The 69,165-nt window shown below is 52.9% G+C and overlaps 2 protein-coding genes across 2 annotated transcripts; both read left to right on the forward strand.

The window, feature by feature from the left end:
- The first annotated feature begins 24,119 nt into the window (after positions 1-24,119).
- On the forward strand, positions 24,120-40,672 carry JDP2 (Jun dimerization protein 2). The gene is made up of 4 exons (XM_088529364.1): positions 24,120-24,198; positions 35,233-35,456; positions 39,327-39,431; positions 40,307-40,672. Exons 2-4 carry the CDS (start codon positions 35,256-35,258, stop codon positions 40,490-40,492), a joined length of 492 nt encoding a protein of 163 aa, XP_088385490.1. The 5' UTR covers positions 24,120-24,198; positions 35,233-35,255; the 3' UTR covers positions 40,493-40,672.
- A 16,122-nt stretch (positions 40,673-56,794) lies between these two features.
- Positions 56,795-61,748, forward strand: BATF (basic leucine zipper ATF-like transcription factor). Its single transcript, XM_010226738.2, has 3 exons — positions 56,795-56,880; positions 58,510-58,614; positions 61,435-61,748. The coding sequence occupies exons 1-3, from the start codon at positions 56,815-56,817 to the stop codon at positions 61,642-61,644; spliced, it is 381 nt and encodes a 126-aa protein (XP_010225040.2). The 5' UTR covers positions 56,795-56,814; the 3' UTR covers positions 61,645-61,748.
- Positions 61,749-69,165: the final 7,417 nt, after the last annotated feature.

Consider the following 69,165-nt stretch of genomic DNA (forward strand, 5'->3'; position numbering starts at 1 on the left):
TTTTACCCTTCGTTGGGGTTCAGAAAGGATTCTGAGCCCTTTTCAATGCTCTAGTTGTTTTTGTTTGCTTGTTTGGTTTTGTTAGCTCATGTAAATAACTGATGCTGTATGTGCAGGCTAAGGACAGTTTTAGAAGGGGGATATCTATCCTGTACTGTGCTGGTGCTTAACATTTTAATAAAATACCCATCAGAGACGGAAAAGGAAGCCTTGCAATACCTTTGCTGCATCCCTCCTGCTTTCTCTATTCTTCTGGCTCCTCCCAGTGGTCTTTCCTGTCCCTGCCAGCTAAGACTTGCAGTCCTGTTTAGAGGGACCGTTGGCAAGACTGGGACATTCACATCCAACCCAGCATTCAGTGTGGGGACTTCTTAACCTGGGCTGCTCCAGGTCTATGAGAGAAGCTCTAATGGGCACTGATAGGATGATTTGTAGGATTTGGACTTAATAGGAAAGCTACTGTTTAAAAAAAAAAAAAAAAGACTTTGAGGCTTTCTCTGTGGTTCTGTTCTGGAGGAGCTGCTTGCAGATGAAAGTGGTGGTTCAGATACTGAAGAAGAGGTCAGAATCTGGCCCATAAAAGGTACGTATATATTTTTTTGCCTGGCATTGAAACAGCCATGCCAGGTAATTCCACATTTATGAGAAGATACAGAGATTCCTCTTGTCTCATTATATTTTTGATCCTACTGCTTTGAGGACATGTTTGAGGATGCAGGTTGCAGGCAATGACTAATGAAATGTCTCAGACCTCATTCCATGATGAGGCAGCCACCAGTGTGGAAAATGCTGCTCCTCTTCTGGGGGAATTTTGTTTCTTGCTGTCTGCTAGAGGGAACCCACTTTCTTGTTCTTCTTTTAGCTATCAGTGGAAGGGGAAGATTTGGGGAGTTTCAGATATAGGCACGAGAGCTGGGGTGAAATGTGTGGAGGAAGCTGGGAGAAGAGAAACTGGTAGAGGGTAATTGTGGGAGGGCAGGGGAGATGTGAGGCAGTTTTGTGGGAAAGAAGCTGACTTGGTGTGGGTCCAGGGAGTAGCAGGTGGCTGAGAACATTATTTTTCTGTAGACTTACTGGGGTTCAACCCGATTCAGTTGAGCACTTTGAGAACTGGTGGAGAAAAGTGGTGGCGAAGTGGGCCAGCACTGTGGTCACAGCTCTGCTCGGGGCTGTCCCAGAAACGCGATGTCCCTGGCGGGACGTAAGCCCATGGGACGTGTCAGAGGGCCGAGCACCCTGTCCTGCCAGTGGCGGTGGCCACAGTGAAGTGGGGAGCACACAGGGTGATCCGAGCTGCTGCAGCCTGCGCCCTGCTGCTGCGCCTCAAGCTCACCACAAAGTCAGCCGTTAGTGTCGCTGTCAGGAGGATTACCATGTGCAGAGGAGCTTCTCCAGTGCACAAGTGATTTGCTTGTGCAGGCTTTCCCCATGCTTTGGTGTTTGAGAGTGTCCCTTAAGGAATCAGAGTGGATCATTAGCAGCCAGCACCGCTGGGACCCTGAGCACATCCATTAGCTTGAACTGGAACCAAGGGTAGGAACAGCGCTGTTGTGTCCTGGCGCCTGGTGCTCTTCCAAGCATCAAGTACACCATTAGCCTTTGGGAAATAAAATATTAAAAATAATTTTGGAAAACATCAGAGTTCATTCCTTCTGGGAAAGAGCTTCCCTGCTTACATGGTTTCAGCTAAACATGGAGTTGTACTTTTTTTTGGAAGGAAACATGGTCAGGTCAGCTTTGTCCCCTGCCAGAGTAGGCTTTTATTTAATATGGAACTTACTTTGATCATTTGATGATTAAAAATAAAAATAAGTGAAGACTTTACTCCAAAAAAACAAATGCACCTTTGCTTGCCATGCTTACAAGCTTGGCATTGCAGCCATGAAATCCTGCAAAGGAGATGGACTTAAAACTACAGATAAATGTGAAACTAATTAGCTTGCCGTCATTGTCCGAGCTCAATGAAGTGCCAAAAAAAAGTAAACAGTCACAGTGAAAGGCAGCATGGATCTAAACAAATTCTTTCAGCTTTAGTAATCTCTAGTGCTTCCTTAGTAAAAGAGGGGTTGGAGACTTTTTTGTTGTTCTGAAGCTGGGATTGTGCTCCGATACTGGCACCGCAGGGACCTGCTTTCCTAAGCATTATTTTGCCATAGAGCCTGTGCTACAATCTCTTTCTCATTGTTGCATCAAATTGTGCAGGCGATTGTGGTAGCTGCATGTGATAAGTGGGCATGCAGCTGCACGCATAGTTTTTCCTCTTGCTTTGGACTCCTGCCTTTAAGAGATCAGGCCATGAATGATGACAGTCTTTGGATTTGCTTTGCAGCAAGCATGATCCCTGAGAGTGCCGCCTTTTCCAAAAGCAGTTAGTCAATGGATTTGTCTTTAGATGAAGAATTTCCTATGCTCTGCCCTGCATGGAGCGTGTCAGCTGCGGGGAGGATTGTGGCTGCAGTTGCGTATGCTGTGAAATTCCCAAGATTCCCATCACCACCCTCATTTAAACATCCCCCGGCCCTGCTATAAACAAGGGAGAGACGCTCACCCTGCACCCTGGCTGAGAGCCGAGGATCCTGGCCGCGCTGGCTGCAGACAGACAGCGCAGAAAATAGTGTCAGGCTGTGAATCATCTTGGTGGGACCGGCAGCCACCACCAACAAAATCGGGCAGAGCTGGGGGCGCGTTGCTTAACAAGCAGTGTGTTTCTCAGCAGGGCTCTGGTGGGCCCGTGAGGCAGAAGGGCACGCAGCACTGCTGGCAAGCAGCTGCCTTCGCCTGCGCGCTCGGAGGTGCCTCCTCGCCTGTCCCCTTGCAGCAAGGCAGGGCTGTGCGTGTAGGGGATGGGCCTCTTGCTGCTGGCTGGTTTTCTAAGGTGGCAAAGCCTACAGAGCTGGGTTATTTACTGTGCGGCCCTTCTAGTGACTTTTGAACCGTTTCATTCAAATTTGAAAGAGGAGTAGAAATTTCCAAGATGGTTACATTCCTGCAGGTTTGTGATGTGCAGCAGGTGGATAGAGAAGCAGGCCCAGCTTGACACCTTGTCCCAGGAGAGACATGGGGAGTCCAGCGGGTACAGGCCCTGTGTGGCTGCTGCCAGCTACCTACCCCGGCACAGGCTGCATCCGAAGCAGCCACAGCAAGTGGTGCCTCTTGCCTGGTAGAAAATGCATAAAGACTATGGGAAGAGCTGTGAAGGGGAAGTCAGGACAAGGGCAGTGTGTGAGAGTATGGCTCACCAGTTGTGTTTTGCTTTTCTGTTCCTATCTCTGCTACGTTGTGCCTTTTAATTCTGAGGAAAAAAAGAATCTGTGCTTACGAGCTGCGGTGTAGATAAAACCCTGTAGCTTAACAAGTTGAGTGTGAGACTCAGGTGGCTGGTGGTGTCCTAAGTTCTGCTGTTACCAGCGGAAAGAGGCTTGAAAACTCTGTCTCCATCATGGTGGGCTTTGCAGGGGTTGGCTACAGCCCAGCAGCTCCTCAGGGGGTGCGTTGTGCCCCGAAGCTCTGCACCCCCTGCCCGCTGGCCCCGTGGGGCTGTGCGTGCGCCTGCTCCAAGCCGAGCCACTCAGCAGAAAGCGGCGTGGGCCTCGCTCTGCTGGCGGGGCAGCGTGAGCAGTGGATTCAGCCTTCCTAGGCCCATGTGCTGGGGAATGTGTGGGAGTAGTTTGGCCATGGCAGGTCCAGGGGACTGTTCAGGTAGAGGCCTGTGGACCTGAGCGCTGCCACGGGGCTGCTTTTGCCAGCTCCAGTTCTCCCTGGGGAACAAAACGAGCAGGAGGGATGTGCAGGGGCTGTGCCACTGAGGACTAGTAGTTCTTGGCAGGTTATTCCCTGATAGATTTTTTTTTTTCTGAGGGTTTTGGCCCATGCAGAAAGTTTGTGGGACCACAGCCTTAGATTTTGAGGTGCAATCTCACACTCAAGCAGGAACTGAAACTTTTTTGCATTATGGTGCATTTTTAGCACCTAACTCTGGAAGGGCTGCAGCTTTGTTCTTGAAGGCCATCGCCTGCTATGGAACGGTGCCAGGGCACCCTCAGGACTAGCTGCATGCCCTAGTAATCCTCTTCTATCTGTGCCACTCTGCAGTGCTTCCCTTTGCAGGGTTGTCTGCTTGCTCTAAGTCACCTGGAGCAGCTTTCCTGTGCTCCGAGTCAGCGCGCACGGTCCTTTGGAGACTCCAGGGTGCAGCCCGCTTCCTCTGGTCACCGTGCCCCCATGCTGCTGCGAGGTTACAAGGAAAACGGGAGCTCCCCTGCCCCTGGGAGGCAAATGCAGCCTCCCATAGCGTGGAGCTGCTCAGAGCTCGGGAAGGCGTGCTTCCTGGACGTGTGCCAGCACCAAGGAACGGCGGCAGGCTTGCAGAAATGCCACAGGCAAAACGAGAGCGCGGGTAATTCACAGACTCCCAGGGCTTGACAGGCAGTCATCCAGCCTCACTTCTTGTATAAGACTGGCTCCTCGTTTCATGTACCCTGTCCCACACCCAATAATCTGTGCTTGCCAGCACAGAGACTGGAATTAACCAGTCTCAGGGCAGAATCGAATGGAGATAGGGAATCTGCTGCTTCCCCTGCCTGATCAGCCACGCTCTCCAGAGCAGTGTTTTATTTCTAATCTGAAACTACCTGGCTGCAGCATCTGGCTGCCATTCCCATTCTCCCTTTCGCTAGGAGATTAAAGACTTCCCAATTGTCCCGTGTTAACTCCAAAGGACTACAGAGGGGTAAAAGCATTTTTATTCAGGAGGCTAAACAGATGGAGCTCGCTATGGGACAAATACTGCAACTCTCAGCCACTGGAGTCTCTTTTCCCCATCTTTCCCCAGCGGTCAACATCCCTTTCTAAAGCAGGAAAATTGTGTTTTTACCAGTACTTTCATTGGTGCTGTATACTGGTGTCATGTAACTTCCATATCCTTACCTACCATGTCCTTCTCTGGGTGCCATCCGTAAGGACCAAGGCTGTTTTTTATCCATGCTCCTAAGGGGAAGTACTTGGAGCCGTTCCGTGTAGTGCAGAGAAGGGACAAAAATAATCTGTGACAGAAAATCTTTTCTGTGTTGTCACTGGTTTAAAAGGCCCAAAGGAATGAATCGCTGCGGGGAAATAGGGTCTTTGGCCTACACAGAGTGGGGAGAGAGAAATGAAAGTGCCCTCCAAGGGAAGAAGGAAAGGAGAGGCAAGTCCTTGCAATATCCCTGTCAATCCCAAGTAAAACTCTCAGGAGAGAGTGGGGAAACAACGGCTGCAGGAAGCTGCCGGTGCAGCGGCAGGGCCTTGGGAGCAGATCCCTGCCTGGCTGAAAGCTGCCAGCTCTGGACCTTTGTGGTTAGTTGGCTTTGGTGAAACCCGCAACCACTGGCATGTGCTTTGTCTTTCTCATCGTGGGCTGCTTGCTGACAGGCTGAGTGGTGACACAGAGGCAGTATCCTAGCAGGAATGTAGCTGAGCCATTGGATCAAACGCTGGACTTGTGCCAAACCAGTCCCATTTTGGAGCAACTCAACTATCTGGTGGGCTGGAAAAAAACTTCTGGGGAGCCTTGACCAAGGTTGCTAGAGAGCAAAGTAGCAGAGAGTTTCCATCCAAGAAGCATCCAGGCAACATCCCCTCACAGCAAACAGAGGAAGCGGTACCGTCCTGTGGCGCGGGGCAGCGGGTGAGGCTGTGGGGAGCAGGCTGGGTGCCTGGCGGGGTTGTGGAGCCCCACACCAGGCCTGTGCAGGGAGGAGAGCTGCCGGCCTGCCACGAGAGCCGGCCGGGGCTCCCTGTGCCATGGGCACTGGCCGTCTGCCTCTCCAGGGACTCCTCGCGCCTTCCGGGACACGACTGCAGGTCGGGAAGCAGGTCCCAGCTTCGGCATTATTAGAAGCAAATCTGGCATCTGGGCTGGCCGGCTGAAGAGCCCAGGCATTTGGCTGTTTATTTTTCTTCTGCCTTTGGCGCTTTTGCTCTCTCCAGAAGAAGGCCTTAGTGCGTTGCTAGCACACCGCCCAGCGCTACATGAAACTCCCACTATTTTGAGGAAGCCAGCTCAGGCTCTTTTAAAGTAATTGCTGTTTCTTTGTGATTCTTGGACAAATTAAAACTAAATCCCTTGCTGCCGCATTGTTTTTGTCTGTTGCATGGGTAGGCAAATCTGTGGTCGCAAATCTCCAGCATATCAAAATAGCCCGGTTCTGCTCTCACTTGGCCTAACGTTCCCGAGTAATTTCATTAATGTCAGTGGAGACGTTTCCTCTTCGCACTGGCACAGAGCTAGTTTGGATGGGTGCCCCCGCTGTGCACAGAGGAGCTGCAGCTCTCCCCTGCTGCAGCTAGCAAGCTCTGTGTGGTGGAGAGGAACTTGCTGGAACGTAGGACGTGAGCACGAAGCTGCTGGGGACTAGTGAGAGCAGCTGTCCTTTCTCAAGCTTGTGAGCAGCTTTCCCAAGAGCAGGTTTGCGCTGGCAGCTGGTCATTTCCCCAGCACTTGCTCTATGGCATCAAGGAAAGAGACCTTTGCATTGACCATGGCCTATTTGGAGAAGTTCTTGAGAGGAACTCAGTTCCCTCCTCCTTCTCCCCCATTCTAAATCTGTCCTTTGTCATCTTGGAGTCTGGCATGTTGAGCCACTCACTTTCTTGGCCTAAAGGACAGTGGGGCTCAGAGCATTAGATTTGTTGGAGCAGCGAGGGTCTATTTTTAGCTGAGCTGTGTTTGAGGGCAGTGCAGTAAGTGCAGGTAGTGTGTCCAGGGATGAGGTCAGGGGGTTCGTGGCTGCTGCGATGCTGAGCAGAGCTCTGGTGAGCCCGGCAGCGGGAGGTTCGCGGGTCCCCCCGGGGGTGCTGCAGGGAGGGGGCTGCAGTGGGTGTAGCTGGTGATATGCTCAGGCAGCCAAAACCTGGTGTTGTAATGTCTGGGACGGTCGGAGTTTGGAAAAGGCCCCGATGATATCACCCTGCAGAACTGTTAACGGCAGAACGCAGAAAAGGAAACGTTCACAAGTCCTTTCCAGATCCTGTAAAGGAGAGAAGTTAATGCTCTGTCTTCCCATTGCCACCACTCTGCTTGAAAATGGCTTCCACTCAAAGCCAGGCTTCAAAAGAGGATTTTTTCCCCTCGCTTTTCTTCTCCTTTCTGCTGCCATCTTTCCAGCACAAGCAGTAAAGTGAGAGCAGAAAGCGCGCAAGAGCAGTGGCTCTTCTGCACTGGCTTCCTGCAGGGTCTCTGAACTCTGCAAACCGTCCTGCAGTTCTGCTTAATCCGCTTCCAGAAGAGATAAACAAGCAATGGTGCTTTTAGTGCTGGCACAGAGCATCTGCAAAGGGATTAAGGTCCGCACGAGCTCTCCCATGCTTTTCCTCATTTTTGGCTGCTCACTCTCAGCAGCTCTCTGCACGCCCCTGCTGCCCTGTATCACCACTATGTCCTGCCTGAGCCCTTTGCAAGTGCTGCACCGAAGGTGTCCTTGTCTGCAAGACCTTCTACAGCACAGCACAGCCCCTCTGCTCAAAAAAAGCCTCTTTCCTCTGAAGGTGGGAAGTGACTGGTGGGGGCAGATACTGCTTAGTTACTCCCAACTCTGTGCTTCTGACATGGTCTGCCCGCTGTCACAGGCACATGGGTGAGTGCGGGGTGGGGGAAGGAGAGGCCCGGAGCTGCAGCCCGCTCATGTGAGTGAAGTGAGCAATAGCCTGTGCTGCACGAGGAGTGTGAGGAATGAGGTCACCCAGTGACTGCTTGAACTGGGCAATTATCTGTGTGATTTTTCTCAAACCGAAATGTGGAGAACATGTGTGTGAAATATTTTCCCCCAGAGCTTCGTGCAGCAAGACCTGCAGATTGACAGGGCTGGCACGTGAAAGCAGAGCCTGTTAAGCTCTCCCTAACAGGGAGAGCCTTCTCCTGTAGCTGGTTATTCACTGCCAATTCAGGGAGTCCTGCTTTTCCCCTTCCCTGGCACTCAGGAGCACATGCTGGACTTCTCCAGCTGCCCATGGTGGATAATCTCAGTGTGGAGCTCCCATTCTTGTGCTTGCAGAAGAGCCAACTTGCCAGGCAATTTGGGGAAGGGGCAGGTAGATAACGCTTCTCATGTCCTGGATTCACCTCTTTCAGCTTGGACACTCGTTTGCAGACTCTATCTGAAAGAACGAGGGACAAAAGGACTGCAAAGATGTGGTTACACTTGTGAGCACCACCTTGGTAGCGAGCATGGCACTACCCTTAGGAAAACCAAAAGATGAGGAGATGCAATTGATTTTCCAGTATCTTTCACTGCTTTCTGGAGTAGATCCCAGAGGGCAGGGGTGGGGAGCAAGTTAGGCACGGGCTTTGCTTTGCATTATGGCTTCAAGGAAGGACCTTGTGATCTTCCTCTGAGAGGGAAAGAATCTTTCTCCAGGAAGTTCACTGAATGTCGTAATCTGAATTGGGGGTAGTGGGAGTAGTTGGGAAACTAGGAAGATACATTGAACATAGTGCTGACCAGGTTAGCCAAACGATGACTAAGGTGGGGAAGGGATTATTGTCTCCAAACATCTGCGAGACTATGGGGATTACTTTAACAAAGGAGAAAAATCAGACTGAGATCAGAAAGTACTTCCTAGAAGTGGACCGTGCCTCCCTGAGGAGGGGGTGGGAGTCCTGTGTCTGGCAAGATGGAAACAGCAGCAATAGCAAGTCTCATTACTTGCCATATAATGATAACAAATAATGTAAAATAAGGCTTGGTAAAACACTAGAATTCTCCAGTAACAACCAAATGCGTAAGGTGGCAGGAGGACCAGGGTGGGACTTGGTGGCTCTCTGAAGCTGACAGGGAGAACCTATGAGTCCTGGTGGCTTCCATGAGCTGTGGCACAGATTTAGGCTGTGTTTCACTAATGCTTTGAAAAAGAGCTAATTTTACTGTTGGGGCCTTTCTCTGAGTGTTTCCACTTGGAGGAGGAGGAGTGTGGTACAGCAGGGACGAGTTTGTACTTTATTTGCTGCCTGTAGCACAGCTTTATTTTACTTCCTTGTTGGAAGATGCTCCTCTCCACTTTCTTCTGGTGATAGGTGATGGGCGTATGCATGTGTTGGTAAAAGAGGGTGTTTGGAGTGGAAGGATGTCTGAGGAAGTGCAGAAAGGCAAGTGTGTGTGTGTGTGTGTGTGTGCACGCTGTGATCCCAGCCAAGGGCTGGGGCAGAGACCTAAATGGGGAGTCAGATCCTGGAGCAGCTCCTCTGGGATATGGCCAAGACCTTTGATGTCGTGCCTGAAGGGAGACCAGGGTTGTAGGTGAGAGGAGCAGTTGGATCTATGGGCCCAGATGAGACCATAGACCTGGCTTAGCTTCAGCCAGGAGGACAACAGGGCTGAGCCTGAGGGTTAGTCTGCAGGTAGTTTCTCAGAATGACACTAGGAGCGATCTGTTAACACCAGTGAGAAAGAAGGGGTCAAGGGGAGGGCATTTTAGTGCTTTTGGTTGTTAGCTTGCTGAGTGGTGAGTCCCTGATTAATTCAGTAACACTGGAGCAAGGTGGCAGCATTCTTTCGTCTTTGCAAACCTGAAGCCTCGATCATCTTTAACATGGGCTGTAGTAGCTCTGGAGAGTTAAAATGTGAAAGGGGAACACTATTGCCTTGTGCCCTTACCCATCTGGTCTGGTGATTATTATCTTCTAAATGATAGTCATAAGATAAGAAGGAAAATATGACTGAGAGGGTGCTGGGAGAACTGAGCCAGTCTTGTACATCACCTGCCCAAGCAGTGGCAGAGGAAATGCATGAGTCAGGGCCTGGGAGCAAAGCACGGGCAGAGCATGAGGGCAGCTGGATGCCAACCACAGGACTCGGTCTCTACCTCCCCTGCACGCTCTGGGAGGACTGAAGAGTTTCCAGGCCAGCCTTACAGGTCACGAAAGTGCCAGGCCAAGGGGCAGTTATCTCATAACTGAGAGACAGACAAGTACGAGGAAGAAAGACAAGAAAAGGGGCTGGTGGTTGCAGTCACTTTTTATCCTGGAGTAGGTTAGTGGGAGTACAGCCACACAGGAGTCATCTCACAGGCTTCAAGGAATGAAGCACAAGATACTAGAAGAAACAGGCATTTTCAACATAGTAGCAAGACCGTCACCCATAGTTATCCCAAAAGAGGCTGCATTAACTCAGAGACACTTTTGCTTTCTCCCAGTCCTCCATCCACATTCAGCAGCTGAACCCCAGCCTGCTGCTGCCCCGCACTTGTTAAATTCCCATGCAGCGCCTGCATGGAGGCAACAACTCCTCCTCTTCCTCATGCTGTGAACCATTCATCTTCATGTGTCCCTGGGACGGAGAGGACAGAAGCAGGACCAGGGGCAGCTCTCCATTGGAAGGACGCCCGCAGCTCACCCAGAGGCAGCTCAAGGTGTGGAAAGGGGCCGTGTACCCCGGTGCCGAGAAGAGTGGCCCGAGTGGGGACAGAGCCAGCCTGCAGGGCAGTGTACCGTGCAAAACCGAGCCAGCTTCCTTCCCAGTGGTCACATGTGGGTGAAGGGGGCTCCATCAGCAGCGTGTGTTCACATGCAGTCAAAAAGGTAACTTGAAGTCCACTAGCAATGTCACCTGTCACTTGTTTGTGCTTCTAGATGTCCTCGCTGAGAGGTGACCAGCTGCCACATCACCACCAGGCCCTGGGTGCTGCAGTGCACCTAGCTTTAGTCGCAGGGGTACCTGAACTAAACATGTAGCCCTTAGCCCTAGACGGATCTGTACCGAATATCTCTCACTTGTAGGTGCTGAACTTGTGTGATGCTGCTCAAGAAATCTTCCTGGGAAGAGAGACAGCTGATGCTGCCAGAGGAAAAGGAACTACCCCACAGGTCCTGACCGTTCCCTCCTGCAGTGCCAAGCAGCCTGGAAAAACAGGCTGGGAAACTGAGAGCCCGCTTCTTTCCCAGTGTTGGGGAACTCTGCGGGACTCTGACAGGGCAAGTGGTGGGTCCAAGCTCATCCCATGGTGCTCCTCAGCTCCACGCCTAGAGCGAGACCGCTCCTCGTTTTGAGTCTTGTACTGAAGGGTGAACGTAGAGTCCCATGAGACTAATGGCGGCCGTGCGGATTCCCCCCGTCTCTCCACAAAGCCGACCTGCCCCCAGAGCCGTGGAGGGCAGGAGCAGTTAACGCTGCAGCTGGGGAGACATGTGCGCGCTGGCGAGGATAGGTTCTTTCCGCACAGGCTGCTGTTTGTGCATGACCTAATCTGGGTTCGTTGATTCCTTGCGCTGTGAGTCACGGCGTGCACGGTCTCCTGGTCGCTGCGTTGGGCCACAGTACTTCACGGTCGGCTTTTGCTCTTCCCGGAAGGAAAAGGTCCATTTGACTTTGTGCTGTGCGGTGTTTGGTGCTTTCCCGTTGACGTGTAGTAAGATCACCATCGCTGTGAGCTGCCTTGATGGGGAATTGACGTGGTGAGACCTTCTCAGCAGCAAGTAACATTGCGTGGCCAGGACTCACGCTGGTCCAGAGCGATGCCTGTGTGAACAGTTTCCCCAGAAGAGCCATCTGCAGCAATCCAGGCTTTGGAGAGATGCAGCAGCTAGTGTGGGGCAGCCTAAAAAAAAAAAAATAAAGTATAAAAATAAAGTGGTGGAAGGTGGTCAACTGTGGCAAGGCGAGAGCTGCCTTCCTCATCGGCCTGCCCAGCACGCATGGAAAAGCTGGTGCCACCAGCAAGCCTGGCCCCTCCATGCGGGGCTGTCCCCCTGCCTGCAGCTCGTGCGGCCGCCGAGCAGATTCCCAAGCTGCGAGCGCTGGGCCCCGGGTACCAGATTAGCTCTTTCTATTTCCTTTCATTTAGCAGAATCCTGCAGAGCTGGGCAGCTGCCAGTCAGTCCGTCAAGACGCAAACTATTTTGGGAATTTTTATGATGGAACAATATTTTTTCGGTAAACAAACGGAAAGCTGTTAAACAGGGACCTTCACCTCGCAGCTCCCGGTTCAGCTCCCTCACTGCTGCGATACCACAGTGACTGCACTGTCCGCTCTGCACAGCTCCCTTCATGGCTCCGGCAGGGGCAAAACAAATAGCAGCTTTTTCCCCTTTTCATGAACTCCTCAACAAAAAAAAAAAAAAAAAAAAAAAAACAAAAAAGAGAGAGAGAGAAGAAAAAGAGCCATTTTGGTTTAAGCTGCGGGAGCATTTTCTTGGTGGAGTTAACCCCTCGTGCACCTGAGGGTGTGCTGTGCGTTGGCTCATTAGTGGTGCTGTGTGCCGCGTTACCCAAGCGTGCAGCGTTTAGCCACATCCCGGGCTGCATTTCCTCAGGGCTGCCAGAACCAAATCCAGCGTGGCAGCGACACAGGGCTGACTGTGCACAAAAGGAAGACTTCCCTTTTTGAAGCGTCTGTTAATAGGAAGTCCCAATGGAGTCAGAGGGTGCGTGGATGAAGATGTTGTTTGCTCAGAAGAATGAAGCAGGGAAAGGAAATACAGAAATCTTTAAGGCACTAAAATGGAGGTACCACATTTCTCAGGGAAAGAACCCATAAGGGGCCCATTATTCCGTCTTGCTGACATGGACTAAAATTGGTTTCATAATTCTTCATGTATCTTTGGCAGTGGAGAATCTGTTCTCACGTGGGGTTTATCTGCCCCAGACTTTGGGGGAATTGGTTGATGCCAATCAACTGGAATGAGCCGGGACGTTTGTACGCGCTAGTCCATTCCACACACGTTTTGTCCACGTCACAAAGACTTGTGGTTTTCCTCAGTTCCTGGAATGTCCAGTCCAGCTTGTACAACAGTGTTGGCTCACACAGGCCCTACTGGCAGCCCGTTAACTCCGCAGCAGGCAGATCCCTAAGTGTCTCCGGGGATGGTACTCGGCTTTCCTCCTCTGCCCCTTGCTCCACTGTCAAACCACCAGGGAGTCGTGGTGGGACCTGCTGGAAACTCAGAGTGGGACCTTTTGCTTGACCCATCCCGATTCTGCCTTGAGATATCTCTTGTAATTCATTAACTGTTCTCATTCTGTGACTCTGCTACTAATGACTTTTTCAGAGAAGCCTTCAGTAAAGTTGCCAGCGAGCAGTTGCACCTTCTCCCTGGCCAGCTGCCTTCCCTTCTCTGTGGGCAGTAGCAAGCCCTGCACTTTTCTCTCTCATCCTCTGGTTTCTCCTGTTTGCTTTTGCAGCCTCCATGCGTCAGCACTGGAGCCTTTGCCCCTTACCCTGCTCTGTCTCGCTCTGACTCTTCCTGGCATTTCTCCCATGCCCGTTCGTGTGTGTGAACCTCTTCTCACTTGCAGGTCCTTAAAACCCTCCTAGGGCAGCTTCCTTACCCTGTTGTCGCTTCTCTTCCTGCCCTTTGCCCAAAATGGCTCTCCTTGGCTCTGTGTTGAGTGTGCTGCTCTTGGCTGTATAGGAGTGGAACTCATCTGGTCCCACCAGGCGACCCAGGAGTGCTCTGGAGACACAGGGCGAAGATCTCGGGCACCGCGGCAGGGCTGCGGTATGGGACGCACACCGATCCTCGAGCTCCCTAGCATTTAAGGCTGCCCCACTTTGCAGATGGATGTACAGACACCAATGTGCTTAAGTACTTTGGATTCCAAGTCTGCACTTTAAACAGACACATAAGCTGTCAAAATCCCTGTGGCTCCTATTTCCTGTGATTACAGCTTCTGCTGTCTGTTACTGGAGTCTCGCTCCTATTTCCTCTTCCTGCTTTGGCTTCTCTCTCTTTGCCCACTAACTTCCCTTCTCTTCTTCACACCTTTCATCTCAGGCCCGGGACGTTCAGCATGCCTATCTCTCTGCTCCATCTGGCTCTCCAAGAACGAGACCGTACTCTATCCCTGATAAACAACCCAGCCACCCTCCTCCTTATCTCGTTCTCTTGAGCTGGTCTTGCTCTTCTGTGAAGCCTTATCTCGCCAGCGTTCAGTGACTTAGCCCAATCAGTGTTTCTTATGCCTGTCACTCCCAGTCCTCCTGCTCAGACTCATTTCATCCCCAAAGAAGGCTTCACTTTCTGCTGCAGTTTTATTCCTCAAGGTTTTTAGCCCCTGTATCTTCCCAGTCCCTCTGCACTCCGCCCTCTCTGCCAGCCAGGGGCCACACTCCAGGAGGTCACTCTGGAAAGGGAGAGACAGGGAAGTGCAGGACAGTCCTAGAGCAAATTGTGTCAGTATAATGTGTTCCTCTCATACCTCAGACGGGTATCTCATACCTGTCTGGTCTTAGCCAGTAGTTTTCCAGCTCTTTCTTCTTAATGTCAGGCCCTTAAACCCAGCCTTACGATTCTCCACTTGGATTTGAGCACTCATCACATGCAGGCATAGTAGAGTACAGTTTCTTGCCCCAGCTCCTCCTCTGCTGCAATTTAGTCACAACTGCTTTCTTACAACTCTAGAGACTGGGCACTGGAAAGGCTCTGCAGCCAGCGCCAGGAATGATTCCACCCTGTCAGGCCCAGGCACTGGGGTGACGGAGCAGTCCTCGGAGCAGGACCAGGAGCATGGGCAGTCCCTGGGCATGGAGCTTGGAGCTAACGCCTGGGGCTCTCACTCATAGCCTTGGTGCTCAGGGCAGGTTTCAGGCTGCTCTCTGCCTGCTGCTCATTTTCCTTTCGAAAGCATCAGTCAGGACATCTAGCCCGTCTGAGAGACTGCTACCCCCAGGGAAGAGCTGATGGCTCCAGGCCTGGTCAGTGCTGACAGCTGCTACGGATGCCCAAGGTAAATGACAAAGCTTAAGGCGGGGATGCGCTCAAGACCATGGCCTGGTGGCCTCAGTAGGAACATGGGGAGGCCACCAGAGAAAGACTTGCCCTCCTCACATGCCCCTGCTGTCTGTAGCTGACAGAGTCATGAGTGAGCTGCTTGTTGCTAATGGGTAGGGCTGAGGGAAAGCAGTGTGGCTTTTCTGTGGCTAGGGCAGCTCTCCCGGACCATAACACTTGCCTGGAAAGAAGCTGAAGGTGCATCAGGAGTAGAAGGGCCTTTTTACAAGCTTCCCTAACCACAAGGTGGTTGTGGCTCTTCCTTCAGAGAGGTTATAGATAAATACACCTACACGGTTAGAGAGGTTATAGATAAATACACCTACATGGTTAGAAAGCAGCTTGGTCTCCATGGCTGTGACAGTACCTGGGCGGCTTTTGGACCGTTTTGGTCAGGGTCCTTTCAGAAGGATGCTCCTGTACATGAGAGGAGCAGAGAAAGGATCTCTAACAGCGACACTGGCAAAGCCCATGTCCTTTCCAGGAGCTTGGGGTCCTGCACTGTCTATGCTCTGCCTGCCTGTGCATCTCCCAAGGACGTTCTTTCTCTCAGCTTCCAACCTGCAGGCATCTCCTGGTCCTCTGTTGTTTATGATACTGCAATTTGTTGCCTTGGAAATAAGTGCTGTTTTATCCCAAACAGAGCCTACAGTTTCACAGCATGATCAAGCACGAGGAGCAGATGGTTTCTCCCATCTCTTCTGTTGTATTTCCCATTATCCTTGTCTGCAGTTGGATGACAGGAATCTATGATTCAGTACAAATATCTGTGGCCCGGCTGTAGCTAACCATGTCGGCTGGGAAGCCATGTTTCTACTGGGATACGACACGCCTCTGGGTCCAGCATCAGTATTTTGGCTTCTTGTAAGCAGAACTTGACCAAAAACCTAAAATAAACTATTTTCTTGCTGTCTTGAGTGGTGCCCATGAGCGGGTGGCAAGAGGAAGGTGTAATACCTGCAGTTGCTGTTTTGCAGGACTCTGCAGGTCTCTTCAAAGGCTTCCTGCACTCTGCAAGCTCATTTTACTGCTTTATGTGTTGACCTTTGGACAGCGCGTCCGTGCCCGCTGGGCAGCTGCTGCCTGGCCTGTCGCGCAGCTCCACGGACGGACGCGCTGCCGCGGTTCGGCGCCAGCTCTGCTAGGTAGGACCCGGGGAGCTGGGTGGAAGCCACGTCATTGTGCAAGTGTCCTTTCCTGGAAACAGTTTATAGGAGAACTCTTGATAGGGGAGCACGGTGGGGTCATGGGTTCTAGTAAGCAAATGGGTGCCAGAGAGATGTGGGCTCCACAGGGCTTTGGGGCTCAGGGGATCTGAAATGCCCAGGGGAATCAGCTGTTCCAGGCCTGAGATTAATTGCTCTGCGAATGGTTCTGTTTTCATTCTTCAGCTTTATTCTGTGTGATTCAATCTGATTTGTTTGAATTCTGTTCTGAGGCTTATGTTCTACCCAGCACTTTGCTGCCTGGATGATGTCTTTCATTGCCAGAGCAAATGGAAATGAGTAAATTTAGTCTGGAAATTAACAAGATGTTTCTTCCTTTCAGAGCAGTGAGATCCTTGAACAACCTTCTAGTGGGAACGGTGACAGCAAAGCCAAATTGCTTTCAAGATAGAGCAATTGCTTTCAAGACAGGTCAGTTTGTGAAGGGGATTATATAAGTGATGCTGTTAGAGCCTGTAGCTGGATTCAGTGATCCAGCATGCCTTCCAGTCCTACCTTTCCAGGAGCTGGCAATCCACGTTTAAAACTAGTTTGAAGATGGGAAAATTGTCCTCAAGGTTCGAATGTTCTGAATTAAAAATGGGAAACAGATGAGAGACTATGGAGAACTTTATTTCTTGGTAATCCATTCCTAGAAGCAGGCAGACTGCAAAGCCAGGGCTGCTGGTAGGTGAGCAAGGAGGTTGGTTAGTGAAAGGAGCAGAATTCCTGTAGTTTGGGCTAGAGATGTGGCATGGGGGCCTGGAGAAGGGGGTACTAATTAGCAGCAAGGAAGGAGGTGCAGATGCAGGACAGGAGTAGGAGGGGAGGGGAGGCACAGGCCCATGAGATACAGATGGCAGGAGGAGAAAGGAGCAGGGCTGCCATTCCTGCGCGTGCCTTATCTGGCTCTTTTGCTTATCGCTGAATTACTTACTGTGAAAAGGATCATCTGACTAAGGCTGCTTGTGCTGCTGCACCACTAATCTGTGGCTTTCCATTAACAGGCAGGTGCTTGTACCCGAGGGACCACCGTGCCGAGTGCCAGGGATTCCTGGCACCGGGTGCTAGGGAGTTAAGCAGCCGGGCTGCAGTGTGCAAACAAACAGCGAGACCTGTGCTAACAGCACTGCTTTGTGTCGGTGGGAAGTACAGGCTCCAACTTCTTCCGACTTCTCACCTGTCCAGACTGGTACAGAGAGAAAAAGCCTCTTGGAGTTGAAAAAAAAAAAAATCACAACCCACACCTATTTACAGTGGATTCCCCCGGGCCCTCCTGTGGGGTATTAACCCTTCAGTCCCAGGCCTAGAATTTCCGGTGAGCTTTCTTGGGTACAAATGCTCCTCCTTTTCAGCATGAAGGCTTCCCCCGGCCATCGCTGCGGAGCTCAGCTCTCTCCCTCTGTTGCAGAGATTTCCTCTGTTTGGTGTCCAGGGCATTGGCCCCTCTTTTCCCTAGAGCAGCTCAGGGTTTTTTTCTCCTTGCCATCTGTACAGATATGTCTGTCCCTTGCATAGCTGGGGCTCTTGAGCGGCAGCTGGGCTTCCTGACACTGCTCCTTTCCTGTGAAAGCAGAACTTTCTCTGCTGTGTTTGCGTTAGACCTGTGATCGTGTGTCTGTTTGTCTGAGACCCCACGAGGTTTCCCTGAGATACCAGCTTATCCCCCCCTCCTTGAAGTATCCTTGCTCTCTTCAGGCTTTTTTCCTGCTCTCACTGTTTGCTTTCTCTCTTTTCCCTGGTTTCTGAGTTTTCTCGGAAGGAATCCCGCGCTCTGGCCTCTTTGGGCTGGAGTGTTGTGTTGTTGTTTTTCCTTTCGTCGCTATGGGCAGGGATTTCAAATACTGAGCCAAGGAGAGGGAGGGAAAGAGGGAGGCAGTGAAACAAGGAGCGAGTGCAAGGGGAGGGACAAAGAAAGTCAGGAAAGTGAGAAAGCAAAGTGTGCAGGAGAGTGCGGTGAGGAAGTTGCGGTGAAGGAATGAAATGGAGAAAGAGCATAGAGGACGCTGGGGAAATAAGGCGTTTTGGGTAAATATTAAGGAGACATTTTTCATCAATTGTTTTACTGATAACACTATTGCAGTAGGCAGCAATATGCAGAGGAAGACAAGGACCTCCCCTGCATCTGCCTAAGACATGAGGCATGAAAGGTTATTCAAGGCAAAGATACATCCTTCAGAAATGAAGCCCCAATGCTAGAGCAGCCACTAGGAGCCCAGGGTGCAGCAGGGAAAATGTAAAGGGGAATTTGGTGGGTAAGGAGAAAATGTGCAGCACGCAGACCAAGAAAAAGTAACAGGATCTTCTCTAAGACTGTTGAGAGTAGGAAGCCTGGGAGGATTTTCCGTGGATAGGAAAGAAGGCAGAGTGGCTGAGGAAGGTTAGGGCACTGCAGAGAAGGAAAGATAAACTCCTTAATAGTACAGTTCAGTTTCAGATGAAGATGATGCACCCTCAGGCAGTGAGAAATCATGAAATGTTGGTATTTTAGAAAACAACAGGCCCCAGGACTGGGCACTAGGACATCAGGAGCAGAGTAAATGACAGAAACCAGGAGCTGTGCATAGAAATAGGGGAGGACGCAGAGAGCAAAATGTGGGCCAGGGAATTGCAGGCACAGGTCTTATCTGAACACAGCTAAATCCCTGGAATGGTCATTAAGAATCTGCAGGTCCCCTCTGCAGGGATAAATCTGCAGCTCACTTTCCTTTGCAAAGGAAAATCCAGCTTCTCCAATCTGCTGGAAGTTACGGAGTGTATCGCTGTTGTAGGAAATGCAGCACAATGTGGATTTTCACCAAGATGTGAGCAGTGTCTTTCAAAGGGATTTCTCCATGAGGCCATGAAAGCCCCGAGCAGTTCGTGTCTGGGGGCTGCAGAGGTGGTTGTGTATGAGGATGGAAGCTAATGCAGAGTATTGCAATGCCACTTGCGCATCTGGGATACATCCTCACTAGCGTTGCCTGTTTGCACCTCATCACCCTTGCTGGAAAAGATGCAGGAGATACAAGCAGTTAAGAAGGCTACTAAGACGATGAAAACACTTCCATAGGAACAAAGATTGCAAGGAATGCACCATTTCTGTTCACAGGGAAGATAAATGAGAAAGGGATATGAATTAGATAGAACCACTACTTTATTTTTTAGGAAAGATTCTATTCTTCAAAGTCTAAACCAGTGCCTAACTGACAGTGATAAGAAGGAAATTCCTCTCTAGAGAGATTATTCCATAACTGTTCTACCAAAAGATTATGTCACCTAAGGATCTTGTTCTGTCAGAGACAAACTCTTGGGTAGCTTTTGTCAGCTCCACAACTTTAACACTCCTGTTTTTATAAATCCACGACCTGGGGATCAGTCAGCCCATAGTCCAGTGTCTATTAAGGTGCTGTCAGCCCAACTACTGGAAGTATTATTTTAAATAAAATCAGACTAGAAATTAGGTAGCAAGTGATAAGGGAAGAGCTAATTCAGAACTAAATGGTGGCTAGTAGGGCTGATGCGGCATGTAACCAAAGTGGCCAAAGTCACTTCCTGACTCTGATCAACACCAGCCTCCCCTTAGGCTGAGGCTGGCTTTCCTGCTGTGTCCTGTAGATACTGTACCTGGCTTGTGCAGTTCAGCTGGATTTCCTGGTCCTAGGTTGCATGCTTCCAAGGAAGGTTCTCAATACTGACTATCAGGTTTGCAGATGCTGCTAATCGTGAAGGCAAAGCAAAGAGTCAGGAACAAGGGAACCACATTCGTGAGGATTTGGGTGTTTTAGGTGGACATGTGATAAGTGGAAAGCGCTGCATAGCACAGAATATATTAGATGATTAGTGGGAGTGAGGAGCCAGTCTGAGGAATCTGACAGAGGCGCAGCAGAGCCCGCTGAGCCTCAGTGGGTGGGAGGGAAACTATTAACCCCATCAGCCCTGCAGGGAGAGGCAATAAGAAAGGGAATCCACGTGGACGAGGTGAGTGCGGGTTTGTGTCTGCCCAGGCATGGCCTGTGGGCATTTTATTGCACTAGTCAGCCCTAAAGAGGTTACAGAAAGAAGATGACACTGGACTGGCTAACATCCCGCTTAGACCTAGGATAATAGTTAATACAATGCATTGAAACTGCGCTTAGCGATGCCATGATGAGATTAGGTCTGGGTCTTGGTTTTCTTGGCCAAGAATGCCCCAGTGCTGTTACTGCTCACTGCTCCCCATTGCTGGTAGCCTCAGGAGAGCGTGGAGTGCTAGCAGAGGGCTCTCCTTGCTGAGCTTAGAGGACGGGACGCATTAAATGCCAGGGACCATCAGGAGCCTTGTGGGCGCTCTGGCTCTTGCCGCTGTGCAGTGGCTGGAACTGGGCTGGTAACTGTGATGTCGAGAGACTCAGCAGAACTGCCTAGCCCTGGCTTTCGTCACTGCCCGCTGTGAGAGCGCCTGGGCCTGCCCCAGGAAGCGGCCAGTCCCAGTGGGAGTCAGTCGCCGAAGGTGGAAAACGGTCAAGGAGAGAGGGCGGGAGGACGGGCGCTGCTGCAGGACAGACGTGGTGTCCTGGCCTCGGCCTGCGCACGGCGGAGCTGCCTCGTGGGCGGCAGAGACGTGCACTGGTAGCTGGCTGCTGGATGCAGGGCAAGAAGCGAAGTCCTTCCACCAAGCACGGGGACAGCTCCGTGGGATGGAGTTCCTGTTTCAGGGCAGCTCCGTCTTTCTCTAGAATTCACTCCGTTCGTGATAAGTTTTTGCCCCTTGTGTTATGGGGTTGTGTTTTCACACTCCCAAGCCTTCACCTTCTCTGTGCTTTATTTTGAGGAACAATACGCAAATCGTTCGTTTTGTTTGAGAAGAGAACCATCTCGCAGACAGTGGGGTCATTGGCAGATTTTGATATTTTGCAGAGGGAGACCTTTGCTTTTTTCCTAGCCTCTCCTGTCGCCGTTGCAGATGCCACCATTCCCCCTCGGTTAATTTGTCCTTGTCAGCACATGTTTCCACAGCAGTGGCAAGACTGGCCAGCCCTGGTAGGGCCAGCTATGTTTCAGCTCTGAATCCTTTCGTGAGCGCTGTGTTGCTGGTGACTTTCCTGTCCACTTTTACCCACTCAAGCCACAAACGCTTAAATGGATCCCTACGCCTTTTCTAGCCCGAATGAAACTGTATCTGCAAAGTAAACACATTTTGTGTTTACATGAGGCAAAACCCATCTTGGGAAAAGAACAGTTCAGGCCCAGGCAACTGCAAGAACTAGGAAAATTCCCCTGTGAGAAGAGAGTTCCCGATTCAAGAAAGAATGATGCAAGTTTGTCCCTTTAAACACATGCGTAAGCACTGGCGTGCAGTAGGATGCTTCGCTGCAGCCAGCTCTGAAATAGTTAAATTAAACAGTTGGGACTAGGATTATCATCATAATGGTGCCTCGGCTGCCCCCAGGCCTGTGGAGGGAAGGCCCCTTCCCTGCCTTCCCTCGGCCCAGGCGGGTAGGTGGCAGTGAAATCAGCACAGAGCAAAGGCTGCGCCCAGCGGGATCCGCAGCGCTGGTGGGGTAAGGAAAGCCTGGCTCTGCCTTCTCCAGCCCGGCTCTGCCTTCCCGCCCTCCTGCATCCCTGGCCTCCGGCGCGGGAGGAGCAGCTCTGAGAAAGTGGCAGGAACGGCTCTGCTCTAGCCAGCATTAGTTGCTCCGGGGCAAGGAGCTCCGCGCGATGCCTGTGCAGAGCCAGGGCTGGTCCCTGGGGCTGCTGTGAGCAGGGCCCGCTCATCCCCTGCAAGGCTGGGTGAGGGATGAGGGCCCAGATGAAGAGCTTGGTATCTGGGGCTGTGGTTATGGAGGCTGCAATGGGGCATCCTGGCACTGCCCCTTAGAACAAGAGGGGACATGAGAGAGGGAAGCACTGGAAAGGGCTGGAGGAAGGAGAGGGAAGCACTGCCTGCCTTCTAGCCCTCCTCAAGGACCCACTCTTCCCCCTTCTCCAGGCAGGCAAGGGAAGGAACAGTGTGCGGGACACGGCTCAGCCAGGCCACCTGCCTCCTCTCCCCTCCACATGTTTCCCTCTCCCTTCCCTGTGGATGCGGTAGCTGCCGTGCGCTGCCCCGAGGGCAATTTGCGCGTAGATCACTTGGGAGTGATAGTTTGTCAACCACAGCGGGATCCCTCCAGCTCAAGGCACTAAGAAAGTCTGCCCTATCTGATGTAGGAATGTGAAGAATGGATATGGGAAAAATGTATCTCAACTTGTCCTTTTTCTTTCCCGCGGGAGAAAGTGGCAAGATTAATGAAATGTTGGGGTTCTGTGCGAATGTATATACATGAAGTATAGAGGTGTATAGAAGTGTCCTGGCTCCCAGAAAACAAGGTGAAAGATTAACAGCATGAGGAGAGTGTGAATGAAGGGCAGAGCCTGTTTGCTACATGTCTCTGTACATGTAGCAAAGGGACAGCTTGAGGCACAGCATCTCCTATACTGAACATTCGGCTTCTGGTTCCCTGCTCCTGCTGAGTCCAAGCTCCCCTATTTAGTTATCTTTTTTTCTCTGGGATACAGATGAAGAGGATAGGGCTGGAAATGCTGGCAATGGGAAACTTATCAGGGATGAATCGCTAGTGGTGAAAAGAAATGGAATTTGTGAATGATGAAGAGAAGCAGTGATAAGGTATGAGAAGGGAAACAGAGTGGGATGGATGGAGTCTGTCCCTGTTTACTGATGCAGACAGGAGGGATAGGGCCAAGGGGTGGCAATAGTGTTACATGGCCCCGCTGGTCTGTAATGGTCCTCCCATGGGGACCACGGGCATGCGGGAGGTCTCAGAAGAATCTTCTGGTTGTTGCATCCCTGCTGTAGTTCATCCTGTTTGGGAGGTAGGTCTCTTTCCCTATTTAATTTGTGCATAGGCTCAGGTGGAACAAGTTGGGCAGTGCAGCTCAGTGGGTGACTTCACCAATGGCTGTGGTGCTTTTTGTTTTTTTGCGGAGTTCCAAAGAAACGAAGCATGGCGGGATGAGATGGCGGGAGCCGCTTCAGGAGCGCCAGCCGCGGAGCACCAGTGTGCGCAGCAGGGCTGGGATAGCCCTGTGGCTGCGCAAGGCTTTGCCTCCCCGAAGAGTTTGGTAGCTGCAGGTGGGAGGAGGCCAGTGTCAGAGAGAGAGGAAGCGCACGGCTCCAATCCATGGAAATCAGTTATCAGGAAGGCCTTATCCCCTATCTCTTCCCTCGTCTCCATCTGGCATCTGAAAGCTAGAGCATGGGACAGTGTAAGCGTGCCTGCGCCTCCAGCAAGAGCTAAGATGGGATGTCCCAGGGATGATAAGGAGAGAAGAGCAAAGAGCTGGACAGGGAGAGCCTTGAACCACTCTGGTTCCCTCTGGCTCCTCTGCAGCCCAGCTGAAGGGCTGTCAGAGCTGAGGCTATCAGCCCTGGGTTTGGGGGTTTGTGTGTGCGTGTGTTGGAAGTGCGAGGAGATACAGGGGGAACGGGTAAGCGAGCACAGGGGACGGGCAGGTGTGGGGCCTGAGGAGGTCCTTGCCCCTGCTGGTGCCCCTGCATCTGTCTGTCAGGGTACAGGTGATGGGAGCAGGGGGCTGGCAGTGGGGTGTCCAGGTGGTGGCTCCGGGGGGTGCTGAGGGGTGGAGCGCAGGGGTGCAGGGGTGTGCGGTGCCGTGGTGGGGTGGTTCAGGGGTGCCTGTGTAGCGGTGTGTGGGGTGCTGGGTGCCAGGTGAGGCGGTGTGGAGATGCGGGGATGGCAGGCGTGGGAGTGTGGGGGCACCAGGGCAGGGTGCAGGGCATGAGGACAAGGAGGTGATGCCAGGCTGCGGGCTGGGGTGATGCCGGGCTGCGGGCTGGGGCCGTGCCGGGCTGCGGGCTGGGGCGGCGCGGGGGGCGGGTGCCGGTGCGGCCGGTGCCCCCCCGCGCGGCCCGGCCCGGCTCGGCTCGGCTCGGCGCGGCGCTCCCCGCCCCGCGGCCCCGCTCGCGCTGCCGCCCGCCCTCCCTGACGTGTGGCGCTGGCAAGCCCCGCCGGTTCCGCATTCCCGACCCCTCCCCGCAGCGCAGGGGCCGCTATATAAGCGGGGCTGATGCAACCCACCCCGCCGCCCGCCACAGCCCGCGGGAGGCGCGCACCGGCCGCGGCGGCAGCAGCGAGGGGCCGAGGCGGCCCGGCGCGGCGCGGGGCTCGGCGCAGCGCCGCGGAGGCGGCAGGCGGCGGCGGGGCCGAGCCGGAGGCTGCAGCCCGCGCCCGGCCGGGCCCCGCGGGCGCCGCGGCTGCCCCGTCCCCGTGCACGGTGGGTGCGGGCGCGGCGGCGGGAGCGGCGGGCGGGCCGGGGCCGGGGCCGGGGCCGTGCCGGGGAGCGGCGCTCGGCGCTGCCGCGGGCGGGGGGCCCGCTGCGGTGCCCGGGGCGCCCGCGCCGCTTCCAGCCCGCGCTGCGCTGCCAAGGCGAGGGGCCCCGGGGACCCCGCGCTGCCCGTGCCAGGAGCGCTGCGGCAGCCGGGCGCCACCGCACGCGCTGCTCCCGCGCGCCCCGCGCTAGGAGGCACTTTCCTCTTTCCGTGGCGGGGAAATAGGCTTGCGAGCAACCCGGGGGGAAAGGGAGAAATACCGGGGGAGAGCGAGAGCAGGAGTCACATTATGTTTCCATTTCCCTTTAATGAAGGCCCTGTGGAGGTGTATTTGAAAACACAGGCTCCCCTATGCCTTCAAGGAGGGTGAGAACACTGCGCTGGCGGCTTCCAGGGCCATATGCAGCGTATGGTGGCCAATGAAACGGGGCCTGGCTCGTTCTGTTGCTTGTCTTGGCAGCCGGCTTCATGGCTTGTATTACCAGCCCTGGAACACAACCGCTGCCAAACTGTGTGTGTGCGCGTGTGTGTGTGTTTGGACTCCAAGAGCTCAGCAGAAACAAATGCTTCAGCAGCTCAGAGCAGGAATTTTTAGCTAGTTTCTTGAAGCTTGCATGAAAATCTCTATCTGGAGGCTGTTGCTAGCGCCCGCACCGGTTATCTGCTAGTTAGTGCTTCCATGGGAATGTTTGGGAATACTAGTTGTTGGACTTCAGGTTCTTAGTCTGAATCCTATTTTTTTTCTTGCCTTTTTTTTTTTTTCCCAGCCCATCTGGGGTATGAGTGGGTGGGTGCTGGAGCTGTCGTCCAAGTTATCCCTGTGTCAAGCAGTGATTGGCTGTCCCAGGTTTTCGTGGTTCTCTAGGATTTAACAAGACTTGCAGAGAGCTGAAGTGCAGGTTGCTGCTTATGTCCCCTCCCTGGAACACCTAGGGATGCTTCTGCCTCCTCTTTGCAGTTCAAGGCAAAGGTCCCTGTGCTGTAGCTCTTGCTAAGAGAGTGTAGATGCACCTCACATCTTCTGTCTCTTCTCCTACCCTTTCCACTAAACAGTATCCAACTAGATTGTTTTGGAGCAGATAGTGCTGAGCACCTACTGAGTGATCTCTGTCCCTGTGCTGAATTTCCCTCGCCAACTGTGTTGCCTGGGCCAGGCTCCTGGCAGCACTCAGTGCACCAAGTGTGAAGCTGTGCAGACTCTTTCACCGCAGTAAGTGGTGTCCTGTGGATCTGCTGGTCCCAGCCCAAGAAAAGGACAGAGAGAGCCACAGTGTGTGACGCTGCCTCTGTGCCAGCCTGCACGTGTCCCCCAGGGCCCATGCAGCAAGGCAGAGGGGGACAGCAAATGTGACCCTGTCTCGCTCTGCCTGCAGGGGTGGCCCCCTTGCCTGGAGCATCCAGAGTATCGATCCAAGTGTGATGGCGTATTTAACATTCAGCCAGGAAGCTGAAGATGCAGGGGTGTTTGTAGTACCCCGCTATGCTGAGACTAGCTAGAGGTGATCCTAGTGTGGGTTAGAGGCCTCTGTGGATGTCCCTGGAGTTCAGGGGATAATTCTGAGGCGTTTGCAGGGGACATTCCTGCCTTGGTGCCTCTGCTTGGCCCCAGTGGTTAGTGAGCTCTGCCCAGCAGGAGGGCTGTCCTCTCGAAGAAGATTCCAGCCCTGACCACAGTGTGGCCATGAAGGGTCCCAGTAGGCTTGGCAAAGTCAGATGTTAACGTTGGTGTTTGAGCTGCAGCTGAACTCAGGCTGTTTCTGCCTTAGCAGGGAGTGTTTACCTAGCTGCTCCAGGCTGCTGCGTGGTGCAGGATTAGTGAGTGTCTGCCACATTATACTCCATAAGCGACTGATTAATTCTAGTCTGTGGCAAATGCTGTGAGGACCTCGGGGTGCCCGGTGCTGTACAAAACCTGCTGCTCCAGGCTGCTTACAGGTCAAGCACTGCATTGCAGTGGTGGGGGTAGTGTAATGCTGAGCTATAGCTTATTGCTAATCTGAGGGTGAGGGGTAAAATCTGGGGGAAAAGAAGCATCCGAGCTGACTGGTTTAGTAACAGCAAAGAAGGGTTTGCTTCTAGAAGCTCAAAAGTTGAGCACACGTGTGAAGGTAGCGATGAAGTTAGGAGGTCTGAGGTGGGTGGGAAGGAGAGAAATGAAGCCACAGATTTGCAGGGCTGGGAACGGTGGCTCACCTGGGTGAGGGGTGCCTGGTGATACCTGCGCAATAGGTGTCCCTGTGAGTGTGTGTCTGGAGGGCGTCCCTGCAGCCCCAGCAGAGGCTGCGTGTGGCACTCTGCCTGCTTGAAGGACGGGGGGTCACTGGAAGGTTCAGCGTGGTGGACCTGGGTGTCTGGCCAAGAGTAATGGGAATAATAAACTCAGGCAGGGGGCAGGTGGGGTGGGGGTGATGCAGCTCTCGGCTGGATGGGAGCTGCAAATCATGTCCTTGCCAAAGAGGGTGTCTGCTCTGTGCTGCCGCTCAGGTGGAGCGTGGGAGCTGTGTGCCTGGGGTGGGGAAGAGCGAGGCTGGGAGGCTCTGGCTTTCGGGAAGGCTTTCACAGTTTTGTGTCTGTGAATGACTTGCCTTCTTCCTGCCATCTGCATGAGACTAGACATTCAGGGCTTAGCCAGGCTGCTGCCACTCAAGAAATAGGTTTAGACTTCGACCTCCTGCAAAGCTGTCCTTCGCAGCTGCTTCCTCTGCTTAGCATCTGGCTCCACAGGCCCTTGTGGAGCTTAGCGTGGACAGGACGTGTGAGCGGGTTCATAAGCCCTTGCTGTTCCCCTTCAACCATGTGGGGTTGCCTGTGGGAGAAGAACAGTGAGGACAGCCGGGGGTGTCTGTGGGAGGAGAAATCTGTGCCAAGCTTCCCGGCTCCGCAGATTCGGGAGGCGTTTCCTCCGCTTGGAATGGAAGCGGAGTGCAGTGGCCGTGTGACAGTGCAAAGTCTGGCGTGCGGCGCCCGGCGGCTGCAGCACCTTGTAGGCCATGCTGTGGTCGAGCCCTTTGGAGAAGGGGTTACGGGGCTTTCGGGGGATACCCAGAGTGATGCTGTGTGCTTGGGAAGAGGCAGCGGTCATAGTTCTGTCCCAGTGCGCGTCACAGCTGCCCTGTGTCTGTTGCAGCTGCTGGATTCCTCCATACTAATAGGTTCAGCAGGTTAATGAATACAAACACAGTAGCTGTTACTAAATTTCATGTTTTCTGACACTGCTATATGGGCATTGAAAGGACAGGTTACAAACATGGGACTTGGATACTACTGCGTTGTGATGGTTGGTAAATAACTGCAGCAGTGATCAGTGTGGCCTGTGGTTGGTGATATTGCCTTCCTCCATGGCACTGAGAGCTGCTGCTCTTAAAATTGGACCATGAGAAGCTGGATAGGAAACAGGAGGACTTGCCATAAACCACTGCTTGAAACTAGCTGCATCTGTAATAAACCAGATAGCAGGTGCCTAGGAATGGGAGAATATCACAGTTTGGGCAGCAGAGCTAAGCTGTAACTGCATGGTTTAATGCTGTGGCACTAGGAATATTGGCAGTTGGTTTTCAGGCTTCAACTTCATAGTGCTTATGACTACGACTATAATGTCAACATGGCCTTAACTAAGGGCAGAGCCTTGAAGGGACAGAAGGTCTACAGCTCTAGTGACCCACAGGCCTCTGTAGTGTCCGCAGCCAGAAAAGACCTGATAGAAAGAAGCAAGTGGCTCTGCTTCAGAGAACAAGTGATAGGCAAATGTCCTGTCCCTGTTTAGAAAGCTGCATTCCTGAGGCATGCAAAGCTGGGCATGTCAGGAAAGGACTTTCATATAAGTCATACTTCTTCCTAGTCCCCTTGTACCGGCAGATGTAATGTAGAACATGCAGATGGAACAGACTTGGTTGCTGCAAACTTAAAAAGGGACAAAGACATAAAATTGTAAAGAAAGCAGCTTGCTGGTCCCTTACAGATCAGAACAAAAGTTACAATGCAAAGTGGAGTTGCTGCTTTTTGACCAGGAGCAGATGAAAAGCTCCTTGCTATGATATGACTTAAGGGCTCCAAGACAGTGTAGAATTGCCATTTCTATATATTGAGTGATACACCAAATAAAAGATCAGACATCACTTACATGGTGGCTTGCTGCCTTTGGCAGCGCTCTGGTGCCTCATGGCAGCTGATGAGCGGTGGCAGGTACCCAGGTGGAGCCCAGCGTGGGAGAGCACGCAGAGTGTGACCATGGGCCCTGTGGGCAGAGTGGTGAAGGGCAGGGGACAGGTAGGACAGACTCAGCCTTGTCTCTGCACTTGCCATGGGCAGAAGAGAAATACAGGGGTATTTTAGAGTGTTGCAACCCCCCTAGCTGGCAGCATCAGGTGCTGGGCTGGCTCCCTGGGCAGTGCAAGGGTACGTGGATCAGCCCTTGCAGATGTCATGCATTGTCATGACAGAGGATGCAAAAAAGCTCATGTTGGAAGGAAACCACAATTTATAGACAGTGAAATTAAAAACAAGGTTGCAAACAGCTCCCACTTCCACCAAGAAAGCTGACAGCACAGATAAGACACTAATATAAATTTAAACTGCAGTGAAGGGCGACTGTCTGACCTCCCTCTGACATGATGTGGTCCCCTCTGTAAACCAGATGTGGCTGCTGCTGCATCAGTAGCAGATAAGCAAATGGCTCCCTTGAGTGAGGGTGCATAGGATGGTCCTGGCAGAACAGCAGTTGAAAACTAAGACATCTTTTGCACAGGAATAAGAATTTATGATTTCAACATGGGTAGGCATTCCAGTTTTAGTCCTGGGTAAGAATAGTACTGAAGAGGTGGCAGGAGGGGTGTGAATGTCAGTTAGCAACCAGAATACCAGCCCCCAGGGATACTGGGGTGTGTGGATTATGCCTACGGATGTTAGATTTATGCCATAACTGCCCTGCAAACATCAGCTCCTTCAGAAAAAACAAAACAGCAGCAGTGAAATATCAGTATGGCAGAAATACAAATAAAGATTTGAGAAGTAAGAGAAAGAATAGGAAGAAATGTAGAGGTAGAGTTGCTGAGGAGCTGCACAGATGGGAGAGTGACAGCTCAAGCATCTTCCTAGTAGGTAGCCAGCTACAGCAGGGAACTCCAGCCATAGGAGAAAGCCAGACGGTGCTGGGCACTGTGCAAAGGAAATGGGCTGGTGTCACAAGCCCTTGGCCATGGAGACATGAGGGAGGACAGTGCGCTGAAGCACTCATTACTGTTGTGAAAGATGTGGCAAAAACAAGTTGAGAAAAGGAAGCTGTGCTGTTGTCAGCTTTTGGGGATGAGTGCTGATAAAACTGAAGTTGCCAGTAGAATGGGTGGCCAAGACCAAAAAAAAGAAAAAGTAATGCTTAAAGCAAAGATTCAAAAGAGACTGCAATAATTAGGAGTTACAGACACTTTATTAAATGGTCAAGTCTTGCTACAGGCAGTTAGCCAGCACAAGAGCAGTATGAAGGCAAAGCTGAGGAAATACAAGCTGAATTTTGACCCAGGAAATTATTCATTGAACAGTGGTGTGTGGTGGTGGTTTTTTTTTTTTTTTTCCTCCCTTCTCCCTGTAAGGTTAAGAACTGAATGACACATCCTGCTCATCCTTGAACTGGAGTTTTAAGAAAGCCCTCTCTGTCTACAGCTCTCTCTGGAGCACCGTGAGGTGTTGCAGCACAAGATAGTGCATAGTGCCAGTGCTGAACGTATAGCTGCAATTAATGTAAACTCGAGCAATGGCGTCACACAGGTACTGCTGTCGATACAAGACTGCACATTCTCTTTCCTTAGTTGCCTTGCTTTGCTCCTGGGTGTTTTGTGTGTGTGGAAAAAAGCATAGCTGACAATGCAGGAATTGTGTGGTTCAACAGTAGGGCACCAGAAAGCTAGGTTTTACTGAAGACATGACTTTTCTCAGTTCATGTAAGGAGACATTGAAAGGCTTTCTGGCATAAAGAAAAAGCTTGTGTTAATCTTTTTATGAAAAGAGCAAATCTAATAAGAATCCCAGCAACTCCCTACTGAGGCATGTGCTAGGAAGTGGAGGGATACAGAGGTGAGTTGGTTCGAGTTCCTTTGCAATAACAGACATGGCAAAGGAATATCCAGAAAGGAACTGGCAGGATGGCAAATGTATTCGGCAGCTCAAAACAAGATCTGGCTATTGGATCTTTAACTTAAACGTTATTTCTGCACTACCATGCCAACATGGTAGAAATATGCCAGGGCTATTGGCAGACATGCTAATGTCCTCCAAAATAATTGCCTCTTGAATAAGATCAAGGTATTAAATAGAGTTACATTTAAATAGAATACATAGCTTGGCATTTGTGATGTGATCCAAGGGCAAGAATCCTTATTGCTTATCCAGTTATCCTGAACTTGTGCTGGGGTGAAACAAAAGCCTCTCCTGCACGTGGAGGAAATTAAAGGAGTTGAATGAGAAATTCCTCTGATGAGCAGTGAGTGATGGTGCCTGTGGCAGGATGCATGGGGGGACTGTGCTAGATTAACTGTTGCTGTGGAGTGGGGTGACATCTCTCCTGGTTCCCTACTTATTTCTGTGGCTCTAAGCTTGCTGGGAATTGTTTTAAATTCCCCTCCAAGGTCTGGCTCTTGGCAGTTCTCGCTGTTCCTGAGCTTCCTGATCCCTAAGCAACAGCTCCCTTAGAGAAGTCCTTTCCGTTGTTCCCACTTAGTTTTCTGCTTTGCTGATGTGCAGCTTCCTTTCCTTCCAGGTAGGAGCTCTTTGTTGGTTTGGATAGCTTCAGATTTCGTTTGTCTTGATGCCTACGTGATCTGGATTTTATCAGTGCTGCCACTGGATCTAGGATACATTTTTAGTTCATAACAGGTATTAGGCCAGTTTCTTTACTCTGAGCTGTGCCTTGTGTCATGCTGTGGTACAAAGGCTATTTCAAGGCATCTTAAGCCACCAGCTCAAAGAGGAAGACGGAGAGGGTGACCCAGAGAAAACATAGGTGATGAGCAGGAGTCATTTCATAATCTTTTAGGCAGCAGTGCCATGGAGCTGCCCACGCTCTGGTGCATAGACAGGTGCTGGGTCATGTGATTGTTTCAGTCAGAAAATCAGATTCACTATCTCTACACTGTTTATAAGTTATAGTGACCATGGATTGTGTAGCTGAGAATCTAGCTGTGTGTCCAAAGTTTCCTGAGCTGCATCCTGTAATGTAAGAGTGAAAAGCAGGGGACCCAAACCCAGAATGAGATTGAAGCATCCAGCTCCAGGCTCAAGTCAGTTCCCAGGCTGAAATATATGGAAGAATGGATCAGGGCCCCAAACCAGCATGTGCCACAGCAGCTCACAGTGTTTGCCTGGGGGAAGCACCAAGTTGATGTTCTGGGCTCCACAGTACAAGAGGGATGTGGAGCTGCTGGAGAGAGTCCAGCGCAGGGCTACAAGGATGATCAGGGGCCTAGAACATCTGCCCTACAAGGAGAGGCTGAGGGAGCTGGGCCTGTTCAGCCTGGAGAAGAGAAGGCTGAGAGGGGACCTGAGCAGTGTCTAGAAGTACCTCAAGGGAGGCAGTGAGGAGGATGGTGCTGGCCTCTTTTCACTGGTGGCCACCAGTGTAACTAGAGGTAATGGCCACAAACTGAAGCACCAAAAGTTTCACAGGAACTTATGGAAATTTTTCTTAACAGTGAGGGTGACAGAGCACTGGAACAGGCTGCCCAGAGAGGTTGTGAAGCCTCCTTCTCTGGAGATCTTCAAAACCCACTTGGACGCAGTCCTGTGCCACGTGCTCTAGGTTGTGTGCAGGGGGGTTGGACTAGATGATCTCTAGAGGTCCCTTCCAACCTTAAGCATTCTTTGATTCTATGGTTCACATGCTTCTGCTCTTGTTTTCTCCCTACCCCCTCTTGGGTCCCTGCGGTTGGGAATGCCCTTCATAGGGTTCCTGGTTGGAGCTGGCCGGAGTGGCCTGTGCTGTGCTGCTCTCCTCGTGCTCCCTCCCCAGTGCCCGGCATCACCTTAGCGGCAGCACCTGGGAAATCTCTAGCTCCTGAATACATAGTTATCCCAAAATGGGAAGTTAGACTTGATTCTGTGCTGTTCAGTCCTGTGGTTGTGTCCTGGAAAGTGTCCCAAGGTCACTGTGCCTTCGCGCTGTCAGGTGCCTTCCTGCTGAGGAAGGGGTGGTTTGAGGAAGATGGTGAGGCTGTTAGCACAGTCCCTGAACACGGTTGTATTTTCCTATCCAGCGTGCTGCCAAGGGTAGGATAGTGCCTGCTTTCTGGAAGAGGGAAGCAGCTTAGCCATCTGTAAGCCAAAAAGGGAGGAAAGGGAAGAAGAGTGCTGCTTCAGGGCTCTGCTGGTGCGGGTTCTCCCGTCCATATACCGCATTGCCAGTTCCAAATGCGGAATTACAGCTCTCTGGTTTAGGACAGTTATGGAAGAACAAATACTTTAGATTGTTTTAGGTTTTTGGAGTCTTGTCCAGTTGATATTTAGTCTCTTCTGAAATCAAACATTATTACCAAGTTTTGTCTGTCTGTGATCGTTGAAGAGGCAGGAGTCTGCTCCATCAGGTAGTATCACCGCTCCTTAGTGGTCACTCCCATCTCCTTCCTCTCCTGCCTTCTCCTTTCCGGGCTGTGCAGCCCTTGTGTGGATCAGCTCCCCCAGCCCAGCACCCTCCCCGTTCCGACGCTGCCCTCCCCTCTGCGCTTCTCCCGGAGCGGTGCCCGGCGCAGAGCGCTCCCTTCCTGCTCGCTGCCTGCTCTTTTCCAGTGGCTCCTGCGCTGTCTGGGGAGCAGGCTCTGCCTCGAGGGGCCCCTCGGGCAGCAGGTTGCAGCACAGCAGAGCTCTCCAGAGCTCCTCGGCACTCCGATGTGAGCTCCGTGTCCTCAGTGTCTGTGCGGCTCCTGTGCTGCCCTGCTGTGACCTCTCGAGTCTTCATCAGCTCCCTAGTCTCACTTAGCCTGTATGATTGGCTCTTCCCCCCATTTTCTGCTCATCTAACAAATATACCATATCTCCTGGGCACATCCCTGTGCCAGGAAATCTGCTCATTTTGGCTGATCTTCAGCCCTCTTGCACTCAGTTTTACCTGTTTGCAGCCTGCCAGGGTGCAGGTCTGCTACCCCAGGGCAGGTGGGACCCGGCTCTGCAGTGTGGCTGTGCCTTGGGCACAGCCCTAGGGCACAGACCCACCTGCCCATGGCCCGCTGCGGAGCAAGCAGGGACCGTCCCTCCCTTAAGGTGCCTCCTCACTCTGCAGTCAGTGCTGTGGCACCTCCCAGAGGCTTGTGCAGACTGCAGCTGACGGGCCTGCTCGGACTCCTCTTCCCTGCCTTTGCCTGTTGCTGAATCCCAGGCCTGCTCACAGCTGGGGGAGCTGCTCAGTGAGGCTTCTGGCTACCTGATTTTCTTCCCAGTCTTGTATGTGGGATGTCCCCAGGCCCTCGGTGCCTCTCTGCCTTGGGGGTATCACGGAGTGGAAGCCTGGGGGCCCCATGGGCGCTGCTGCTGCTTCTGCAAGGAGCCGGGACGTGCAGTTGTGCTGAGGGGAAACATGGTTACTGCACGGACAGAAGTCAACTCTGCGCCTTGTAACTGGGTCCCTTGTGAGCATCTCAGGGCCGTTATGCAAATGGAGATGTGCTTGTGCTATAGCCAGTAGCTCCCTTTGCCTTTTGGCTGGCACAGCAGCTCCTGTTCTACAGCCTTATTTTAGGCTTATTTAAATACTTTCTGTTTCTTTATATAGTGGCCACTTGTCACATTTCCTGATAAATCCCTTTTGGATGCCCAAAAGTGACTCGTCAAAGCTTGTCCCTGACTTAGTCTTATTCAAACCATATTTTCTTTCCCAGGCAGAAGCCTTTTGCCCCTTGCTCTGTTCCTGTTCCTGCCAGCCTTCCTTTCCCCATGCTCATGCTGGGCTTGTGTTTGCTCTGCAGCAGGCTCTTCTCACAGCACTTTTTGTTGGTAGTGCCCTTGGTTGGTAGTGCCTTGTCCCAGCCCTCACCAACAGGCTGAGCCTTCCAAGAAGATACCCAGCCTGAAACATTATGGTCCCCTTGATATCACTGCCTTCCTGCCCTAGTACCTACACATTAATCAAAACTTGTTTAAGATAAAACATTGATCCAGAAGGCCCCTTCAGAGGAAGGGGTCAAAATCAGTAGTCTACAGGATTGCATCACTGTTTATCCTGGAAGTCTCTGTAGTCAACTTCTCTTCCCCTGCCACCCTCCTTTCTCCACAGTGCTTTGTTCCTTGGGTATATTCCTTTCTTGATCTGCAGGCCAGTAGCCCCTCTTTTCTGGAATGTCAATATTTTGGTCTCTATCACCCAGTCGTTGCTCTCACTGTCCCCTCTGAAGAGGTCCCTGTGCCAGTCGCAGAGCACCTGCCTCTGGCTGCCTTCCGTGGCGGTTCCTAGGCAGGACTCGCAGAATCCCTGCAGAGTGCTGAGCTGTGTGCCCTGCGCCACTGGCGTTGCCTGTTGGAGCATGGGCAGCTCTAATCCTGTGTTCACTGTGTCCCTGCTGCGGGTTGTTGCTGCACGTGAGATGCTAGGAGAGGAGTCTGCAGTGGATAATGGTTTCTCTGCCCCCCCTGGAGTCCCAGCGGGATATGTTGTTAGTAACTAATCAACAACCCAGGTCACTACCTTATTCTCCTTGCAGGGCACAGTGGTCTCCCAGGTGGTCACCTACAGGCTGCCTGAGGTAAAATTCCCCAGTTAACCATTGGGTCCTGCACTATGGGGGAGTGGGCTTGGCTCCTTCTGGGTACTGGGTGTTCCTCACTTTCTTGGTAGCGCTAGTGAGACTTGTTTGAGTACCGGATGTGCCATGTAGGCATGGGAGAGAGCATCCACTTTCCCTGGTTCACACCTGGTTAGATGGTGGATCATGGAATATGGTTGGCTTGTACTGTGTTGTGGGACCTGCGGCTGGGTTAAAATGGGCTGTGTCTCTGTTTGCCTCTAGCCTGCGGAGCTGTTTTTCCTGCTATGATGCCAGGGCAGATCCCCGACCCGTCGCTGACGGCTGGCGCGCTGCCCGGGCTCGGCCCCTTGACGGGGCTGCCAGGCACGGCGCTGACGGCTGAGGAGCTGAAGTTCGCTGACATCCGCAACATTGGCGCCATGATCTCGCCACTCCACTTCCTGGAGGTGAAGCTAGGGAAGAGACCCCAGCCTGTGAAAAGTGAGGTGAGTCCTGGTGCTGCTGAGCCCTGCAGACAGGGAGCAGAGGAGAGGGAGCTGTTGCCCGCAGGCAGCCTGTCACACATGCCCTGCCCCATGTCTCTCTCCTGGCTGTGTCTGTTTATGCCGCCTCTTTGGTGATGTGCATGTGTCCTGGCAGCTGAACTGCTAGCATTGTCCTCCTCCTTCCATCTCTGCTCTGCATCTTATGGCTGAACTTCTGTCCCTGTGGCATGGACTGGGATGCAGGATGGAGGCCTTCATGTCCCAGCCCTGGCTGGTTCTGTGCAGCCTTTGGTAACCAGCTGCATGTGAACCTACAGGCTGAGACACAGCCCACCAAACAACAGAGACATTTGCACAAACTTTTCTTTTGTGGTTGTCTCATATCTCTGATGGCTCTTCAGACCTCACTGTACTGAGGTGTTGAGAGTTTGCATCTCCTACTCCTTCAAATGGAGCTGGAAATCCATCAGTCTGGAGGCCCCAAATCAGTGAGTGGATTCTGCCGGCAGTGCAGTAGGCAAACCTTTTGATAACTCTGTTTGTGCTTGTGTGAGTATTTTGGGCAGTCCCACACGAAGAGAGGATGTTGTGCATTGTCTGGAGACAACAGTGAGGGAGATGTCTGGAGATGCTTGCATGATAAGAAGTGACCCATGAGGTGCTTGGCCGAAGGAGCAAAACAGCATTACAAAGGAATAGTCCACAGGGCCTAAGCAGGTGCCTTAAGGTTTGTGGTAAAAGCTCAGCAGCACCCAGACTGCCTTCAGGGAGGCTGCCTGTTCCCTTTCCCCTGCCCCTTGTGGTAGCTTCCTGCTGGGAGAACCAGTAGGATAGAGTCCAGCTCTTGGCCTTTCACTGGAGTTATATTAGCCCCTTATGCAGCACAGAGCTTTGTGGAGCTCACCTGGGGGAGAGCTTGGCAGTGCTCTCAACAGGAGCTGAGCCTAGGAAGTTGGGGGAGGTTGTCAGAAGGGTCTTGGAGCTAAAGGCTCTGCTTCCTCTATCAGCAGAGCAGCTGAGCTGTCAGCTGAAGCTAATTGCTGTCATGACCTTTTGGCATGCTGCTTTAGAAGCAGCTTGAATTGCAAATTCCAGGGAAACCTTGCAGCTGGCCAGGGATATGTTAGCTGGCTGGTCTGGCACTGGGGGCTGGGGAGAGGTGTTGGCCCTGGCTGGTAGATGGGAGTGCAGCAGAAGACATGATATCAGCAGTGAAACAGAGCTGTGCAGCCGTGTAGCTGCATGGCTGAATGTTTTGGATGTCCTGTGAGAGGTAGTGTGGGAACCACATAGCTTCATGCATTGGGGAACAAATAGGGAGCTCTGCATCGTCTTCCCAAGATGCAGCCTCTCCTGGAGAGCTTGGGCATGTCTGAGGCTGGCCCTGCAGCTCCTCTGGCCATGGGGTTGTGGTCTCCTGGAGCCCTGTGCAACCAGGACAGGGTGTCTCCGCCCCACAGCAGGTACTGAAAGTGCTGAGTGTCCTCTGGGGCTGTCATTCAGGCACCATGTGGAGGGAAGAAAAGGGGAAATCTGCTGGCAGCCTCTGAATGGCTGCCCTCCCTGCAGGCTGCTCCTTGCCTGTGTGGCCTGTGCAGCAGAGGGGCTGAGGGCAGCGCGTGGAGCTGCCCCTGGCACCCGGAGAGCAGCCGAAAGGTGACACACGGGTAGAGCTGCAGTGTGCCCTCTTCCTTGGGGTGCCGAGGAGCAGCCTGCCCCGCTCCTCCTGGGCCAGGCCTGGGAGGGCCGTGGGTCCCTGCCAGGGGAGCAGCTTCCGCATGGCCCTGGCAGTAGGAGCCTTGCAGGGCAGGCGGCCTCGCAGGTGTGAGGCAAGTGCGTGAGGCTGGGCCGGCGCCTCAGCAGGGCCGGGCAGGCCTGTGGCGCGGACTGCCCTCTTGGGGCAGCTGCGAGTGGCTGCTGCCGGGCTCCTCTCTGGGGAAACCAGTGCAGGGAGCTCGGGGCAGCCTGGGCAGTCCTGGCGCTCAGGCTCATAGAGCTCATCTGCCTGACAGCTGCTGCCTGAAGCAATTTGGGAGACAACCCAAAGCCTTCTCCTCCTCAAGCTGCGCTGGAGCTCAGCTACTGAAACGTGCTGTGGGCCATACACATGCCATCCCTTATGCCTCTAACCTGAGACAAGTCCCGGCCTCCAACACTAGGGCCGCATCACCTTTTTGAACAGAAATAGAGGCAGAAAATGAGCCTCTAGTGAGCCTCTGAGGTCACAGGAGCTGTGGACAGAAAAGGCAGAGACAGACCTTCTGTGGGGCAGAGGGGAAGCTCTCAATGTTTTCTGCGATAGGGACAAGGGAGGGTCATTTTTCCATTTACATAAAATGGAGCAACAGGGCGTGAAAATGTGTCAGTTCTCAGAGAGACAACAAGCCTTGTGCTTTCGGTTGTCTTGCTCCCAGCTCCTGATACCACCAGGGATCTGCTTTGCAGGAAATCTTTGAGTATGTGTTCCCTCTCCCCGCATCCTTTCCTAATAGCTTCTTGGCCTTTAATTCAAGGATTATTTCAGGGGTAGAGGAGTGGCCTGTAAGTGTGCAGAGGAGAACTGTGACTGCCTTAACTACCCTGGCATCTCTTTGCAAATCCATGCGTCCAGGATAGCGTGATGACCCCCATCTTTCTGTCCATGACATTGGAAATCTGACTTCCTTTTCGAGGACCTTAAGCAGCCCATGTACTAGATGAACAGATTGTGTGAGGCAGTTCAGATGGTGTGTGCTGTAAGGGGCTTGCTCATCTAGGAGATGTGACCCTCGGCCACATCACCTCAGACGGGTATGACAGGAAGGACACAACTATCTGATGGTCAGTGGCTGTCATGCAGATAGACTGTGGAAGAGGTCATGAAGCAAATGTTGTTGTCTTCGTACACGAGGGTGTATGAAGGAGAAGGGACCAGGCCCCTTAGTGTCACACGGTGGCTTTTGGAGTCACAGGCCGATGTGGATGGATGTTGCTTGTAGGGCCTCAGGGCACTTGGAACCTCCCTACCCGCAGCCTCACTGCAAAGTTTAATTAGTGTTGAATTCACAAGTGCTTCTAGCACTCAGATCTCCTTAGAAGGAGCTAGTTTAGGCTCTCAGAGGTAAGTGTGCCATAGGCCTCTTACACAGACTTTCTAGTAAGATCACTATTTTATATTGATTATGGTTTTCCGAATCTATATGGCCTGATGTGTGTGGCTTGAATAAGATAGCATAGAGCAACTGAGTTATGGAAACTGAGACACTACCACATCCTGCCCTGCTGCAAGGGATCTGAGACCTGTCCCCACTTTACTGCAGTGGCCATCACCTGGCCAGTGAGGGACACAGGCAGATAACCCAATTTACTGGAAGAGGGGAACAGCCTGAACCAGCTAGGGGGCTTTCCGGTGTCACTGCCTCCCTTGCCCTCTTGATGCTCTGAATGACCATGCGTGCACTGTAAGCTGTGCCTGTCTGTGTCCGACACATTGTGCCTGTCTTGCTGGGGGATCCTGTGTGCTTATTTTCCCCCTTATTTTCCCCCTTGCTACCTTTTCTTGTCCTCTGCCACCTACCTCTTGAGGGCTGCTGTGGCCAGTCCTGTGCTGTGGCTCTAAGTACTGCTCTGGCCTCCCTTCTCGTGTCGTACAGGGTGGAGTTAGGGCTGTGGCAGCAGCACACCTGGCTCCTGCTGAGCATTGGTCCCTGTCACCAGTGAAATGTGCCTGCCCCCCTGACCCCTGGTAGGAGTGGGGGGCACCAGCAGTGCTGCGTGCAGGTGGCTGCTCCCGTCCCCTTGCCCTGGGCTAGCAGGGGTGCCAGGGTGCACATTCACAGCCCTGTCCTTCAGTCCTATGTCTGACAGCTCTGGGCCTTTGTCTTGTTGCAGCTGGATGAGGAAGAGGAGAGAAGGAAAAGACGTCGGGAGAAAAACAAAGTAGCAGCAGCACGATGTCGTAACAAGAAGAAGGAGAGGACAGAGTTCCTACAGCGGGTGGGTGTCCTGCCCTGTCCCCAGGGCACACTGGGGACTTCAGCTTGGGCTGCTCCTTAGACCATGTGGTGGTCTGTCTGCAGGGAATGCTCCCTCCTGAACTGACCCTCTGCCCCAACTTGCTCCAGAGCCCCCACTTGGGAGGAGTCAGGCCTGTTGTCCCCACCTCCATCCTGCTTGTGAAGGTGGTGGCCTTGTGTGCTCAGTCGGAGATCCTGGGCATTCCTGCACCTGTGTCAGGGGACAGAGGCCTAGGGGGGCCAGAGGAGGACTCTGGGCTTGGGGATGGCACCTCCCTGCTGCATCAGGGACACCCATGGGTTTGTGGCACAGAACATGCAGTGGCAGCAGGCTGGCTCCCTGCCGAAGCTCCTGCAGTTTCCCTGCTCAGAGCCCAGACAAGCTCTTGCTATGAGCTCAGGGCAGAAAAACACCCCTAGCCCCCAGCTTGCTAGCTTTTCTGTAAGGGTGGTGAGACATGGGCAAGTGATACATCTGGGGATAAGGAGCTGCTTCACAAGAGCAGGTCCATGCAGACAGGACCTTGCAAAGATGAAAAATGCAGGTTCATTTTCAAACACTCCTTTTAGCCCCTGGAAATCAGCTAGGCAGAGCCTTACGTGCTGTGCAATGGAGGGGCCTGTCCTAGGAGACAGTTGGCTGGATCTTTCTAGTGTTGGTAACACAAGGTAATGGGACCAGGTGTGATCTGCCTGGAAGAACTTGATGTTGTGGCAGGTCTTCAGGCTACCCCTGTGCTGCGAGGGCTAAGGAACAGTGCTGAGCAGAGGTAGCTGGCTTTCCAAATTGCTTCTCCTTGCATGTTGTCCGATGTGAGTGAAGTGCATATGTGGTTGTGTTTCTGGCCCTGCTAGGAGTCTGAGCGTCTGGAGCTCATGAACGCAGAGCTGAAGGCCCAGATAGAAGAGCTGAAACAAGAGAGGCAGCAGCTCATCCTGATGCTGAACCGGCACCGTCCAACCTGCATTGTGCGGACAGACAGCATCAAGACGCCCGAGAGTGAAGCTAACCCGCTGCTGGAACAGCTAGAGAAGAAGTGAAGGCGGCTCTGGGCCAGGAGAAGGAGACAGTGGCACAGGGTCTTGCAGGGTCTCTAACACATGTACTGTATGAAGAACTCTGCACCGAAGCCCGGTGCAGCCAGGACCCAGTGGGCTTCCTTGGGAAATATGGACCAAATAAATATGGGGACAGAGAATATCAGGAACATGTTGGTCATCTGCCCTGAGGCTGAACCCAGGAGCAGGGCTAGTGGCTCTGGTGAGGGCAACCTCTTTGTGATACCTCATCATGGCCCTCCAGCCTGCTCATGGCCCCAGGAATGCCTGCTGCCGCAGTGCCTCCTGCGAGGAGGAGGAGGCAGCGCGGGGGACCTCCCACCTCACCCTGTCCTGCTGCTCCCACAGTGCTGCTGGCTGGGAGCAGGGCCTGTGCGGGGCAGACACGGCCTTGGGACAGCAGAGCAAAGACCCTGTGGTGGCTGTGGGCCTCCCGGCTCAGCAGCGTGCCGGAGCCATCCCCGCACGCGGCCCCCGCACTCCGCATGGAAACATGAAGCGAAGAACCGCACACACTTGACACAAGCCCCGCCGGGTGGGCAGGCCTGTCGTGGCACGGTGGCGCAGGCGCCCCTCCAAGCACACTCTCAGTATAATGTTTACAGCCCAGCTGTCCTTGTTGGCCGTGCTTTTAAATGCACATTTTTACACTTTTTTAAAATATTTTTTACAAAGTTTTTATACAGTGATCTCTATATGGATTTATATAATCACTAGATGTGATCCCATAGAAATGTATGTTATGATGGTCTGTTTGTTACAAATGCATATGCCACAGTAATCTCCATGTTGTTCCTTGTCTGGTAACGTCTGGCCCTTCCCCACCAGCGTGCTGGGAAGGGGCTGCGCAGCCCTGCACTGTGGTGCCGCTACCCTCTCCATCCATGTATGTCCTTCATAATACTCAGTTCTGTATCTCAGTAAATGTTACCTTACGTACGCCACGCTCCTGTGCTTTGTGTGGGGCAGGCTCGGCGGGAGCTCCGTGTGTGGGGAGCGGCTGCCGGGATCCGGCTGTGCCAGGTGAGTTGCTGACTCATGGGAACTGCTCCCAGAGCCATTTGGGTGCTTCTGTCAGTCGCACAGAGGTAGCTCTGACTGCACTTAAGCAGAAAGTCCTACTTAAGTGCTGTATGCAATAGGGCCAGGACACGCAAGCTGAAAAGGCAGAGGTGTGAGACAGGGACGCCATCCCATCCTTATCTTTTCTCCTTGTTTCAGGCATGAGTACAGCAGCTTGAACTCCTTTCAGAGGAGAGAGAAAAAGGTAGGGGAAGTTGTCACAATGTCTTGGTGCTGGTCACACCTTCACAGAAAGAGGTGGAGGGCAGCTGCCCCCCAGCCAGGATTCCTGTGGTGGTGCTGGTGGTGGTGATGCTGGGGAGGATCACCTGAATGTGACTGCATGAGAAGAAGTCTCCTCTGAGCATGACTGCTTCTCTAGTGCATGTTCATAACCTCTCTGCAGCACTTTTCCACTCCCTGCCCAGTCTCAAGGGAAGTCTGATGCTAGCCCTTTCCCTGTCCCATACCTTCTTCATGGTTTTCCTATCCTTTTCCATAGCTTCTATCTTTGGAGTCTCCCGGAAATACTGCCAGCTCCCTTTTTTAGTGTGAAATCTCTTGGATCTTTTACAGGCAAAGCCTCTGCGACCGGATGTCTTGTCACCTGAGGCATTTTAGAGTGATGTGCAGGAAGGGTATCTGAAATGAAGCTGGTAGAGCAGAGCATCGTCCTGGCCTTGTTCCCACCTCTTGTCATGCTGCCCTTGAGAGCTCTCCCTGTGTGTTTCATTCCACCCGGACCCTAGAGGGTGGCTTGTATTGCTTGGATCTGACCCACTTTTCAGCTGCTGGCAGTAACCTATCTTGGTACTTCCGAGGAATGTGCTAACTCTCATCGTGCTTTGCTGAAAGGATGCAGAGCACTCTCCAGGCCTGTTTTCTCTCTTTAGGATATTATTTCCCCTGCAGAGTGTTCATGGCAACAAATTTGCCCTTGTATCTTTGCAGGTCCCTGGGAGCTCCCAGTCCGGCTTGAGGTGGTCTGGCCACGGACAGCTCGTGCGTCTTCCCCAGCAGGTAGCCTGGCTGCTCAGCAGTTGTCCCCACATGAGCAATCTGTCCCTTAACTCTGGGTCCCGCCAGGACACAGTAGGGGCCAGGCTGTCCTCCTTCACTTTGTGAACCCACCTCTGCCACTTGTGCAGTGTGCCTGTCCCTGCTGTGACTCCCAAGCCCCTGCCGCCTTCTGGCGCTGCCACCATGGGGTTGACACAGGATTTGGGCCTCTGTCTGGTGAGCCAGGGTAAGGATATTGGAAATGCTCCATCCCTGCATAGCCCCGGGCTGAAATCCCCTTGGGTCCCTCTTAAGATACGGGATATTTGATACACCTGACTTGGCAGTGTTGGGAGCTGTGCGCAGAGGGGAGCTGAGGTCCGGGACATCCCTTCTCCCCAGACACCTCAGGGTCTCCTGCACATTTTGGTTTTCCTGCTGTCAGCTGTTGCTTTGTTGTTCATGCCCCTTCCCCTCTGCCCCTTGCAGAGGTGTGGATATTGCCAGGTGATAGGTGCCCCCTGGGCATCTCTCTCCCTACCACTGCCCTCGCTGAGTCCCAGGGGCATCTCCCGGGCAGAGGGGCTGGGGCAGTAGGCAGTGCACAGGCCCATAAGCCCTCCTGGGCCAGGCACTGCCTTTGTAGCCAGACCATCTCTTGCTTCTGATGCTGGGCCATCTCAGAGCCCTTCTGCCTGCAGAGGTTATTCCTTCTTCGGAGTCTCGGCCTTCAGGCTGATTCACAGGCTGCTGCCTGCTGGAGCTGGCCATGGGGCTCTCAGGCTGCTGCTGTCTTGCAGTGCCAGCTTGGGCTGAGGTGACGCTGCCTTTTGAGGGTCCACAGAGGCTGCTAGCAGCTAAGGGACTGAAAGAGGGCAAAGAAATTTAGGCAGAATAGCAGCTGTGCCACGAGGGAGATGAGACGAGAGCAGCCTTCACATGGGGGCACTGCAGGCCTGTGGCAGCGCTCAGCTCTTCAGGGGCTCTGCTTGACCTGGCTGTGTTGCTTTGGCCCTTTTCCCATATAGGCCCCCCAAAAATCTCCCAAAAACCCACACCTGGGATGCCTAGAGCTCTGCAGAGGTCCCCCCTTTCTGTGACTGCCTCTTGGAGGAGCCCAGCACCCATCCATCCTACTGCTCCAAGCAGCATGGTGCTCCCAACCCCGGAGAGCAACAGGCTGCCACCTGAGCCCCATGTGCGGCTTGTGCGAGCGCTGAGAGCAGGGGTTTTACTTGGAAAATACAGTGGACACTTTTCAAAGGTCAGCCAGCCACCCCGTGGGCATTCCCCACCTACACCTCTGCTTCGCAGGGCAGCTCTGCGGGCTGCCAAGGAAGCAAAGCAGATTGTATCGGGCACTCGCGGCACCGCGCGCGGCGCTGGAGCCAGGGGCGCAGCGGGTGCAAGGAAGGGTCTGCTCTGTGTCCTTGGGTCCAGTGAGCGGTGAGGCTGGGCAGGTGCTCCTGCCACGTGTGTGCGCACGCTTGTACATATGTGTGCGCACGCGTGCACAAAGGTGGCCCCACAGCCCAGCGCAGGCATTAAAAGTGACGCTTTTATGAGCTCCCACATAAACACACAGCACTTGCACAAACACGAGGAACATGGATGGCTGGATCCTGTCCTTCCTTCCCAGCTTGTCAGGTTTGAAGTCTGATGGAAGAATATATTTATATACACGCACTCCCTGTGGAGCCCCGCAGTAGCTGGTTGGAGGCAGTCTCTGTGGCGGGTGGCCCCAGCGCCCCAGGTCCAGAGGGCACCCATAGCAGTTGTTAGAACAGGTTTGGATGCGACTCATGGCTACCCTGCAGCGCCCCAGCGCAGGGCTAGGCAAGTGCCCTGACCCCGCACGGGTTCTTGGCGTCTCCATTTCCCTGCTCCCTGCTCTCCCCCTCGCTCCCTCCCTCCTCCCTCTTGTCCGTCCCCGAACGCCCCGTAGCGAATCGGTCACCCTGTCCCCTCAGCACCCGACGGGGAGCGCTGAGGGCGCCGCGGGGCGCCAGGGGGCGCTGCGGGGCCGCCGGGCTGCGCGCGGCTCCACACGGGCCCGCGGCGGCAGCAGCCTGTGCCCGCCGGCCCGACTGCCCCCGTCCCGCTCCTCGGCTCCCTGCCCGGCGCCAGACGCCATCTCATCCCCCTGGAAACGCTCTGACAGAGCCGAGCTCTTCTGTGGTCGCGCTCGCAGCTTGCGCTGCTCATGGCAGCAGCGCCCAGAGCCGCACAGCCCAGCTCCCCGCGACGGCCCCGCTCCCGCCTTGTGCACCACCTTGTCACCCCGCGCCGCCTCCTGCGTGTCCCGAGGTGGCTGAGGCCCTGGCCCGCACCTCACGCGGCACTCCCTTGCTTTCCTGCTGCCTCCTTGCTCCTGCCTGGGAAAGGCGTCAAACATGAGGAGACTAAAAGCCACAACCACGGAGCCCCCCACTTCCCTCACTGGCCCCTGCCCTTCTCCTGGCGCTGCCCCGGATGCCCACACGGCCTCTCGTGGGGCTCCTGGCCTCCTGCCCAGCTCCTGCCCTCGGCGCCGGCTCCTTTCACCCAGGCTGCCTGTCCTCCCCGCCAGGCAGCCGGCCTCCACGGCCTCCACGCAGCAAGACCTGGGGGCTGTTTCTTTTGCAGCCTTTCATATTAATGTTCTCTTTTGTTTGTTTGTTTGTGTTTGAAAAACTGCTGTCTCGTCTCACCTTGAAAGAAGCTGGCAGTGACACCATGATGCTGCAGTGAATGGCGTTAACTAACCTTTGCTAGTGGCCTGCCTCTCTTGTTTCATTTTGAACCATAGGGCAGCAGGTAATCATTGATCTTTGTGTCTAATTGGTGCTTCTACCCATCTCACTGGAAAACAACCCCCAAAAATCCCCAGCCTCGCTATTTACCGAGAGACACGGAAGCTGCTCTGATGAGAGCCAGTGCCCGCTCTGCGCGGCGTGGGCATCGGCACAGCCCACGGCTGGGCCACAGGCCCGGGAGGCAGCTCCAGTCCTGCGAGGATGGTCACAGAGCCGTGGGAACAAGTCGGAGGCAAATCTGACAGCCTCTCCCCTGAGCCTGGCAGTCGCTGTGTCTGGATCCCGTCAGACTGGGACATGGGTAGAGGTTCCCCTGTGCCAGCATCAGCCTTTTCTGCTTTGGGAGACCCTCTGGGGGCTGCTGGGTCCCCTGGCTGCAGACAGGCAGGGCCACGTGAAAGGCTGGCACTAACTGCCAGGCTAGAGCCTTCTGTGATTCAAACTGCCTGCAGTCCAGGCACGGGGGCTGGCCCAGGTTGCCTCCCTGCAGTGTGGACATTTTTCAGTTTGTGGTGCCTGGGGCTGGTGCTTCTTTCCCCCAAGCCTCTCACCACGTGCAGTGTGTGGCCCTCGCGGGTCCGTGGCGTCCCCGTCCCCAGGCCAGGGCAGGCACAGGAGAGCCCCACACAGAGCCCATGGGCAGAGCGAGGTGCAGAGCAGCTTTCTCAGCCCAGACACAGGCTCTGCTGCCCAGGCCCTGCCTGGGGCCAAGTTTGGGTCTTTACCTGGCTGTAGGTTTAATGTATGGTTGTGGGATGAACTTTTGGGGTTTCTCTCTGCAAGCCTTGGTCAGGGCTGGCAATAAATTAATTCATGTTAGCTAAGAACAAGGGCTGCTAAGGGTTTTTAACCCTTCCCTGGGTACCTTTGTGCTAACTTTGAGTGAGTTTACTTTGATTTGGCTTTTTAAGTGGAGTGGGCAGCTGAAGCTGTCTCCGGGCCGCCGAGGCGTGTGTGGCAGCAGTGGCAGTGCACAGTCCTGCCTTGCTTAGTTCGTGCCACGTGGCAGTGAGGTATCTGGCAGCAAAGCCTTCTTGGTGGGAGGAAGGTGAGCACACGTGCATCAGCACTGCTTCCATTCTGGGTAAGGGCATGCTCAAAGCAGTTTGTTGCCCTTAAATCTCATCCGAATTTGATACAGCTTAACCATTCCAACTATCTGTGCAGACAGGCTCCCGGTTCCCCATGTGCAAAGGAGTCGCTCTCCTGCCTGGCGCTGCGTCCAGCTGTGGGCGCACAGAGCATGGGCTGGCTGCGAGCCGCCCATGGTGCCGGAAGAGCAGGGGGCGAAGCCCCCGAGACAGGGGTGGCTGCCATGCGAGGCACCTCATCCCTGCTCGGTACAGTGGCCCTGCGGAGCTCAAGGAGCCGCTGTGAGACAAGAATGTCCAGTGTTACCTTGCTGATGGGCTTCCCAGCTGTGGTGCCCCTGGGAGCAAGGGAGAAGGAGGTCCTAATGCAGCTCTGTGAGCTGAAGCACCGAGGAGAAACCATGGAGCAGCTCCTTCCAGGAGGTTGCAGGGGCCTAGGCTGAGCAAGGGCCTGTCTGGCAGCGAGGTCTCACTGCAGCCTGTCACGTCTCAAATGAAGCTTCAGGAACAGGATCTTTTGCCAGTAACCACCACCTTGTGCTGATGTTATCTAGTTTCTGCAGAATGAACTTGCTGAGTTGTCATCTGTGGCGCTGTCAGGGGAAGTCCTGACTCCTGACACTGCAGTTCCTGCGGCCGCTTTGCCAGAGACCCAATTCCAGCAGTGTTGGCTGGGCTGACTGGATTTGCTGGAAACCTGCTTGGGCTGGAAAGGTCAGGGTCATCAGGAGGAATTAGGCAGCATGACTTTGGCACTCCAGATCCATCGGAGCCTTTACTTTCCGGTTGAGGGGGAAATGGCTCCTGTTCAGCTCCTTGTGAAATGATGCTGTTGCTTGATGAGTTCTCGAGAAAAAGCTCTTGCTAACGCTAATCTGGGTGCATTGGTGAGTCCTCTCAGGACATGGGCTACCAGATTCTGCAACAGAGGAAAAATCCGTGAGGGCCAGGCAGAGTCAATGCTGCACTTACATAGACATTTACTGAAAATAAGGCATCCTTTTTCTTCTGGGGAGACCTTCCTTGTAAGCAAAGTGATCTGACCCATCCACCAGCTCCAGCCTGCAGACGTCAGAAGTGTCTGAGCTGGCGGAGGTGCTGAGGCCTGTCCATGTGCTAGCGCTGCTGCAGGAAGGCAGGACAGACCCAGGGCTGCAGGCACCAGGCACCGCTCTGGCTGCAGGAGTCCACGAGTGGGGCTGCTTTCGAGGTGGCTTCAGGCATCCCCATTGCTCTAGGGGACCCCTCTAGAGGACACCCGAAGGCGGGAGACACAAGGGTTAGCAGCAGGGCAGGGTGCGGGGGACCCTGCGGCAGGTTCCTTTGCAGGAGGGCCCCGCGAGCGATGGCCACGGGGCTGGGACAGGCTCGTGCGTGTGATCCTCGCGCCCCGGGGCTGCTCCGCTCTGCGCCGGGGCACCCTGGGTGCTGGCAGACACCTACACAGCGTCGATGGTGGCGCACGCAGCGCTGTGCTCACAGCTCAGCGGTCACCCCACGCCACGGGGGCCGCTAAGGTGCCTGAGGAAGTGCCTGAGAGTCCGTCCATCCCTTCATAGCTGCGGACAGCTGCGGGACAGCCCTCCCGGGGCGCCGTGTTCGCCTCTGGCCACCCTGCTGCGGCAGCAGGAGACATCCAGAGACGGGCTGACCTAAATTCGGGGTGTAGGAAAATTTCCCTGTGAGGAGACTAAAAGTCCCACTAGTTTAGAGCGGAAACTGGTGAAATGCCGTGTGATGGTGATGTGCAGAGCAATGCCTGGCTTAGAGATAACTCTGTTCCTCTGCTCACCCCCTCACAAGATGTTCAAAGAAATGGAAAGACAACTCATTTCAGACTGGTAAGTTGACACTCTTCCCACAGAGCGAGCAGACTGGTATATGCAGGTGGACAAGATGCCCCATGGGCCAAAAATTTCAGAAGGCTGTCACAAAGGATGACACAGATACATGAAAAACAAGGATACCCAAAAGTCAGGTCAGAGAGTTTGGCTTTAAAAAATAAAACTAAATTAAAAAAAAAAAAGGCACAGTTCTCAACCTCCTACATTGTGGTGCAGGTGAAGGAGAACAGGTAGGAGCTTCAGTCCCTTCTTGAAGCGGGAGCCAGGCGATGCGGGGAGCTGCTCTCCAAGCCAGGGCCCGGCAGCATCGCGCACAACAGGGCCGAGGATGCAGCATTTCTCCCTCCTTTCCTTTCTGAAGCATCGAGGTGGTTGCAGCCGCCGGGCACGGCAGGTAGCCGGCATGCGTGTCTGGGCAGGAGCTCTGGCAGCCCCTGGAAACGCAGCCAGGCATAGGGAGCTGGTTTGGGCATTTCTCTTTCCAGAGGGAACACTGAAATGAGGGAGTGAAAGCACAAGGGCTCCGTATCCACCTGCACCCACCCTGTATGAACCCAGGCATTTGGAAAGCCTGGGCACCGCCATGATGTGGGCAGAGCAAGTGCATACATGCCCCTGAACCAAAAGCGATGGGGACCCCCCTTGGGGTGGGATGATGGTGCAAACATCAGTGCTGTTCACAGTCATCCCCTGCTGATATGGTTGTTTTGGAGACTAGCTGCAAGAACATGCTGTAAATTATCTGTATCCAGTCCTTGGGAGAGCTTAATACATCTTACGGGTAGTATTGAAGGAATCTTTCCCTCTGGATGGGTCACGGAGCAGTCGAGTCAAGTAATACATTTAGGAGTCATATCCTAATTTAAGAGTCAAGTACCACATTCATGTCTCTGCTCCCATGCCATGGAGCTTGGCTGCAACCAGGCATGCCCTGCGAGTATCACACACCCCTGTTCAGGCCATGGCCCTTGAGTAACATTTTTACTCTTCGATTGATGCAGATTCCCTGTAGCACTAGCACAAAACCAAGGTGGGATCCTGCTGCTGCAGCGCCCAGTGTCTATTCTGCCTGTGTGCAGCCTGGACACACACAGTGCAAAGGCAGCTGGGCTATGGCCCCCAGGATGGCTGATCCACCCAGGGCAGACCCAGCGGACAGAGCTGCTGGGTGGATCAGCCATTCTGGTTAAACGGGTCACTGCCCTTCCTCTTTGGGCCTTCCCCATCACCACTGAACGAGACTGCCACTGAAATGAGTCAAACCGTCAGACAACATCTGCAGCCCTCCGCAGCCCCGTCCCCGCGCTCGGATAGCTCCGCCGGGGGGCTCGCCCCAGGCAGCGGAAGCAAAGGCACCTTGGTCTCGTGCAGTGTCTGGTGGAGAAGTGTTTTCAGTGCCGCCAGGGTGACAGGTAGCCAGCGAGGCTGGTGCACTGGCAGCCTCTGGACAGATACCAAGAGCTGGACAGAGCCTGTGACAGCAAGGGGGAAGGTCTGGACTTCTCAGTCAAGAAGTCAAGTCAGATTTATCAGATTTGGGCATCTGCTGACCAAAGACTCTTCTTCTTCCACCCTGTATGAGTACATCTGAGTGCTTGCTTATGAGCTACTAAGTCCTTGCTAGCAGGAGATTAGATTTTGCTCAACTAATTAATTGCCCACGCAACTGATTATTTTGGGCCCTGGACAGGAGGAGGAAATTGCGGTTCACTCCATCAGTAGCCTGGGCTGAACTCTGATTATCTGCGCCTTGAGGCTGAAGCTCTCAGAATTGTTGGAGGGCAGATCCTGAAAACTTCTTGCTTGTCACTTAAAAGCCCCTTCAGCAGGGACGCTCTGGCCAGGCAGCCCGGTTTGCTGGGCACCCCCAGCGAGATCAGCTGAACCCCAGTGACGTGAAGCTCCATATCCTGGTCTGAATTCAAGCTAGTCTGGACTTTTTTTTTTTTTTTAATATAGTTTGCAATAACACATAAAAATGCATACGTATGACATTAGTTGCATAATCATCATCATAAAGATCATATCATCATAACCAACATCATAAAGGTCATCATAAAGATCATAAAGCTGCAAAGGCGAGTACCAAAGGCTGACAGATGGGCAGAAGGGGGTTCGTCCAGACCATCGAGCCTGTGCCCATCTCTTGATTCCCACCTCTCCAGCACGCAGGTGGTACCTGCGGGAGCAGACGAGGCTCTGTTCAGCCAGGTTGCTCCCTTGTTCCTCGGGCTGGGAAACACCTCGTCAGTAGTCAGTGAAACCCCCCACATCTGCAGTGAGCGCAGAATAAGAAAGGACAGTTTATTGGGAAGGTGCCTCCCGGAGAACTGGAGCTGGGACTGCCCCTGCCTCGAAATTACTCTGTGAGCTGCATAAACAAAAGCTTTCACGGGAGCTGTCCCTGTTCCTCATTTGCTGGGTCTAATTTGCTGCAAATCTAGACCCAGCAACTGCAGGAACAGACATCAAGAGCTGGGATTTGTTTAAATAAAGTGCTACAGAACTAAAAACACTGAAAAAAAGATAAATCCCAGCTAGTTCAAACTGTTTGCCTAAGATTAGTGAATACTTATCACCAAAATCCCTCTTTGTCTCTTGTTTCTCAGTAGTTAAATGGGGATAACTCACCCCCCCCTACACACACCTGAAGAGGTGACTGAGAAAATAAGTCCATTAAAAATCCTGAAGTGCTTACTCAGATACTGGGCCCTAGAAAAGGGTCCATGAAGAAATGGGTAATCATGTTGCCAAAGCGAGATCTCAGCACAGGACAGTGATAAAGGCAATCCCAGGGGAGAACCCTCCCTCAGCTGACGGTAGGATTAGAGCTCAGCACCCAGCACTGTCACGGGGGCACAGATGCAGCAGCCAACTGGAGCGAATGCTGGCGTTTCCACACTGCTGGCTTGTCCTTTATCACAGGCTCTGTGTGTAAAGTGTTTCCCAGGCTTTAGTAGGCGCTGCCCCATAAGGATTGAAAGCATTCATGTGGCAGGTACTGTTAGGTGCGATGAATTTGGCGGGGCTCAGTCAGTGCTCTCCTACTACAAACTCACTGCTGTGCTTTGAGCTACCTCAGCAGAGATGATATAACATGGGGATGGACACAAGCCACCCCATCAGCCAGGGAAGCTGCCCTTGTCACAGGCAGGACTGAGGCTAACCCGACAGGACAGGGCAGAAGCTGGTCCCATAGAGAGCAAAGACTTCATTCATGCCACCCTTCGCTCAGCAGCTCTTACCAGCACCCAATGCCACACAGGAGTCTTCAAGACGAATGTGGGGAATGATATGCAAATTGCTGCAGTTATCTGAATAACATAAGAAAATATTTGCATAAAATGCTACATGTGAAGCAGAAACAACCTCAATAGTTTGCAGGAGATTGAAGCTGGTAACTTATTTAAGTGGATTTTTAAATAGCCCTATTCTTTAAATGCTCATGCAAAGAAAGAACCTGTAGATGGGGTGAGATGCAGAGGTTTGTGCACTGCTGCTTTGGATCTGCAGCGGGCGAGAGGGCTGGGGCAGTAGGTTTATGTAGGAGCTATTGATATCTGTCCTGAGTAAGTCGTTTGCATGGATGAGGTTAGAGACTTTTCTGGGCTCTTGAGGCAAAGGGACTGGCTGCACCTAAGCCCATTGTGCTCTCAGGTCTCTGTTTTTTAGCCTCTTTCTTTAAACCCTGAAAACTCATCTTATCTTTAATGTATCCTACTAAGGCAGGATTAAACCCACACCATTTCTGACAGAGGTTTGTTTCCAGCCTCTTGACTGAAGGGTATCGAATAACTTTGCTCTCCAGCTCTCAAGCCTATGCCAAAGCCTCACCAACCTCAGCCTGCCTCCAACCTCTGACCTGGGTCCTCCTTGCAGCGGTTTGGGCTAAGCGCCCTTCATCCTGCCCGGGGCGCACGCAGAACAGCCAACCACTCTTCCCATTACTTCCTCCCCCACTGCTTTCCTGCCCCCAAGACTTCTCCTTTGTGGGGGTAAACATACCCATTTTGTTCACTCTTTCCTCCTAGCACAGGCTTTTTGCAGATTAATCCTTTGTGCCGTCTTTCTCTGGTCTTTCTCACTTCTGGCCCAGCCCCAGCACAGGTGGCGTGGAGCAGCTGCCTCCAGCAGGGCCAGGGGATGCCTGCCCCATCACAACAGCTCTGTGTTGGGTGACACTTCAGCTTAACAATGCCCTGCAACTTCTGCTGCCAAGCTGGTTATTCCCCACTTTTTGCTCGCACATGTCACTTTGTTCTCCATTTGTATTTGTTCTTGCTGGTCTGTGTCTTACTGCTTTCAGAGCACGTCTCCGGCAGCCATGATCTAACCCCGGCCTCCCAAGGCCCCATGGCTACGTGAGCTGGAAACGCTGAGGTAACTGCTCCCTCCTGGAGCGTCTGTGCTGCTCAGACCTGCTGAGCATCATCCTTCCCCCAAAGACCTTTGAGAAGTACCACAGTTCTGCAGGCCTGCGGGTTTGGCGGTAACCTCACCCTTGCTATGAGTTCACCAATGCCCTGCTAATGACTTTACAGCTTCTGTGATTAAGATCAAGATATCTAGGTGATCCCAAACAGAAAGCCAAGGGATGTTATTCGCAGTCGGTGTAAACTGAGTCACCCAAATAAAGCCCAGAGAGGAGGAGGCTGACTTGTGAGCTTCCCTGCCTCATTAGGGAGCAAGAGGGGGTCCTGCTGGTGCCTGTTTTCAGAGCTAGGCTGGACAGCTCTTCTGGGTCAGCTGCTACATGGAGCAGGATACAACGCGAGAGGCCCAGCATACAGCAGGCCATCTGGCCCCATTTGGTGTCCCCAGCACTTGGCTTCCTACCAGCAGTGCTGAAAGCAAACACCCATGGTGTGGTGAGGCTCTGCGTGGGGCACTCACCTGCCGCGTCCCGCCACAGCCGGATCCCATTCGCAGCCCTCACGCACGGCCTCGGGTGATTGGGAACTCGAGCGCCACAGCCTGCGGCAGGGCGAGGGGTGCATGTCGGTGTGCAGGGAGGGCAGCCTCAGTCCCATGGCAGCAGCGTGTGCGAGGCCGAGCTGGCTGGCTGGCGTGTGCTAGCCCCTGCCCACAGCCCATGCCACTGGGCTAAGACCTAGCATTGCCCAGCATGGTGGGGCCTGGATCTCTGCACAGCGGGGACTGCTGGCAGCACGGGCAAGTGCCTGAACCCCCTCTTGCACTCTTGCCCTTTCCTGGGATTTTTCAGTCTGTCCCAAGCTGTTATTAAAGCCCAGCTAATGGCAGGCTGGGGGGTGGCTCATGGCTTTTCTCATGTGAGTAAGTTTTGCCCATAGCAAGGTTCTGGCCATGTTTGTACAGACTGGTCCAGCTCATGCCCCAGCATCAAGCTTTTCCATGTCGTGCAGAAGCACTGTGTGCCTCCCTTCGGCTGCTGCTTTGCTATGTAGGACAGGAATTCAGCTTATTTGCCCTGTAATGGAGCACATATGCATCTCCCCGAGAAAGGAGCTGCCTCCGTGCCACCCTGAGCAACCACAACTCGCAGCGCTCTCAACAAGGACTCCGTGGGGCTGCTCATGCCCCACAGGACCACGCTGGGGCCCAGGCACCCCGGGTTCTACTTGCAGTGCGAGAGCGTGGGCTTCTCTGGGACAGCAGGAATCCAACCGTCGGCTTCCTGGAAAGGAAGCGCTGCATGGGGTTACAGAGTGCAGAGGAAGTGTAGCAATGCAGTGAGCGAGCGGGCAGTTCGAAGGTTCGGCTGCTAGCCTGAGACTTGGGAGGCCTCACCCCAACCCTCTGCCTTGGTGTGGGCTTCCTATGGTGCCTCCGGCAAATTTCCAGGCCCTGTCTGCACTTGTGACTTTGGTTGCGCTGTTCATGGAACCAGACACATTTTGAAGAGCCCTGATGGCTACAAGTGTCATTGCTTCCAAGAAACAGGGTCCTTCAGGATATCGCGTGCTGAGCAAGCAAATCCCAGGAGCCATGCTTCAAAGTCAGGGCTGTGCTTCCTCACCTGTGGAGGCTCCTCGTGTTTCCCTGCAGCATGCTCTGAAAATAAATGCATTCAAGGCAGTGAAATGCTCTGATAATAGTCAAGGCTATTGTGCCAGTGCCGCCAGACATTTCTGAAATGGGAAATAGATGGGCATACATAAAAACCAACAGTGATGCTACTGCAACGAAGCCAGGCAACACCCCCAAGCAGCAAGCCTGTAGCCACACATGGCTCTTTCTTTCAGCTTTGTTCCTGTGTCATCCCTCTGAGTGACAAAGCTGGTAAGAAATGCCAGGAGTGCCCACACAAGGCTGCACTGTGTGCCAAGCAGGGTACATTTGCGCTGTGATAAGGCTGCACAGCAGAACTCTTAAAGCCTCAGAGAGTGACCACGACTCATCCCCTTGCTGCTGGGCACTTCTTGCCTGCCTGGCACTGTGGAGTCTCACCAGTGCTGTGGCCATGAGAAGTGTGAGCTTAGCATATAGCTGCTAAGCTGAGCCGCAGCCTTGTTTTTAATATCCCTGTGCAGAAGTGCATCGAAAAACAGTAAAGCGGGAACTGGGAATTGCTGCTTCCCATGGAAGGGAGTTCACGTGCTCCTACCAGTTGCTTTATTCATTTTTTGTGGCACATGGAAGAACTTAGCCACGCTGAAGACGTGCTGCTGTCCACACTAGAGAGCAGCTCCAAGGCAAGATGGGCATGAGTAGGGGCTCCTCAGCCCTACACACTGGCACCTCTGGCTCCACCGACCTCCTGTCAGCTCTACCAGCCCCAGGGATGCCAAGGGGCTGGACATTAAACCCCACTTCACTATTTCCCCCTTGACTGTCCCAGCCTAACCACATCTCTCCTGGCTCGTCCACACTGCCTCTACCGTGCACTGACTGAGGTGAGGAGCGTATACAGATGGGAAACATGGAAAAACTGGGGGCAGCAACACAGAAGAAGAACAAAAAAGCAAAAGGGGTGAAGGCATATGAGAAAAGATAGTTGGACATGGGTCACAGGAAGAGGCAGAGGCAGGATGAAGCCAGGCCACAATGTGGATGTTGCCCTCACGGCGCGTGGACCCTTCCTTCCCTCGGTTCTGATGGCATGAGCAGATGAGGAGGAAGACTGCCCATGCTCTTTGGCTGCCTGGTCACCTCCAGAGAGCATGGGCTGCCAGGGGGCACCCCGCAGCACTGCTGTCCCAGTGACTGCTTTCAGGGCCCCAGATTAACGAGACCCATTCTGAGGGTGGAGATAGCCCCAGGAGGTATAGACTGGGGGGCAAACAAGGGATACAAAAGAGCTCCTGTCCAGGAGTTGTTCCCCAAGATGAGCAGAGGGAGAACAGCAAGGACACCCCCGCCCCAACATGCCACAGTATTCCTGTCTTCTGTGGGGCTGTCCCATGTCCCCTTGTACCAGCTGTGCCAAGGAGGGGCTGGAGAGGGCAGACAGGGAGCCTGGACCCACGTGCAACAGCTTCAGTTCTCCAGGGGTAACGCTGAGCTCTCATATGGTGTGGAGGTGTTGGGGCTCCCTTCTGGGTCTGCAGCATCACTACCACTTTATATTGCTGTGTGCCAGGGATGATCTTATTCCCCTTATGGACTAGTGGTGAGATACGGATTCGTGGTTCAAAGTATTAAAGAGCTTGATCCTATAGAAAATACCACTTCTACCAAAACCAGACCTCCCTTTGAGCCTGTCCTTCTTCTTGGGTAAGACTGTTTCTCAGAGCACATACATGAGCTATTTGCACAAACAGCTTTTGCGTGGGACCTGCCAAAGGTACTGGCCTTGTCCCCAGGACCTGTGACAATGGCACCGGGGGCGGCGGGATGGTGGTGAGGGGGTTGTATGGACGTGGGAGGCTGCCTGGGAACTTCCCTGGCCCGGCTCCGGTAGTAAAGGCTGCCAGGCACCGGACTGCCCTGCCCGAGCGTTGCCGGTGCCGCATACGGCTCTGCTCCTCCTGCCACTGGAATTTCTGGGGGCTCCCAGCACCACCTCCTCCGCACTTGCCCTCCTTTGAGGGTCCAAGTTTCACAGCCAGAGCTGGGGCTTTTCTTCCTTTACATCTCTGATGTTTGTCTCAGAGGAAACCCATCTTGCTGTTTTTCAAACCGCCTGAAGGTATTTTTCGGGGGTTTTTCAGGCTATTTTGAAGCTCGTTTTTCCCAGATGTGCTTTTTTTTTTTCTCTCTTCTTTTTTTTTTTCTTCTTCTGTAACTTTTCTTCTTCATCTCAAAGTTTCCGGCCACGTGACTTTCAGCTTACATCCCGTAGGTTCTGAGAAACCACAGGAGGCCGAGACCTAAAGGGAAGGTGCAGAGCCTCGAAGAGGAGAGGCAGAGAAAGTGACAGAGAGGGAAGAAGGACAACGTGCCACAGGGAAGGACAAGAGCAGGGAGGCAGAGGTCCAACTCAGAGAAGACACAGAAGGGCACGGGAGAAAAAAAAAAATTAAAGAAAGAAACCAAGCACTCCAAGAGCATAAAGGAAGCTGAAGAGGCCCCAGAGAGGCAGAGACGGAGCCATGCCCCACAGCTCCGACAGCAGCGACTCCAGCAGCTTCAGCCAGTCACCCCCTCCCAGCAAGCAGGTAAGGGGGATCCCTCACAGCTCTCCTGCTTCCCGACAACCTTCACAGATGGGCAGGGTGGTCAGCAGGAGGAGTAGGAGACTGGCACCCATCGCTGGCATTTTCACAGTGCTCCACAGCAGGGCTTTCTAGGAACAGGTGTTGGGGAGAGGGATGCAGAGCCAGGCAGCAAGCCTGCGGCGGGAGCTGCGGCTGCCACACTGAAGACAGGTGGAGAAATAAAGCACATTAGCTGGGGCCATGCCAGGGGCGTCTGGGATGCCAGGACCCTTGACGCTGTGGGCCATGCGATGCCCACCCGTCAGCCAGTGGGCAGGAAGCCACAGCGTGAGAGACGGGGCTTCGTGAAGAGCTGAGCACTCATCTCCTCTCCACAGGCCCAAAGGGCTCGAGGGAACCTGAGGACTTCCCGCTGCCTCAGACATCACTCAGGGACCAGGAAAGCCCTGGCACTTTTGGTCACTCTTTCTCTGTTCAGCCTCAGAAACTTTTCATCTCAGAATAGTGCTGGACAGAGCTTTTTTTGTTGTTGCATGGAGTATCTTAATGGTAGGTCTTCCGCTGGCAGATCCTGACACATCCAAGGTGTTTCCATCTCCTGGCTAAGCTTCGTTATATTTTATCATTTATCATTTGCTCTCTGACTATAGCTGGAAACACAGGCAAATACCTGAGGCTTTGCCCAGAAATGTCAGACCTCTCAATCAAGGCAGATCATGAGGTCTTCCGATCTTGGATGAGAAGCATCTGGGCAGAGAGGGGGATTAAGCAGAGAAACTGCTAAAGGATAAGGATCAGATCTGATGCAAGACTTGGGAGCTGCCATAGCTGAGAGGTTTGCGAAGCATTGAAGGGAAGGATAAAACGGTTAAGCTCAAAGAAAAGCTCTTGGGCGGGGTGGCGGGGGGGGAAGAGGATGTGCACAGACTGATGGGCTGGGAAGATAACTCTTGCGGCTGAATTTCATAGTCCTGTGGGGGAGCGGTGGTGTGAATGTTAGGGAGTCCACAAAAGAGACAGTGACAATGTGAAAATAGAAGATGAAAGAGTCTGAATGACGGTTTTAACTGTCAGAAGGCAGCAGAAGGACCAGATCTGAACAGGGAACTGCTGCTGTGTGAAGCTCATGACCTTGAGCAGGGAGAACTGTGAGCTTCTCTGCCCAAAGTGCTTGGGAGTATTTCAGTCAGCATGTTAGAGAGAGACATTGCTCCAGAGGGACTCCAGAAAAGAGCAAGCATAATGGGGATTATGGGGGAATAGTTTTACTGTAGAAGTTATTTAAATTGTCAGTTTGGGATGCAGTCTTACCATGTTCCCTCAAGCCATAGCCCACATCTGTATCTTGGTAAAGGGAGAGTCATCTCTTTCCTGCTATGCCAGGAGGAGCAGGGTACCAGATATGCCCCTCCTGGCAACAGGGATGTGAAGAGCATCACCCCTTCCTGCGGCAGGGCTTTACCCTGGTGCTCACGTCCCTGTGTCCCACATCCTGTGCTTCAAGGTTGTTCCTTTGGGGCTGCTCCTCTGTCTCCCCTTCCCACCTCTCCCAGTCCCTGATCCCTGTGCCACTATTGCAAGGGGAGTGAGGGTACACCCCCGTCATTTCCATGTCTTGCATTTCTCTAGGATTCTTCTGATGACGTGAGAAAAGTTCAGAGGCGGGAGAAGAACCGCATCGCTGCCCAGAAGAGCCGCCTGAGGCAGACTCAGAAAGCAGACACGCTGCACTTGGTGAGCACTCCCATCCTTTCTCCATCCTCAGTGCTGAGCGCTCAGTTTAGACAGGACAGGAAAAGCAGGGACCAAGGCAGGATATGAAAGTCAGCATTAGCAGCAGCTAGAGCACATAGCCCAGTCAAGGGCAGGATTTGGCCATTCAGTTGCCCAAACACATTTGCCCTTCAGCAGGTCCCCAGTGAAATCCTTTGCTTTTGCTGCTGCAGCCTTGATTTTCCTCTCAAGGCTTATTTAGTGTAATTGAAGAATTTTTTTTTGGGAGGGACAGTCACTTTTGATTGTGTTTGGGCAGCATTTTGTGGACAGTGTCAGAGCACGGCACAGGGCTCCTTTGCATTTCTGGTAAGTGAAATCCCATGTGTACCTGGCTACAGGTGATCTGGAGGAAGAATGCAGTGGGCAGAGACTTCTTTGTCCCTGTGCTGTGCTGGCTGCTCTTTGAAAATAGTCAGGGCTGTGTTCAAGAAACGATCTTTTGACTTAGCATTCTTGACCCTCCGATAAATCCCCACTTTTGGGGAGAATTTTTAAGAAGCTGCCTCTGAATCTTCCTTCGTGTGTGGTGCCCTCACTCTTTGCTTAGAACTGTCTTTTAGTCTTTTATCATTAGCTTATTATCCTTCTTGGGGCAACATGGCTTGGTGTTGGCACTCTCTTCAAGACAAACCTTGAGGTGGACATGAGCTCTGATCTTCCTCCAATAAAATCCTTAACAGCTGTGCACCAAGAAGAAACGGGCAGCTCTTCTTAGGGCAGACAACAAACCACTTAAGAGGTTACTGCTACTCAGCTGATAGTGATATTGGAGACACTTTGCCTGTGTTTAACGAACCCAGGACAGGAGCAGCATGTCTCAGCTCAGTCTTACAGGATGAAGACAAGATGCTCGCAGGCAGGGAGACAGCTAGAGGATATAGAAGCAGACAGAGACAAGGAGAGGATGTACATTAAATTTTTCTAATGTTTTTTTCAGTCCTTGGTCACAGTGACCCTCTGCTGCTCTTGGGCTCATTCCCTGCGTGCCCAGGTTAGCTCAGCACTGGAGACCACATATCTCTCTCTGATATGGTTTTGCTCAAGAAGTGAGGCTAAGCTTGGGCTCCTGTTGGTGTGAAAGGACACAGCAGCTCTAGCTGCCCCAGGACTGCGTAGCTTTTGTTTTGAGGGGAATGAGTCACTAGGAGGCTGGGGCTTCCCAGCCCCTTGGTGATTCCCGTCAGCTCCTGAGATAAATATTGGTTGTGATTTGCAAAACATTGTCATGTCTGAAAGATGCTAATTTCCCTTGCAAGGCCCTTGTGTGATGGCTGTTATAAACAGCGGGTGTGCGAGGTGCCCCAGCACGCAGAGCGGCCTCCGCTGGACGTTCGGTGCGACACCGGGCATGGGGCTGACGGACAAGTGGAGAGGCAAAGGCTCTGCTTTGAGGGGCGGTGGGAAGTGCCAAGGGGTACAGTTTGGATGGCCAGAGGAGGAAGAGGTTTTCAGGGTCCTGAAGCTGTGTCTCGCTTTGGTCCTATTGCCTGGATGGCCACAGTCTGCCTCTGCAGCCTGCCTGTTTTGCGGGTCCTGCCTGGGCCACAAGCAGCACCGCTCCACCTGCATGGGATGCTCCAGGCTGTGTTTTGGGAGCAGTGGAGGCAGTGAGCTGTGATTTGCTCAGGATCTTTGAGACCAGACTAAGCATCTTTATTAACCCCTTTGTTGTTGTTATTATTAATAACAGTAATAATTCTGTTCTTCTGAGGCCTCAGTTTCTCTTTTCTTCTGACTCAAGCGTCTCTCCCTCCACACTCGCACTGTTTAGCTGGTTTCCCCGGCTGCTAGCAGGAAGCAGTGAGTCTTTTCTTTCCAGGGCAATGACAGGTTTCCTGTGGCAGGTGGTTTTCTGGTTAAAGACGGCGGTTATTTAGCACCCCCTCCCCCGGCCGGCGGCCGCGCGCGTGTGCGTGAGAGGGAGCTGAGAAAGCCTGGGCGGGAACCCGCCGCAGTCACTTCTCGTAAGCGGGCGCCCAGGCGAGCGCCGCTGGGGCCCGGGCGCCTCGCTCCTCGCCACGGCCCGGCCGCTGGGGGAGGGGGGTTTGCCCAGGCACCGCTCCGCTCCGAAATTGCCGGAAATATGTCATTCTGGAAACTCTGCGGGGCAGAGAGGCGCCCGGCAGCGACCCCCACCCCGGCTCCCCGCTCGCGGCGCCTCCTGCCGCAGCTCCAGGCTCTGCCCCAGCCTCGCGTCCTGCCTGGGGGCCGCGAGCGCGGCCGCTGTGCGATCGCTCCCTCCGCAGCCGCGTCTGCTCTTCAAGGCCCTCCTCACACCCGCTGCTGCTGCGGGGCGCACAGGAAGCGGCGCGCTGCCGAGCGGCGTGCGCGCTGGCCCTGCTCCGCTGCCCGCGGAGCGGGTCCTGTCCCGGCGGCAGCTCTGCTCCCTCCAGCCCACAGCGTGGCCTGCCTGGTGGAGATTTCATTGCCTTCCCTGTCCATCCAGCCTCGTGCCGCAGGGACTGGCCTGCCCGCATGTGCTGCATTTATATTGGTGTAAGGTGAGCAGCTCCTGGGCGGAGATGGGTAGTGTAGGGAGATCAGAAAGGGCCCGACACATTGCACTGCAGTGTCCTCATACAGGGACACACATGGCCTTGGCTACTCTTATGTCTTATACCTAAACACTGCAATATAGCTGCGTGCCAACCAGCACCCAGGAGCTGCCCCATCTTGCCTGGTCAGCTCAGCTCTGCACATTTTTGTCTGCTGCCCATATCCCCAGCTCATCCTGGTGGATCCGTGCTCAGGAAGGCCCTGCTGGTTTTGTCTCCACAGGAGAGCGAAGACCTGGAGAGGCAGAATGCAGCCCTGCGCCGAGAGATCAAGCAGCTGACAGAGGAGATGAAACACTTCACCTCAATGCTGAGCTCCCACGAACCGCTCTGCTCCATCCTGAGCGCAGCGCCCCCGCCACCCCCAGAGGTGCTCTATGCCACACACTCCTTCCATCAGCCCCACATCAGCTCCCCGCGCTTCCAGCACTGAGCCGCTGCCGGACACACAGCCCGCAAGCTCTGCAAGTGGCCAGAGCTGCTGCGTGGGGCTCGCTCTTTCATCCAAGGGAGAAGGACAGACAGACGCCCCTTCTCAAAGTGCATGCTCTGAGCGACTCGTCTAGGACTTGTCCCCTGTACAGAAATGGCAGAGCCACCAGGAGGCATCTTTCGGCAGTTTCCAGCTTGGATCCTGGCAAAGAAGAGGCATTCACCTAAGGGCACCAACCCTCTTCCCTGGAGTTTGTGTTGGGACACTTGCAGGAGCGCGTGCGAGATGCGCAGCCTCCCTGAGAGCAGCCACAGGGATGCACAACAAGGGGAGCTCCAGCGAGAGGAAGGGGAACAGGGTGGAAGGGAATTCCAGGGGCCATAGAGTACCAGGGCAAAACTGGTTTATTTTTGTAAAATAAAGAATGAAAATACTTAATCCCTGTTTCCAAAACAGGTTGAGCTACTCCCAAGGCACTGTGTGCTGCAGCAGGACCCCAGGCAGTCTCAGAGGAGAGCTTGGTGTTCTGGGGGCAGCCCTGCACGCGCTGGCATCCAACCAAGGGGCAGCAGCTGCAGCCTGCACTCAGTGGGGATCGTGCACGTGGGCATCGGTCCGTGGGGTGATGGAATCACTGGGGGAGATAGGGTCTTTCTTGCTACAGGGATGCTACAGAGCCCTGCCTCTTGAGTTGCCACATAGTATCCCAGCTCTCAGCCCTGCTCCACGCCGGGAGTCACCCAAGCTCTACTCAGACAACGGATAGTCTGACGTGTGTGTGTTCCCCTTGCCCGCATGCAGGCACAGTGGCATACACTGTCACCTCCTGTGCTGGCCGTGGTGGGCTCTAGCTTGATAACCAGTGTAACTGAGAGGGAGCACAGCAGTGTGAAGGTCTATGCAGAGCAGATTAATTCTGATGGGTCTGACCTAATGGAAACACAGACCTGCCCGTATGGGTGGTCTCTATAGCTAACATTCCAATCAACCAGCAGTCTGTCTGTATGTCCGCATAGCCTTAGTCTATACCCAGATTTGAAAGTCACCTGCCTGTGCAGGGCTGACTTCTACCCCTGGCTCAGGACTACTGCCCTCTCTAAGGACCAACAGCTGCAACTTTTTCAGCATGGCGTACCATAATAAAATGTTGTTAAAACAGTCTTCTGTGGGTTCTCAACTGAGAATTTGAGCTAAATGGACCCATTTTTTGGATGTCCCTCTTCCAGGTGCAGGAAACAGAAGTATTTCCAGATGGACTTGGGCCCATCATTGCAGCCCTCAAGAGCATTTAGGAAAAGTCTGTAACGTGCTGTGCCTTGCCCATTTGCTCTGCCTAGTTTGCCCCAGTGTACAGGGTACAGCCATCCTTCAGAGAGTGCTTCCCAGATAGTGTCCAGGAAGTGCTGGGATTTTTCCTGCTCTGGGCTGTTGAAGAGGCCTGCAGACCTCCTGTCTCCTGCTGGTATGCTTGCATGGAAGCACCATGGTTTGGGATGCCTGGTTGTCAGCATGTGGGCCTGGATGTTACCCTCCTACAAAGCCAATGCCCACCCTGAATGATCCTGGCCTAGACTGTGCAGCTCTAAAATCCCTGGAAGAGGTGAGGATGGTGGTTACTCTAGCAAGGCATCCATTCATGCAGCAAACAGAGCTACTATTCCCTTGTGTAGGCCATGTTTTGAGTCACTCAGGCTACAAACACCCTTCCCAGATTGTATTTCTCTGGGATTTCTTCCTTTAAGTCTGGGAGAGACAATTAGCAGCAGCTCTGCAGGACTCAGCTTGGTTTTGCTGCTTAAAAAATCCACTGCTCCTCCACCTTCTGGTGGGCTGGCTCCACTTTCCTTCACTCACCCTTCCTTGGGCTGTGATGCCCTCATGGTTATTGGGTCACAAGGAATGAGAGAAAAGAGCTATTGTAGCTTGCTTGGGGCCTGCCTTGCAGAGACCATAGCCTCGCTTTCCTCACTGAAAGAGGCAACAGAGACTAACAAAGCCTGCACTGATTTAAAGCACAGTATATTCTATACTACTGGGAAATCTCCAGCCTTGCTGCCAGCCTCAGTGTTTTCTCGTGGCTTTAAAATGCTAACCTTGGTTTTAGCTGCAAATGAAGAAGGTCCTACCTGGCGCAAAGCATTGCCTGTGCCCATGCAGACACAAAGCCATTATTTCTGTCGCAGAGCTGTCAAAGTCTGAGATCTTGCAGGTTGGGTGGGGTTCTGCATAATGGCCCACAGAATTGCTAGACAACCCACTGGTAACGTCTCAGACTTATTACTGCAACTCAGAATGAAAATAAGTGGTAAGTGGTGAGACTGGGAGACGGATTTGCAACAACATCCTCTCCAGAACCTAAACAATAGTCTTGGCATCATTGACTAGGGTGCGTGCCCTAGACACATGGGTGTCTGTAAGCTGGAAGACCTCCAAGCAGCCTTGTGCTCAGCCGTTTTGACCTAACACTAGACATACGTTGGTGCTAAAGGATGTGTCTTCCAATCTGACCAGTTGTCTTTGCCCTGATCATGCCCTCAAAACCATCATCACAGAAGATCATCTGCATGATTCAAGTGGTTTTTGCTCTCTTAGTTGTTTCTGGTGATCATTAGGTGTTTTGCATTGTTATGAAGAACGGTTCTCCTGGGAGACAGACCACGGAAACAACAGGGGACAACATCTCTGCTCAGGGCCACCAGCCCCTTCAGCCAGCAGTTTAGATAAATGTCCTTTCCTGAGGCTATTTGCAGAGATGCACCAGGTGCTTCTTCAGGCTACGTGAAGATTCCTTCTTATCTATACCTGTGTCTTGCTGCGTCTTGCTCCTGCCCTCTATTCAAGGCTCCTCACAGCAATAATTTTGATTCACAACTAGCCAAGTGCCTGTCCTGGGGTTAGGCTCTCCCTGTTGTCAGATAACGAACTGCTAACAAGCTCCAGAAGGGCAAAGGGCAGGGCGGTGGCCACCTCAATCACCTCCGCTTGTATCTCCCACCCACATCACCAGCTCTTTTGCATTTCATTGCAGCGGCACCTTGCCTTTCTAAAGGGTTGGGCGAGTATTTTCCAATCATGCCCAGCTGCAGGGAGCAGCCTGCAGCTTGTGCAGTTTGCTGGTTGATGGGGAAGGCGCTTCTGGGCACACAGATGAAGCCAAGTGCCAGCTGGGCCTGTGGCAGCTTGTCCTGTTTGATCCAGGTTATGGCCTAGTGTCGGTGCCATTCATCACATTATAGTTCTGCATCAAAGAGCTTTCTCAAAGCAGCAAAGGAAGGCTGAAGGCTCTCAGTGTGCAGACAGTCCCTGTTTTCAAGTGGGGGAAGGACACGTGGAAAGTTAAGATTGCTCCTTCCAGCAAGCACGTGCCTGCTAAATACTGCGCTTGTGCTGGCCTCTACTGGGCAGAAGCAGAGCTCTCGTGGCATCAGCTGTCCTCAATTTTGAAAAAACTTTTCATTTTAGACTCTAATATGGAAGAGCTGTCTTAGAAAGATCAGCCTGGCTATTGCAAGGCACTTTGGAAAGGTCTGGGAGGATTAAAGGCAGTGAGTGTGAAGACCAGGGTGGGGTGTGCGTGTAACCACTGCCCAAGGCAGGATGTACAGGCCCAACCATAAACACGGAGCTCTGGCTGCCTTGGGTCTGAGGATTCAGTAGCTTAGGCCAGGGCTTGGTTCTGCTCTGAGATCCTGGCAGCTTTCCAGCTCTGCTGAAGAGAGTGGGGTGCTCAGCTCGGCATTGCCCAGCACCTCCCGTGCCTGTAGGGTTGGTAGGGCCCGGTGTGGGCAGTGGTGCACTGACTGCAGAGAGGTCTGAGCACAGGAGGGAGTCACAGGAGAGCAATAACAGCTACTTTATTTATTTATTTATTTATTTATTTATTTATTTATTTATTTTGAACACAAAACGGAAGGCAGAAACCTGACCCAAGTCCTGACTAACCACCAACCATAACTGCCTCTCTTGACTCTCTGGAATATATATGAAGTGAGAATGGTGGATTTCACTTATCAGATACCCAGGAGAGCCCTTGTAGAAGTGGTTAGGCTGGATTTCATCCAGCAGTTTGTCCCTAAGGCTATGGAAATGTCTTTGGCTAAGCTGCCTGAAACCCAGTCAGTCTGGGGCTAGGAGAGCAGTGAAGGTGGTGGAAGGTGGCACTGGGCTACAGCTGCCTGGCGTTCTTGAAGCCTTGGAGACTGTTGTCTCCAAATTTATGCAGCTGGTGTCTTCTCTGCAGTAAGACAACACAGAGGTTTGGCAAGTATTTGTTGGTACAGTCATAGGGTGGAGATGTGAACTGGAGGACACAAGAGTACGTTTTCCATCAAGGCCTTCACTCCTATCATCATCTCCTATGGATGTGACATCAAGACAACTGTGTGCAGAAGGGAAGTGTGCGGAAAATCTCGCTGTCAAGAACTGAATGTCCAAAAAGGAGACAGAGGAGTCCTAAAACTTTATTCGAATAAAGGGAGAGTCCACCGGGCATATCCCTGTGGGGTCTCTCAAAATGCTGGGGGACGCAGCCCCGCTTTTATCCTAATTTCCCGACCGAGGGACGCCCTCTCCTTTTCCCCATTGGCCAAGGTACTCAGAAGTTACAGCCTTCCCGGCCCGCCTACACCGAACTCCGGCCTCCCGCCATCTGTTCTCACCTGAGCTCACCAACTCCTTTGTCCCCCTTGCTGAAGAATGTGGGGCAATTGCCCTATTTCCCTTCTTTGTAAAGGCCCCATCTCCTTGCAGATGGCTCCTTTTGTCCTTCTGGGCTCATGGCTCCACTCAGTCTCCCCTCCCTTTGTCCTGCTCTTCAGCCAAACTGTGGAGAAACCCCCTTATTGATTAATACAAAAACTTGAGCATTCCGCTCAATCCCTCCTCTTTTTTTTTTTTTTTTTTTTTTTTTTTTGAACAATATTTGTTTTTACAAACTAGGTTATTAACTAACAACCTGCAACCTGCATTCAGTATGTCTAGTACCCATGGGTAGTCTTCATATCCTCCTGGATTCTCACAGACCCAGCAACCCAGAGTTTATTTTCCAGACCTACTCCCCGTCAGCGGTACAGATCTACGGAGAGTTAGCCGGGGCTTTCCATCCTCTTCCTTCAACTGAGAAGTCCAAACTTCTGGAGTCTTGGAAATCTTAACTCTAGTATGATGAGTCCATCCATGCTCAGCTGTCTTGATTGATGTTTCTGTGGTTAGTAATACCTGATAAGGTCCTCGCCACTTTGCTAGCAGTGGTGCTTCTTTCCATTCTTTGACCAAGACCCAATCCCCTGGTTGGATATCATGGACTGCAAAATCCAAGGGGAGGGTCTGTGCAAGCTGGGCTTCCTGTCGGAGAGACTTCACAAGAGAATGTATTCTGGCCACATATTGCTTTACATATATATCACTTATCTCCACCTCCTTGCCAGGTTGGGAGTTAGCAGGATAGGGAATCCCAAACATTATTTCAAAGGGGGACAGCTGAATGTCTCCCCTTGGTTTTGCTCTTATTCTTGCTAAAGCTAATGGGAGAAGTCGTGTCCACGGCATCTTAGTTTCTAACACCAATTTTAAAAGATGCTTTTTAATGTTCCCATTCATCCTTTCCACTCTACCAGAACTCTGAGGATGCCAAGGGGTATGCAAGTCCCATCGAATCCCTAGGGCAGTCATGACATCTTGAAGGACCTTTCCTGTAAAATGAGTGCCTCTGTCTGAATCTATTGCCTCTACCAACCCATATCTTGGAATTATTTGTTCTAAGAACACCTTAATTACAGATCCAGTTGTTGCTGAGGCAGTTGGAAATGCCTCGGGCCATCCTGTCAACTGACATACTATTACCAGAAGATACTTAAGTCTCCCTACACGGGGCATCTCAGTAAAGTCTGCTTGGCATCGTTGGAATGGGCGTACAGCCCAGGGTCGTCCTCCCCTTGCAACTTCTCTTGCGGCTCGGCCGTTGGCCTTAGCACAAATCAGACAGCCCTCAATGGCCTGTTTTGCCAGAACAAAAAGACCAAGGGCAGCATAGGTTTTAAGGAAGGCTTCCGCCAGCCCTCTAGAGCCCCAATGGCTTCCTTCGTGAAGCTCTTTCAGTATTTGTAGGGCTAGGGCTTTGGGCACCCATTGTTTGCCCTCCTTTGTAAACCAGTCATGTCCTTTTTCTTTTGCTCCACTATTTTTAATTATTTCTAATTCTTCTGGTGGAAAAGACATCTTTTCTGGTAATGGCTGGACTACCGGTAGGAGAGGGAGGATCTTAGATACTTCTGGTAGGAGTGCTGCTTTTTGAGCTTCCTCATCAGCCAATCGATTGCCTACCTCCTGCTCTGAGTGTCCTGTCTGATGTCCCCTGATATGAATTATTGAGACCTTTTTGGGGAGGTTCACCACCTCCAGCAGGCGAGCAATCAGATCCTTATGCACCAATGCCTTTCCTCGGCAAGTTAATAAACCTCTTTCTTCCCACAGTTTTCCAAACATATGTGCCACCCCATATGCATATTTAGAATCTGTAAAGATATTCACTAGCTTGCCTTGATATAATTCACAGGCTCTTATTAGAGAGTACAATTCTGCGGTTTGGGCTGACCAGGTAGATGGCAGCTTTCCTCCCTCCAGCAGCTCCCTTCCCTTAATGATAGCATATCCTGTAGCCCGTTTCCCTTCTATTACTCTTGAAGATCCATCAATAAACACATTGTCCCCATCTGGCCAAGGAATATCTCTCAAATCTTCCCTAGGTCGAGTTTGGAGATCTAGTACTTGAATACAGTCATGGATTTCCTTTGATTCTTCTCCCTCAGGACCAGTTAGACAAGAAGCTGGGTTAAACCCTCCCCCACTTCTTAATTTTAACTGCAATAATCGGGCACTGGTCATCCATTTGGAAGCCCTTTCAGTTAGTAATGCCTTGACCTGGTGTGGGACCTTGACAACAAGGGATCCTCCTGTAGTCAGCTTTCGGGCCTCAGTTACCATTAGGGCCGTAGCTGCACAATTCTGCAGACAATAAGGCCACCCCTTAGCTACTGGGTCTAATATTTTAGAAAAATAAGCTACTGGTCTTGGCATGCCTCCATATTCTTGCACTAAAATTCCCTTGGCGTGGCCCTGTTTGACATCCACATATAATTCAAATTCTTTTTCTGCATCCGGAAGAGCTAAGGCCGGAGCCTTGCTCAATTTATCTTTTAATTTTCTAAAGCTCTGTTCTCCTTCTTGTGTCCATACCACAACATTGGGGCTGTTTTGGGTTAAAAAGTCATACAGTGGTCTAGCTAATGCAGAAAAGTCTTCAACCCAGGCTCTGCAGTATCCTACTAGCCCTAGGAACTGCCGTAGCTCTCTCTTAGTCCTGGGTAATGGCACTTCTAAAATTCCCCGAATTCTTTCTGGGTCAAGGCATCGTAAACCTCCGGTCAAAATATGCCCCAAATATTTGACCCTTCTTTCCACCATTTGTGCCTTCTTTTTGGACACCCTAAGCCCTTTTTGGGCCAAGAAATTAAGTAATTTCAC

The sequence above is a fragment of the Tinamus guttatus genome, unplaced genomic scaffold (genome assembly GCF_059628265.1).
Source record: "Tinamus guttatus ecotype Peru unplaced genomic scaffold, ASM5962826v1 Tinamus_guttatus_pri_ptg000327l, whole genome shotgun sequence".
Classification (NCBI taxonomy): domain Eukaryota; kingdom Metazoa; phylum Chordata; class Aves; order Tinamiformes; family Tinamidae; genus Tinamus; species Tinamus guttatus.

What these genes read in the sequence shown, in the direction of transcription:
- JDP2 (XM_088529364.1), top strand. Translation starts at nt 35,256, where the DNA reads ATGATGCCAGGGCAGATCCCCGACCCGTCGCTGACGGCTGGCGCGCTG. An exon ending in CCCAGCCTGTGAAAAGTGAG is followed by an intron (nt 35,457 to 39,326) that starts GTGAGTCCTGGT and finishes GTCTTGTTGCAG; the next exon opens with CTGGATGAGGAAGAGGAGAG. An exon ending in GGACAGAGTTCCTACAGCGG is followed by an intron (nt 39,432 to 40,306) that starts GTGGGTGTCCTG and finishes TGGCCCTGCTAG; the next exon opens with GAGTCTGAGCGTCTGGAGCT.
- BATF (XM_010226738.2), top strand. Translation starts at nt 56,815, where the DNA reads ATGCCCCACAGCTCCGACAGCAGCGACTCCAGCAGCTTCAGCCAGTCA. An exon ending in CACCCCCTCCCAGCAAGCAG is followed by an intron (nt 56,881 to 58,509) that starts GTAAGGGGGATC and finishes GCATTTCTCTAG; the next exon opens with GATTCTTCTGATGACGTGAG. An exon ending in AAGCAGACACGCTGCACTTG is followed by an intron (nt 58,615 to 61,434) that starts GTGAGCACTCCC and finishes TTGTCTCCACAG; the next exon opens with GAGAGCGAAGACCTGGAGAG.